The sequence below is a fragment of the Eretmochelys imbricata genome, chromosome 3 (genome assembly GCF_965152235.1).
Source record: "Eretmochelys imbricata isolate rEreImb1 chromosome 3, rEreImb1.hap1, whole genome shotgun sequence".
NCBI lineage: Eukaryota > Metazoa > Chordata > Testudines > Cheloniidae > Eretmochelys > Eretmochelys imbricata.
In genome coordinates this window covers 39,353,530-39,425,618 of record NC_135574.1, presented here as the reverse complement: position 1 = coordinate 39,425,618, position 72,089 = coordinate 39,353,530, and the positions used below count along the sequence as shown (strand labels likewise).

Here is a 72,089-nt window from a genome sequence, read left to right as displayed (position 1 = left end):
TTAATTTTAACAGGGTTCTCCCATCATAGTGAACATTTACACCATGTGTAGTCTTTAAGTATGATGTTTGTATATCATGCCAGAGACCTGTATGGCAGTTTATAGACGAAATAAGGGACCTGGTCCCCAGACTCAAGGCATTCGCTTGCAGTCTATCTTGAATATGATCCCAAATGACACAGGCTGAGATGTGCCATTTACAAAGCGGCAGGGAAGGAGACCTGCACAAGCCATTTATGAAGTTGCTTGTTTTCAAAATGTGCAGCGCGTGCTAGCACCACTCTTTTTTTGATGAATTTAGATTTTATTTCACTGACATGGGCATGTAGAGCAGCATAAAGAGAGTGTCCAGATAAGTGTGTTCTGAGGAAGGTCCTGAAAGAGAAGGAAGGTTTGTGGCATTCAGGATCAGAGAGAACAAAATGAAAGTTATTGTTTAAGCTCTGTGTCTGAATTCTGAATGAGCGACATAGCAAACAGGAATGTCCCTGCTGTAATCCAACCACTGATTGATAGCTCCCAAATTATTCATAGTTTATTCTGATCACATCAAATCCTGGTCCCACTGAAATCAATGAGTGTTTTGCCATTAACTTCAGTGGGGCCAAGATTTGACCCTACATCCATCTGAAGGAGTGTGACATTTCAGTTCCATCCTTCTGATGAGATATTGGAGCCACAGTATATTTAGGGTTGCCAACTTTCTAATTGCACAAAACCAAACACCCCTGCCCTGCCCCTTTTCTGAGGCCCTGCCTTGCTCACTCCAGCCCCCCATCCCTCCGTCGCTCACTGTCCCCCACCCTCACATTCACTGGGCTGGGGCAGGGGTTTGGGGTGTGGGAGAGGGTGCAGGCTCTAGCTGGGGGTATGGTCTCTGGGGTGGGGTTGGGGCATAGGTGCTGACTTCGTGGGTGCTCCAGGGCTGGAGCACCCATGGGGAAGAATTAGTGGGTGCTCTGCACCCACTGGCAGCCAAGCTCCCCTTCTTACACTTCTTCCAAAGCAGAATTTTTCTGCCTCCCCGCCCTTCCCACAAAACAATTTGTATTTTTGACTTTGTCCCAATTCAGGATGGAAAAACTTTCTAAAACGCAAACAGCTTCATAAGAATAGCTTTTCATTTTCTGGCTGGCTCTAAAGAGAGACAGTATGGCCTAGTGAACAGAGCACTAGAATGGAACTCAGGGAATCTGCACTGGTCTGCTGCATGAACTTGGACAAGTCACATCACTGCTCTGTGCCTCATTTTCCCCATCGTAAAATGGGAATGATGATACCAAGCTCTTTTGTAAAATGCTTTGAGATCCACTGATAAGTGCTATATAAGAACTAGGTGGTATTATTAATGCTAGGAATGTCTCCATTTTGACAAACTGAGCATCCAATGAAGACAATCAAATATAATCCATTATTATAAACAAAGTCCAGAAAAGAGTTGCTACATTAAAGAACACTTCTGCTGAATGTCAGAGATTTTCAGTAAAACAGCGGGAATGTGTCAGTTATTTATACCTACAAACACCAGCAATTTGTGGGAATAGTGCTTTTTTATTAATTTCTGGCTAATTATTTTAAAGCTAAATTTATTATTTTCAGCTCCTTTTTCACAGCTGAGTATAACAGGGATGGGAAGAGAGCACAAAGGAAAAAGGGAAAACAATTAAAAATTTGGCACAGCAATAGAAATTTGGCACATACAGTGCTGTCAGCTACCAGAAGGGAGTTAAAAACTTTGTCCCCTTCTGCCCCCTCCCACTCCCTTCTGGAAAAAATGAATCAGATGAAGCCATGAAGAAGATGTGTGTGTATATGTAAAACTCCCACAAAGACCTATGTGTGGAACTTGCAGGAAAGCATCCCTGTTCCTGACAACACTTAAGTACTTGCTTAAGTCCCACTGAAACCTGAATAGGGATGGAATTAAGCATGAGCATAAATGCTTTGCTAAACTGTGGCTGCCGTATGGTGAATTAATCACATACATAAGCCTTTGTAGGACTGGGACCTTACTGACATCTGGGTGTTATTGTAAGTCTTGTTCTTCCTCTTTTTTGTGCTGTGTGTAGGGTGACCAGATGTCCTGATTTTATAGGGACAGTCCCGATTTTGGGGACTTTTTCTTATATAGGCACCTATTACCCCCTACCCCGTCCCGATTTTTGACACTTGCTATCTGGTCACCCTAATTGTGTGAGACCCTCACTTGTTGCTCCATGGCTGAATTTAGGCGGTCAGTTATTTGGAAGCTACCTTCCTCTGCACCAGCCTGATATCTGATTGTCAGGGGAATTTTACCCCAGGGGAAGTGGCACTACCATTGCATCCCCCTGTTCTCGCCTGTGAAATCTGTATAGTATAGGGTAAAAGCACAAAAAGACCAAATTTCACAGAAGGAGACCAGATTTCACAGTCCGTGATGTGTTTTTCATGGCTGTGAATTTGGTAGGGCCCTACTCATAGGATTCTTATTGATGTCAGCAGGGGTGCTGTGAATGAGCTGAGAGTAGGATATGCCCGATAAGTTGTATGGCACTTTAGGGAACTTGCAGGTGAAAGGTACTCACAGTTTCAATCTGGCAAAGCACTTAAGTGCATGCTTATTTTCAGTGCACGCTTAATTTTAAGCAAGTGAATAGCCCCAGTGACTTTGGTGGGAAAACTCATGTGCTGAAAGTTAAGTTTGAGGGTAAGTGCTTTGCTGGATCAGGGCTTGAATGTAAGATAATAATTAATAGTTTTTATCTATTATAAAGCCAGTAGGCATTAAGAAAAGGGAAGCCCATTCAGCCTTCCACCCCTAACATGACTGCTACTTAACTTGGTTGGGGGCAACAGGTAATTACTGTTGAAGATAGAAAATTATGCTCTGTTTTCAGTAAAAGCACGTTTCCCCGTTTTGTTTTCCTCACTCACTTTGGGACATTTCATGCTACTGTTTTGTATGTGTCTTACCTACCTTCAGGGCTTTCCCATTTGTTTTTTCTCTCTTGTCTCGCCGTTCTGGGAGTTGGAGTTGAAAGGAAAGCAGAAGCTCTTTGAGGTCACAGCACATTGCATTAGTGAGACATGCAGCTCCTCCCCGCTTCCACCCGCCCTTTCTGAGATGAGTGATAACATCAACGGGGCCCTTGCTCCTTGCTGTGTTCCATGTGTTCTCTCATCTTCTCTCTGCCTGTCACTAGTTTAATTCCACATGCACCAGTGAACAGCAGCCACTGACGCTTGAGCTAACCACTACACAAAAATAAAGGCTGTAACTTGAGCTTCCTGCAAACATGCATTTTTAACTTTCCAGCTAGTCCAGCACACCTCCTCACATTTCACATTATCAGTGAGCTGTACCGAACCAAGCAGGCTGTTTGCTCTAATCTCTGTGCAGCCTGCTGCCCTGTGTTATCAATGGCAAGGGTTTATATTGGAAGTTACTGCCCAGTAACTAAACATGAGGTACTGGCACCTTGTGTAAGAAATATCATGTCTGCACTAGCTATTCAGTGTTAATATGGGCTTGTATGATCTCTCCTGTGCACAAATGTGCAGACAAGACCCAGCTAATGGAAGAACTCCAACCTCTGTCGGATCCTGCAGTCCACAGCTCTCCCCTCTGCTCAGGGCAAATCTACATTACAGTACTACACGGGTGCAGCCGCACTGATGCAGCTGCATGGTTGTAGAGCATCTGGTGAAGATGCGCTATGCCGACAGGAGAGCACTCTCCCATCGGCATAATTGCTCCAGCTTGGTGAGAAGCTAAAGCTATGTCAGCGGGAGAGCATCTCCCGCTGACATCACGCTGGTGTGGACAGCGCAAAACTTGTGTCACTCGGGGTGGGAGGGTGGCTTTTTCACACCTCTCAGCGACGTAAATTATATTGACTTAGGCTGCAGTGTAGATCTGCCCTATTCGAGTGACACTGCTGGATGGGGGCTAGCAGGGACAGAGCCAGAGAAAGGAGAGAGAGCCAGGATGCTCAGCTGTCCAGAGGGACTTCCTCACGTAGCCACACTGTGTTGCAGCCTCCAGCCTACACCGTAGTAGCAAGGTATGGCTGGTAGCCAGGATGCCCTGAAGTTGTAACTTCCTCATTGCCCAGTGCTGAGCTGTTCTGTGGAAAGGAGTCAGATTACTCATTAACTCCCACCACCCCCAGACCATCCTGGGAGGGGAAGGAAAGAAGAAACACTGTGAAAAGGGAGGTAGGAGGAGAAGGAAAGAAAACACACACACACACATGTACACACACACGGAAGGAAGAAAAACACACACGCTGCACTGGGGAGGCTGTGAGAACTCTGTTCTTTTGGATACATGCTCAATATTATCCTTAATTGCCTAACACAGAGACCCCATGGTGCCAAGTACCTTAAAGCTAAGATAGATAGACTGCATATTGGAGGCGGCATATGCCCATTACAGTGGCTGTTTCCATACTCTTTGCCCTGTCTGTTCCTTCCATGTAGTCCCTGGACTGCCTGGATATTTAGTGAAGGGACAGAAGTGGCTTTGTGAATGGGCAACGTCACATATTTCCCCTCGTCAGGGCCTTACCATGGTTTTCTCATCCAGTTTCCCCCCCTCTGCACTGCACAGCTAAGGGGAGAAATATGGATCTGTGTGTAAAAGTCATCATATTATACAAAGCACCTGAATATGGTGCAGTCTGACAAAATGCACTGGCTTCTGTGCAAGCTGAAATGGAACTGTGGATATTCCAACTGGAAGATGCAGCTGCCTTATCAATTTCTTGGTTCCAAGAGCCTCAGTCAGATGCCTCAGGTAAGGCAATGGCCTATTTAAAATACCACATTAAAAATTAATGAATTTCATATCCCTCTGACTTTTGGAAGAAAAAAATATTTCACAAGCAAAATGCAAATTTCATAAATGGTTGATCCAGCTTTTGCAGAAGGGGCTTTGGCAAAGGACTGAGAGATCCATCCTTATTTTAAACAAATAAGGGCACCCAGAGCAATCAGTCATCCTGTGCAGTGATGAAATTGTTGGTAGCATTGTTTATAAGGGATGGGTCAGAGGGACTAATGATTGACTTTAAGTGGATGTCCACTGTTGTCATTGCACTGAGAACTAAGGGATCCAAAGCCCAATGAAGTCAGAATACCCTAAACACAAAATTCACCTTTGTGACTTTCCCTCTTAAGCTTTTTCTTTCATATGTACACACACAAAATAGCCCCCTAAACAAACAACAAACTCCCATGAATAAATCAAGCTATTCTTCCTATTGGCTGAAAGGGAAGGAAGAAAGAGAGAACAGTATTATTTCTGTTTTTTAGCTACTTGTGAGGCAATTAGGCCCAGCTCCTTATAGGGTAATTAGGTTTCTAGCTCTCATTGATTTCAATGGGAGTTGTCTGCCTAAATAACATTAAGGAACTGGGCTAGGTGATAGTGGCCATATAAGAACCTAGCTAGATCGTGAGATAAATAATTTCTTTGTAACTATGCATTGTGCCCACATGTACTGGAATAGATCAAGCATCTGCTAGCTATATCCAATACTGCGAGCACTCAGCTAGCATGTTTATCTTGAAAGCAATTGAATTCATTCAAACTCTACCAGGATGCAGGGATCTGTCCATTAAGAACTGTTTGTAGGATCATAAAAACATAAGAACGGCAATACTGGGTCAGACCAAAGGTTCATCTAACCCAGTATCCTGTCTGCTGATGCCAGGTGCCCCAGAGGAAATGAACAGAACAGGTAATCATCAAGTGATCCATCCCCTGTTGCCCATTCCCAGCTTCTGGCAAACAGAGGCTAGGGACACTTGAGAGCATGGTTCTGTATCCCTGCCCATCCTGGCTAATAGCCATTGATGGACCTGTCCTCCAGGAACTTATCTAGTTCCTTTTTGAACACTGTTATAATCTTGGCCTTCACAGCATCCTCTGACAAACAGTTCCACAGGTTGACTGTGCGTTATGTGAAGAAATACAATTGGGCAGCAAGGTATATATTTGTATTGTGATGATGGCCCATAGATCCCTTATTCCCAAGACCCCAGCAGTTTCCAGAGGAAGAGAAGTGATTGTTCATCAACATTACTACCACGATAGGGAAAAATACTGAGAGCAATGAAGGAAAAACACTGATGATTTTCAACCAAGTAATAAAAATCTTCCAAGAACTGGCAATGTCTACCCTTTGAAAATGCACCAAAGAGATGAACCACCAAGACAAGAGGATAAAGTTTAGAGGAGAAATAGTGATCCAGAAACAGAAGAACATGATTAGAGTGTGGTTGGGGCATTATATTTTTTAGGGTTATAATAATAAAAGATTATAGTTAAATAGAAACAGTGAGTGGAAATTGAACAACAGGATTTTAAATATAAATTTAGTGCACTGAATTTTTTTTAACTAAAAGATTTAGATCAGGGGTTCTCAAACTGGGGGTTGGGACCCCTCAGGGGGTCACAAGGTTATTACATGGAGGATTACGAGCTGTCAGCCTCCACCCCAAACCCTGCTTTCCTTCCAGCATTTATAGTGGTGTTAAATATATTTAAAAACTGTTTTTAATTTATAAGGCGGGTTGCATTCAGAGGCTTGCTCTGTGAAAGGGGTCACCGGTACAAAAGTCTGAGAACCACTGATTTAGATCAACATAAAAATATCAGAATAACACTTCAGATATGGAATTTGATACAGAAAATGAGTCTAGGAACATTATTTATGGGAAAGGCCTGATCTCCTCATGGTATACCAATGGTTACTGATGAATCTAGAAGATAAGACTACTTTTATGCAAAAAGAGAAAAGGCTCTAAAAGGAAAAGTCACTTTGGAACAACAGGAAAATATCTGGAGGAAGATCAAAACCCTATCTATTTGTGTAATCAGTAAGGAAAATTATTGCAAAACCCTGTATCAATGTACCTTGCTCCGACTAAAGAAAGAAAAATATATAAAGAGGAAGTTATATATTCTGAAATGGATGGTGGGGCTGCCCTAAGATAATTGTATTTTGGAGGAAAACAGCAAACAGAATTTTCAAGATACTAAAGACAGGCTACTCAGAGAAAATATTGGTTCTATTAGATTACAGTTCAAAGGAGGTTGCTGACTCAGGGAAAAACCCACTGATAACACAGTTACTACCAGCAGCCAGATGCATGATAGCTCATTTTTAGAAAAGGACGCATTTGGAATGGATACTGTTATAAATAGCAAAAATATTTACAATTACTTTAAAGAGCAACTTCTTTCCCCTTCTGTAACTCACCATTTTTGTTTGTCACTTCCCTTTAAGCTACAATTTTGCTCCATATTTTCTAGTTTTTCTTCAAAGGGCACAGCATAGAACTTCTAGCCCAGGGGGAGGAGATGCTAAGGTGGTTTTAAGACATTTTTGCACCCTCCATAGTTGGGGCTGCAATAGCACACCCAGGGTAACTTAGCCTTGGGAACTTGGTTAAATTTTGGTAGCCTCCCAGAACTGAGATAACTGACTCTGTGGATGAGGGGAAAGCAGTGGACGTGTTATTCATTGACTTTAGCAAAGCTTTTGATACTGTCTCCCACAGTATTGTTGCCAGCAAATTAAAGAAGTATGGATTGGATGAATGGACTATAAGGTGGAGAGAAAGCTGTCTAGATCATCAGGCTCAATGGGTAGTGATCAATGGCTCCATGTCTAGTTGGAAGCCAGTATCAAGCAGAGTGCCCCAAGGGTCATCCTGGGGCTGGTTTTGTTCAGTATATTCATTAATGTTCTGGAGGATGGTGTGGATTGCACCCTCAGCAGGTTTGCAGATGACACTAAATTGGGAGGAGTGGTAGATATGCTGGAGGGTAGGGACAGGATACTGAGGGACCTAGACAAATTAGAGGATTGGGCCAAAAGAAATCTGATGAGGTTCAACAAGGACAAGTGCAGAGTCCTGCACTTAGGACGAAAAAATCCCATGCACTGCTTCAGACTAGGGACCGAGTGGCTAGGCAGCAGTTCTGCAGAAAAGGACCTAGGGGTTATGGTGGATGAGAAGCTAGATATGAGTCAACAATGTGTCCTTGTTGCCAAGAAGGCTAACTGCATTTTGGGCTGTATAAGTAGGTGCATTGCCAGTAGATCGAAGGTGTGACCATTCCCCTCTATTCGGAATTGGTGTGGCCTCATCTGGAGTACTGTGTCCAGTTTTGCGCCCCACACTACAGGAAGGATTTGGAAAAATTGGAAAGAGTCCAGCGGAGGGCAATGAAAATGATTAGGAGGCTGGGGCACATGACTTATGAGGAGAGGCTGAGGGAATAGGGATTATTTAGTCTGCAGAAGAGAAGAGTGAGGGGGGATTTGATTGCAGGCTTCAACTACCTGAAGGGGGGTTCCAAAGAGGATGGAGCTAGGCTGTTCTTAGTGGTGGCAGATGACAGAACAAGGTGCAATGGTCTCAAGTTGCAGTGGGGGAGGTCTAGGTTGGATATTAGGAAACACTATTTCATGAGGGAGGTGGTGAAGCACTTGAATGGGTTACCTAGGGAGGTGGTGGAATCTCCATCCTTAGAGGTTTTTAAGGCCCAGCTTGAGAAAGCTTTGGCCGGGATGATTTAGTTGGGGATTGGTCCTGCTTTGAGCAGGGGGTTGGACTGGATGACATCCAGAGGTCCCTTGCAACCTTGATATTCTATGATTCTGTGAACTGCCCCATGAGCTGCAGCACTGCCAAGAATCTCTGTAGCAGTGAGTACTGTAGCCTTGCCCCTGACATACCCCTTCCCCAACCCCGCTGTTGGTATATTGCCAATGCAAAGACTTCTGAGAGGATCCTTAGGAGGCAGCCTAATGGCAGTGTGCACAGTGTCCCCGGCCCCACCCCAGATCCTGCACCCCCAGCTGGAGCTGGAGCCTCCCTGCACCCCAACCTCCTGCCCCAGCCCAGAGGCCCCTCCTGTACCCCAAACCCCTCATCCCCAGCCCCACCCCAGAGCCCACATACCCAGCCAGAGCCCTCACCCCGTCCTGCACCTCAGCCCACTGCCCCAGCCTGGAGCCCCCTCCCATACACCAAACCCCTCAGCCCCATCCCCCAGCCCAGAGCCCCCTTCTGCACCCCAAAGCCCTCATCCCCGGCCCCACCCCAGAGCCCACATCCCCAGCCGGAGTCCACCTGCTCGTCCACACCACAACTCCCTGCACCAGCCCGGCACCCCTCCCACACCCTGAACCCCTCATTTCTGGCCCTATCCCAGAGCCCGCACACCCAGTCAGAGCCCTCACCCCCTCCCGTACCCCAACCCCCTGCCCCAGCCAGGTGAAAATGAGTAAATGAAGGCAGGGGAGAGCGAGCGACGGAGGGAGGGGGGATGGAGTGATTTGGGGCAGGGCCTCGGAGAAGGGGTGGGCATGGACGGGGCCTCAGGGAAGGGGTGGAGCAAGGGTGTTCAGTTTTCTGTGATTAGAAAGTTGGCAACCCTAAGTGGGGGGTGAGGATCTCACCCTCTGTATTTTGGTGTTTTAATGTTGGTTTATTCTTCATTTGTACCTTAACTATAGTGCTGAAATGGCATTTTGAAGACAGGTTTTGGATTGGTTTTCAGCAGCTATAGCTTTGTGTCAGGAATCCCTAGTAGATATATGGTATCATTTTTATACCTTTATGTCTATTTTACATCAGAAATAAGAGCTGCTTGGCTGTGCATTTCCCGGGTATTATTGCACTTCACAGGTGGCTTGAGGCATTCAGTCTTTGGTCCCTTACTGTGCAATGCACCCAAGACATTCAGTAATTCCCTTGTAATGCCTTGCCAATGGGGTTTGATTGCTTAATTATTTTACATGCCACCCATTAATTAGATGAATCTAGTCTGTACATGCTATAGAACTGTTTGCAAAGGAATCGGCAAATGCCTGAGTATTATAGCTCATGATTAAGGGTAAGTTCTTCTTAAATGCTATTTGTGCATGTAGAAAGTTTGAAGTAGAGGTAGACAGGTGACCCAAATTGCCTTGTGAGTGGTGGCTGCTGGGAATAATTAACTAAACATTAGCATTTCTAAATCACCTTTTCTCTTGGGTAGAAGTGAGTTAAAGCTGAGTCTTGCCAATTCATACAGAATCTAACTTTGCTTTGGGGTATGGCGAGTCTGTGCATTTTCAGTTTCCCACAGGAGAGTAATAAATGACCCTGCCTTCATCTGAGCTGAGTTTGAAATAATAAATGGATTGGGCAACTTCCTCACACTCAGACAGGTGAGAACACTCATTAGTTGAGTCTGAGTTTGGACTCTGCCATGGGAAGTTTTCTCAACCTAGCTGCATATTAAAGACTTCATAGTAGCTGCATACTACTTGGTATATCCAGGCAGAATGTTGTACTGCTCATTGTGTTTGGTATGTTCTCTGCGTGGGATTTTCAAAAGTGCCTAAGAGAGTTAGGTGCCTAAGTCCCACTGAATGTCAATAGGATTTAGGCTCTCCGGAGTCCTCAGCATATTTGAAAATTTTCTGGCCAGCTTTCCAGCAAAATCCTACTGAATCAGAATGGCAGCAATTTACACCCACTCAGCCCTTGCTTGACCCCGATTTACATGACTGCATAGTGTGCAAAGCAGTGGAGAAAGAGGCCCAATATATTATTTATTAATATTCATATTATATTAATTTGTGAAATTTTAAGAATTATCAGTATAAAGTTGCTGTCTACCTGTGGCAGGATGTCTCCATGCTATTCACCATCACAGACTAGGGTGGCTCACCAACAAGTTAGAGTGACAGAAAATCTGAGTAGTTGAGAAACCTTCCTGTTAATTTTTGCATGATATTCATGAACAGTGAAAATAAGCTAAGAATGGACAATGCACATGCGGACAGTCATAGTTGGATGGCCCTGTGGTGTCTGCTTCCTATGTCCACCAGCAAGACAGACAAGGTGGGTGAGGTAATATTTTTTACTGGACCAACTTCTGAGATGGTGAGTCCTCGGGGGTGATGTATGTTTTGTTTCTTGTATTTCCTCAGGAAGTAGAAGCTGCTGTTAAGTTTTGCTTCCTTTTCTTTCATGTTGTGGAGTTTCCATTTCAGATGGCAACATTCAATATCTTCCACAGTTGTTTGCAGTGTTGTAGCCGTGTAGACCAGAGGATATTAGAAAGGCAAGGCCAGTCATACTTCTCTGAAAAACACAAGTTTTCATCAGATGGTGATTTGTGCAGCGGGGACAAACATGGCTACCAAAACACTGCATTCACCAGCGAGAGTAACATTGGAACAGGAAAAGAGGCCACGCAGAATGGAGCCAAGATGAATGGCTTATTTATTGGCCCTGTGATCATTTTTAATTAAGATGAATACATCCACCATTAAAGAGTGTATCAAGCCACACTTTCTCTTGGCTTGCTGCCTAATTAGGAACATGTATTTCTGAATGTCATCCACATCAGTAAGTTTTGGTATTGCTGTTATGTAAACACCTACATCGAAGTGACTACACAGATCCCAGTGATTAATGAACTCATTAGATACCTGAGAGCTCCAAAACTGGCTGTATTTGCAATATTCATTTTAATTGCTAGTTAGAAAATGTTAATGCGGGGAAAACCCATGATAATGTAACAGGCCTGTGCAACTATGGCAGCTTACCTTGCTAGTGAAATCCATTCATGAATGTTACCAAGGAGCTCTGAGGGGAAATTGCTCACATCTGGGCTAAACAAATAACTGAATGGCTGAGGAAATTGGCATGTGTCTCTTTGGTGCTGCTAAGCACTGGAATAAATTGCTCAGGCAGGTTGTGGAATCGCCATTACTGGAGATTTTTAAGAGCAAGTTAGACAGTGTCAGGGATGGGCTAGAAAATACTTAGTCCTGCCACGAGTGCAGGGACTGGACTAGATGACCTCTCGAGGTCCCTTCCAGTCCTATGATTCTATGATTCTATTAATACTTTACTTTTGGAACTACAGCAGACAGGATCTGCTTGTACCTTGAGGACTGGGAATCAACAATACAGATTCCGTCTGCAAACAGTTGTGATCTCTGCCCCTTTGTGGGAGGACACGAGTACAGTGTATGATTTCCAGGAGTCCCCAGCATATTTCACATAGTGCTACATAATGTTGGTAATGTTGCACTGCACAGTGAGTGTCTAGAATTGTTGAGTCTGTGTGTGTGCGTCAGAGAGAGAGAATTAACTCTGCAAATTAAGAGCAAAGAATGAATGGATTATTAATCCTTTTTGTAATTGTAATATGGGGAGGAATTTCGGAAATGTCAGCAAAAGACATCTTTTACCATCAAGGCTTATCCTATGACCTGATATATGGCATCATTTAAATTCACCAAAGCTACCTAGGGGTCATACTCTGGTCTCCCTTCCCTTTTTAAACTGTTTTTATGCACTTGGTTCCATTATTTATAGTGGCATTTGTTCTTCAATCCAGCCTTTCTTTATTTAACAAAATTCTGAATGCATATCTATCTATCTATCTATCTATCTATCTATCTATCTATCTATCTATCCCAATCGCTGAGGTATCTCAGCTAATAGTTTGTTTTCCCCTTATGTATTAATATGTGATATCTTCTTTTTAAACTGGCTATATGAAAAGTAATTAAAACAAATCTCTCTTTGCCTGAATTTCCCCTTCTGGAAAATAAGGATAGTAATGTTTACTTACCTCAGAAGGCTGTAGTGAGGTTTAATCCATTAATATTTCCAAGGTGTTTTGAGATCCTTGCATGGCAAATTACTATATAAGTACAGCAATTGCTATACATTAAATCTGTTGGGAACAGAAATAACTACAGCTAATTCACCTTCCCTCTACCTCACTGTTTGCTGATAACTGTGTATTTAACATGAGTTACCACTGCACGTACAAACATCAAGACCTTGCTTTGCTGTTGCCAACCGCAGGAGAGACGGATCAGCCTCAAACAAACCCAGATTCATGTTCCAAAGTGTTTTCCGTTTAGTTATATATTAACAGCCACAGTAGTTGTACATTCACAAATGCAGTCACCATCTGACTTTTAAGTTAATATGAAAACTAAGGGGGTTTTCTGCTGCGAATTTTGATACAAACAAATTTATTTTTGTTAAAACTTTTTTAACAAAAATTTTATTTTTTCACCAAAATATTAAACCAAAAAATGTTCAGTGGAAACTGTCAGGTGAAAATAAACAAAACAAAACAAAACAAACAAACGAAAGATTTGGAAGTGTTTCATGGGAGCTGTAATTCAATTGCCTCATGTCCTCATTGTCATCTATGGGCAGGGTTTTCTGGCCAGATTGTGTCCTCTGTGATGCACCATAATCTTCTCTCTTGCTGTCAAAGAGATATAATAAGTGTCAGTATGTCTCAGTTAATACTGCACTGAACAATGGGTCCAGAGTTTAACATAACCTCAAAAAAGTCAATGCACATATCAGATAATGAAGAGCTTTTCTGGGCAGCTGGAATCTCCAGATTTAGATTAATATTCCATAGGTCTGTTTATTTTTACCAACATGTGTATTCTTAAAAGTCAATGCACATTTTATAACTGTCACTGCACATTTGTGTATCACTGTCACTGCACATTTTTTAAGCCCCATCTGCCCCACATGTCTGAGGGTTCCAATCCCACCTAGGGTGACCAGATGTTCCGATTTTATAGGGACAGTCCCAATTTTTGGGTCTTTTTCTTATATAGGATCCTATTACCCGCTACCCCATGTCCCGATTTTTCACACTTGCTGTCTGGTCACCCTAATCCCACCTGTCCTCAAACCCTCGACAATGCTGATATTACAGTGCTCTTTCAGGTGTATGTGCACTTTCGAGTTGTCATACTTCATACAGAGCTGCCATATTTCACACCCAACTGAAGCTTCTTCTACTCATCTCAGCTAGCTCTTTAGCTGAGACCTTTCAGAAACAGTAGATATCCTGGCCAAAATACTTCACCTCAATAAGGGTCTGAGCAAAGGCACATTGAAAGTCATTGGGAGTTAAGTGCCTAACTCATGTAGGTGCTTTTGAAAATCCCACTAGGTACCTATCTGCATCTTTAGGTGTCTAAATACCTTTGTAAACCTGGCCCTAACTTGTTTTTGAAAATGGAGTTTAGGCTCCTAAGTCACATAGGCACTTTTGAAAATTTTACCCCAAAGCTATGTATGAGACATTGGGAAATGTCTTAGTACTGCTCCTTTTGTCTTCACAATCACACAGCTCCCTTAATATAAGAACATAACAAAGGCCATACTAGGTCAGACCAATAGTCTGTCTACCCCAGTATCCTGTCTTCTGACAGTGGCCAATGCCAGGTGCCCCAGAGGAAATGAACAGAACAAGTGATCATCAAGTGATCCATTCCCTGTTGCCCATTTCCAGCTTCTGGCAAAGAGGCTAGGGACACTTCAGAGCATGGTTTTGCATCCCTGCCCATCCCGGCTAATAGCCATTGATGGACCTATCCTCCATGAACTTATCTAGCTCTTTTTTGAACCCTGTTATAGTCTTTGCTTTCACAACATCCTCTGGCAAAGAGTTCCACAGGTTTACTATGCCTTGTGCAAAGAAATACTTCCTTTTGTTTGTTTTAAACCTGCTGACTGTTAATTTCATTTGGTGACCTGTAGTTCTTGTGTTAAGAGAAGGATAAATAACACTTCCTTATTTATTTTCTCCACACCAGTCAGGATTTTATATACACCTATCATATATCCCCTTAGTCATCTCTTTTTCAAGCTGAAAAGTCCCAGTCTTATACTCCAAAAGTATTTCCTTTATCATTACTCGGTAGAGCACTTTGAGAGAGCTTGCACATGAAAAGCATTACATAATATAAACTCAATTTCCAGTCTCTGTGATTACATTCATAATTTCCCCAAAAACTCTGTTTTATTTCAAAAACTTGTCAAATTTGTAAAGCATAGTAAATCCATGCTGACTGTCTCTAATGAGGCCGTAGCAGTCCAGGTGACCTCTCAGTTTATCCCTGATGAATTTTTCTTATATCTTCCACACAGTTGAAAATCTTATCATCATGTTTACACACACAGTTTTTTTCACAGTCTGCGAGCTCTCTATTTCATCTCTGTCCCCTGTTTTGGGTTCTAATGCATCCTTCTTGAACTTTTGATTACATTTGTGACTTCCTTGTTAATCTACATTGGCTTTGTTTTCTCTCCTTTTGGCACACCTTACCCATGGGATACACTCATTTATCTTTGAACACTTTCTATTTCCACTCTGTCATCTTTCTTTCCATTGCATTGTCTCATTTGATTTCATTCAAAACTGTCTGGTTTACATCCTCTTGAAATTCAGTGTCTTTATTTGTCCCCTAGATGCTGTCACTGTTAGTCATAGCTCAAGGATAACTAATTTAAACATGGTCATTATTGTTCAGAAATTCTGTCTTCAACTGTGTCCTCTGTGTTATTCAGAACAAACCCTGGAATTTTGGAATGGCTGTTGAACTTGCTTCCAAAAGTAAACAATTTGGGAACCTATCTCAGTCTTTATAACTAAATAAATAAAATATTAAATTTGTAGTTTGGTAGCACCTAGGAACCCCAGTAATAGACCAGGACCCCGTTGTGGTAGCTGCTGCACAAACATAGAACAAAAAGGCAGTCCCTGCCCCCAAAGAACTCACTATCTACACAAGACTCATTTTCTGACAACAAAACCCTCAAAAACTGGACATGGCCTATCCCAAAGCTCTGTATGGGAAGACCCTGAACTTGCGTGAAGTCTTGACTTGAATCAAAATCCAACCTTTATGACAGGCTCTTCCTCTGTGGTGCCAAAATCTGAGATCTGCACTTTCCTGAGTTTGGATGGTTTAGATCTGGATCAGAAATTTGCAGCTAGAGCTCCTCCATACATTAGCCAATATCCAGAAAAACTCTTGGAAAGATCAAAGGTGAGATTTTGTCAACAGATGCATAGGTGGGGCTCTCAGTCAAAGCAGTGAGGGACACACACACACACAGGGATCCAAGTGTGACTTTAAGTGAGGGGGAGGGTTAAATGAGCAAATTTAAGTTGCCCACCTAGTTAGATATATTTTTTTTCAGTCTGTACACAAGGGTAAACACAGGGCTATTTGAAACAACAGAGTGTTCACTTGCACAAAAAGGAATCCCAGTTGTAGCTCCACCATTGTTTTCTCCTTTTAACTTACTCAGTGGCACATGTGTTTTTTATTAAAGAATAGGGCAAGGCACAAACTGACCCTAAAGCTGCTGTAGGAGAATAATGCCAGCGTAAGGGGATGAGCAAGTGGTTCTGTCACAGCAGCTCCTACAAACCACCCTTTCTTTCTGTTAGGGTAGGGGGCATGGTGAAAGGAAAGATGCGTAGCTCTAAGTCCTTATCTACAAACAAGCTTGTGCCATTTGAGTTAAACAGGTGCAAACCCTTGAGTAGACACTCTTATTTCAGTTTAAAAGTGCTTTATTTTTCTTCAGCTTAACCCTGCCAACTGACTGAGCAAAACCAAAATAACCCACTCTTCAGCTGCAGTCAGAGCATCCACATGGGGGTTTGCACTGGTTTAACTAAACTGGTTTAAATTCAGACCCTTAGTTAAACCGGTATAACTGTGTGCATACAAACCCTAAGTGGGGCTTTCTTTATGCTGTGGGAGGTGACCATACTTTTGCAACTTGCTCCCCCAGATCCTGCCAGATCCAGATTCTGGGTAGGCTACTACGCCTTTCTTTTTATAGCCTATTAAGGAGGAAGTAGGCTCAGGGTTGGGAAGATTATATTCACAGGCAGAGCCATCCCTAGGGAGGTGCGAGGTCCGGGGTGGAAGTAATGGATTCGTCTCTTCCAGGACCGACCACGCCGGCCAATTGCACTGGCCTGCGGGGCCCCCCACAGTGCGGGTCCTGGAGCAGTCACCCTGATTCGTCCTACCCAAGGGATAGCTCTGTTCACAGGCAGCTGGGTTGCACTATTTGTTCTATTTAAACCTATGGAATAGGTGTTTAGAGCATAGGATTTATGTTTTATATTTTATATGAAGAAAGAAAGAAAGAAAGAAAGAAAGAAAGATTGGCTAGATTGTTGGGCTCAATGGGTAATAATCAAGGGCTCGATGTCTAGTTGGCAGCCGATATCAAGTGGAGTATCCCAGGGGTCAGTCCTGGGGCCGGTTTTGTTCAACATCTTTATTAATGGTATGGATGACGGGATGGATTGCACTCTCAGCAACTTCGCAGATGACACTAAGCTGGGGGGAGAGGTAGATACACTGGAGGGTAGGGATAGGGTCCAGAGTGACCTAGACAAATTGGAGGATTGGGCCAAAAGAAATCTGATGAGGTTCAACAAGGACAAGTGCAGAGTCCTGCACTTAGGACGAAAGAATCCCATGCACTGCTACAGCCTGGGGACCAACTGGCTAAGCAGCAGTTCTGTAGAAAAGGACGTGGGGATTATAGGGGATGAGAAGCTGGATATGAATCAGGAGTGTGCCCTTGTTGCCAAGAAGGCTAATGGCATACTGGGCTGCATTAGTAGGAGCATTGCCAGCAGATCGAGGGAAGTGATTATTCCCCTCTATTCGGCACTGGTGAGGCCACATCTGGAATATTGCATCCAGTTTAGGGCCCCCCACTACAGAAAGGATGTGGACAAATTGGAGAGAGTCCAGCAGAGGGAAAAAAATGATTAGGAAGCTGGGGGACATGACTTGGGGCACATGAGGAGAGGCTGAGGGAACTGGTCTTGTTTAATCTACAGAAGAGAAGAGTGAGGGGGGATTTGATAGCAGCCTTCAACTACCTAAAGGCGGGTTCCAAAGAGGATGGAGTGAGGCAGTTCTCAGTGGTGGCAGATGACAGAACAAGGAGCAATGGTCTCAAGTTGCAGTGGGGGAGGTCTAGGATGGATATTAGGAAACACTATTTCACTAGGGAGGTGGTGGAATCTCCATTCTTATAGGTTTTTAAGGCCCGCCTTGACAAAGCCCTGGCTGGGATGATTTAGTTGGTGTTGGTCCTGCTTTGAGAAGGGTGTTGGACTGGCTGACCTCCTGAGGTCTCTTACAACCCTAATCTTCTATGATTCTAAGAAAGAAAGAAAGAAAGAAAGAAAGAAAGAAAGAAAGAAAGAAAGAAAGAAAGAAAGAAAGAAAGAAAGAAAGAAAGAAAGAAAGGAAAGGTTAAAATTCTATGGAAATTAATTAGAGTTCTATGGCAATTAGTGTAAAAACCTATAGAATTCAATAGAGATGATCCTGTTCCTTTATGTTTCTGTGAATTCCATAGGAGAAATACAATTCCCTATTAAACTCTATTGGACTTTTCTATAAGGCAATCTGCCAGCTTCGTAGCCAGGTTTTCCTATACATCATGCACTCGTGCACTATCCCAATTAATTTTGGGGCTATAATAATGGCAATTCTTTGAATTGGCTTAGGCATGAGCAACTCTGGCCACTCCCAAGTAAGCCAAGAGTCTCGCCACATGATGATACACTTTGATTTGTATTGTAAACATTTGGGATTAAAGTGGGTTACAAATGCAGATTGAGGACCCGATATTGTCTTTTGTGTAGCAAATAGAAGCATGATTGTAAAGCTTTAAACAAAGTAATTATGAAAAAAAACCCGCCTGTTGCATATGACGTGCTTGTGGAACTTGGCATCAAGTCGAAAACAAGGAACATTCTGACCAGCCCATCCATCTGCTGGCTTCCACAATATTCTGAAAGCAGCACAAGATAACAGATGAGTGTGTCATGCTACAGGACAGCCTGAATTTTGACAAGCTGATTTTAGCGACTTATTATGGAAAAGACAAGAATTTTAATCCCCCAAATCACTTTTCTTCTTTGGAAATTATATTTAAAATCTCAGAAATCACAAGTATCTTTCTGGTGTGAGAAAGCCAAATCCAGCGCTGGCATCAGTGGGTGAAATTCCTATTGACTTCAGTGAAAATTGCACCACTTCAGTGAAAATTGCAACTCTTTGTAATTATGAGACCCCAGCAGCGTTTGGCAGGGGTCAGGTGGAAACCCTCTCCCAAAGCAGGGAAGAGAGAATCGGAGCCTGCTCCCACTGCAGAGACTACAGTGGAACCTTGCCATGAGGGAATGGGAAGGGGTGTGACAGGGATGATTTCCCCACTCTGATCCTAACTGGATTATAAGCAGAGTGTTCGGGACATATGCTTGTTCTGAGAGCTTGAAAGGAGAGAGAACAAATGTTCCCTGGAGACAAATGGAGAAGAATAGGAAGACTTAAAAAGTCAGGTGGAGTTGACCCCTTGTTGGCTAAGAAGCATTACTGCTTCATGGGAGAGCTGTTGACTGACAACCCCACCTTTCTGAGAACTATTGGCTGGAGAAAATTACCTTATTTTGCATTTGCAGTGGGACACACTGGGCTGCATTATTGTTTCCTTTATGTTTATACTCTGGCAGTGAGAAGTGCTGACTTTGAATATGACTCTGAGCACAAGAGGCCTTACTTTGCTGAAGAAGCTGGTTGCTGAGCAGGGGTCAGTCACCAAGGAATAAGAGGGGCAGGCTATTCACTTCCAACAAATTTATGAAAAACTATGATACATTGGACCTGATCCGCAATACCCCAGGACCGTTTCCCCCCTCCATGCTAACACTTGTGCAAGGCTTGTATTTTAGTACCCAGGTGACACGTTATTATTTTCACTGGCCAGCCATTCACTCTTACACTTCTGTGCTGCAACCTTCTTAAATGCTTTGGAATATATTTCATCTTTAAAAGATTTTTATGATTTAGTATTTATTTAGCTCCCAAGGTGCCCATGGCCTTTCCAGATATGTAAAGTGACAACCCCAGCCACAGGGAACTTACTATCTAGGCTAGCTATAACCTAACAAGGGATGACATTAAACAAAGGGAGGGGATGTGGCAGGAAAAGGGCTAAAATAGTAAACGTTCATGCAATACCATTCTGATTAACTATGCAACTTGCAGATCCTGGGCTCTTTGCTTGTTTTGTTTTCATATAGTTGTGGCAGTGTCTACAGCAGTGGTGGACAACCTGCAGCCCATGGGCCGCATGCAGCCTGTCAGGGTAATCTGCTGGCAGGCCGCCAGACAGTTTGTTCACATTTTCACAGCTGCCCACAGCTCCCAGTGTGTTTGCAGTTCCTGGTCAATGGAAGCTGCGGTAAGCGGCGGCCAGCATGTCCCTGCATCCCACGCTGCTTCCCGCAGCTCTCATTGGCCGTTAACGGTGAACTGCAGCCACTGGGAGCTGAGGGCAGCCGTGCAAATGTCAACAAACTGTCTGGCGGCCCGCCCTGACATGCTGCATGCGGCCTGTGGGCCGCAGGTTGCCCACCACTGGTCTAGAGTTAAGGCAGGGAAGGAGGATTTTTTGTCTCTTTGGAAAACATCATTCATAAGAAAATAACATGCAACATTTACCTTATGATAGTACCTCAGGTTGTGTATTCATTGTCTGGATGAATTAGCTTGAAATGTAAACACAAAATGGGACTGTCAAGGCCAGCATAAGCTGAGCAATTAAAGCTCACAGATAACTCTGGAACAGTGAAGGGGAACTGGTTAGACTTTCAATGACCTAGATTTTCAGTGAAAAAGTAATCAAAGAGGATACGTTAACAGGAAGAAATTAGCAATACCAGGTAAGCCCTATCAATATCCTTGCATTTGTTTCTACAGTTTAGCTCGTTAATGGAGGAAGATCTGTTCAGCACTGATTTACAGTCATCACAGTTATGTGACAAACAATCAGATGTTTTAGTGGTTTAGTGTCAGTAATTACTATTCCCATCTTTTCGCTACAGGTGATGCTCCTGAAAGGTGGTTGATTTTTGAAGCATTTTCCTTAATCCACACAGGACTCTTAGCTCTCTTAATCACACTCCTCGCTAAAACAACCTAATACTTCTCAAATTATCCAAGCTAGTTTTACAAGTTTTCATGTCCTTTCTTGCTGAACTACTGGATGGGGATAGGGATGTCTGAAATCACTGAAACTCATTTTGGTGTTGGTGATGCTGTTGCCTTTGTCTTTTTTCTTGTTTATTTTTAAGCTATATGTGGCAAAATTTTGGCAGGTGTAAATGGGCAAAACCCCACTGAAGTCAATTAACTTGGCCCACAATATGTTAGGTAGTAAATAGCAAATGAAAGCACGTGCAGCAGAGTCCAATATCAGAGCTAATCAATGGTGTGATTATATGCTTAACTTAAACATCACCCAAATGTATAAAAGACAGTATCTATGAGTGGCACACACAAAAGTCCCAATGCATGCACATAAGTCATTGTTATGTGTGAACAAAGTTATTTACACATAACAATCCCCAGTTTCACATATGTACTGAGTATCTGATCCTCAGTTGGTGTATGACAGAGAAGTTCCATTAACTTCAGTAGAGTTCTGTTAATTTATACCAGTTGAGGCTCTGGCCAATAGTGTTTTGCATGTAAAATCTTGCACATGCAAATGTGTGGCCTTAACTTTGGGTGCAGACTTGTAACCCAACTTGTAACCATTTGGGCCCATGCATGTAATGCATACACAGTGTTCATGACCCAGTTTGTTGTATGTGATTGAAAAGAAGTCTTGTTTCCTAACTGAGAATTTTAATAAAAAAAATTGGTAACAATTGAATAATATTTCCTCTGCATGCAACAGTGGAGAAAAGCACAATAGAGTGACCAAAGAGAAACACAAGTTGTGACTTTGCTCATCTGCCAGAGCTGCCTGAAAAGCACCACTGCCTAATTGTGTGTAGTGTGTAGGAGATGGTATGAACTAAGGCAGGGGTCTCAAACACGAGGCCATTTATGTGCGTTATCTGCTGCGGCCCGCCATAGGCGCCGACTCCACCGGCAGCCAAGCTCCCCTGACCCCCCTCTGTCCCGCAAGCATGCTGCATCCCCACTCCTCCGCTTATCTCCCAGCACTTAGGACTTTCCAGGAGGGAGGGGGGAGGAGCAGGGATGTGGTGCGCTCAGGGGAGGAGGCGGAGAAGTGGTGGGGCGGGGCTGGGATTTGTGGAAGGGGTTGGAATAGGGGGCAGGGAGGGGGCGGAGTTGAGGCGGGGACTTTGGGGAAGGGATTGGAATGAGGGCAGGGAAGGGGTGGGAAGAGCTGGGGCGGGGGCAGGGCCTCGTGGAAGGGGTGGAGTGGGGGTGGGGCTGGGGGGGGGGGTTGTATCTTTGTATGAAATGGTGTCAGTGATGGGGCCCTCAGGCCAATGTACTAGTCCTCATGTGGCCCTCGTGGTGATTTGAGTTTGAGATCCCTGAACCAAGGGTAGGTGAACCTCCAGGAGGGTGAGCTTTTTCAAATCTACTTTTTGGGGGTTGGAAAATTAGTTTGAAGTAGTCAGGCTTTTTAACCCTGTAATTTAAAAATGTCTTCATTTTCTTTCAAGGATAAGCTTTAATGAAACTAAGAAGAAGGATGGTCCAGTGGTTGCAGCACTCGTCTAGGACTTGGGGGCCCTGCATCCAAATCCATGCTGTGCCACAGACTTCCTGTATGACCTTGAGCAAGCCACTTAATCTCTGTGCCTCAGTTCCCATCTGTAAAATGGGAACAATAGCAATTCCCTACCTTATGGGCAGGGAACGGTGGTTGTGAGGTTAACTGTATTAAAGAATGTGCTCAGATACTAAAGTAAGGAGAGGGACATAATGTATCTTATTGCACCATTTTTTAAAAAAGTGAGAAACTGTGTTAGGAGGCTTGTCTTTGCAGGGTTGTGTAAGTCACGTATGTGCTAGGGCGTCTGTCAGTGGCAACTGCACAGAGCTTCAGAGAATGCTTTGTGAAAAGCCCTTCAAGATCTTATACACTCTAATGTTCAGTAGACACCAGTCTGTGTAAAGCTGCAGCAAAGGGTCTTGTTCTCAGCTGTAAAATCACCACAGGCTCTCTTTTCAACAGCTGTGCTTTGTAAGCTGTTCACAGATGAGCAGAAAGAAGAGCATCTTGATGAGTAATTTGTGAAATTTAAAAGGACTGTTTATCCACACTGGGCAATCTGTGAACCTGAGCCTGCAAATCCTTATTTGTGAGAGTGGTCCAGCTGAGTTCACAGGCTTGCATGAGGAAGGCCTACTTAGGAGGAAAAGGACTGCAGGGCTGAGTTCTAATATAATAAAGATGTACTTAACTGCTTTGCTGGACTGGGACCTCAGGAAGTACAGCGACTGCTGTTTCAGCCCTGAGACTAGAATACCAGCTGCAGACTGCTAAGGCGGCTTGTCCCACCCGTAAGTTAAAAGCATGAATTCCTTCCCCTGCCCAGCCTTTGCTTAGTACCTTGCACAAACACAAATTAATTAGGATTTGTGAGAGGGGTTGCATTTCAATGATCTCAAAATTGCTTTCCGTTTTGTGCTAAAGACCTTAATCCTACTGGCTGCATAGCAGTGAACTCTGAGTTGTGTTCAAGCTCTTGTCAGTGAGACTACTTTTACATAAGTAGGTCTACACTTGTGGTGGTGTGTAGACTGAGCTAGCAGGGGTATAAGTAGCAGTGCAGACTGAGGCACTGCTTTGGTGAGTTGAACAGAGTGCCCTAAATGTCTGAACCCTAGAGTATATCTCTTACACGGCTCTGTATATGCCCAAACAGTGCCTCCCATGTCTACACTGCTGTTACTAGTGTAGAAACTACTGCTGCTTCCCTGCTGCTGGAGTCTTTCCCTGCCTCGGTGAAAGACTCCAGCTGCAGAGAAAGGCTCAGGTAGCAGGGAGGGCAGGGAAAGGCCCAGGCAACTTCCTGCTCCTCCCCTTGCAGGAGCCTTCCACTGTTGCATGTAGCCACACATACACTACACCCTGTCACAAGGGTAGGCCCGGTCTAAGAAGATTAGATTATAGAATCATAGACTTGTAGGACTGGAAGGGACCTTGAGAGGTCACCCCGACAGGTGTTTGTCTAGCAGTTTGAAGGGCAAATGATGTTGAGACCCTAGGATGAGTATGTATTAGTTTCAGCAAAAACTCACTTTAAAAACCATTATTTCACTTCTTCCCACAAAACACACATTTATTAAATCTAGTTTGTCTCTTTCAATCCATTAAACAAAATTATCTCAGTAAGGTTCCTCAGATAGAGCTTTTCCTGATGGACCCAAACACCCAGCTGTTCTGGCCAGTTGGGTGTGAGGGTAATGGCTGTACAATATTGCCTGAGGCACATCCTAGTTTTTGAGATTGAACAAAACCAAATGTAGGTAACACCGAAAATTAGGGTTGCCAGATGTCCAGTTTTCAACTGAACACCCGGTCGAAAAAGGACCCTCCCCAGCTCTATGAAAATGACTGAGTGAGTGAGGGTGGGGGAGAGCACACAACAGAGGGAGGGGGTAAGATGGAGTGAGTGGAGCGGGGCCTCAGAGAAGGGGTGGGGCAAGGGTGTTTGGTTTTGTTCGGTCAGAAAGTTGGCAACCCTAATTAGTTTGAAAAAGTTTTGTTTGCTTTTAAAAATAAATGTTACGCCACTTGAACCATGACCTAAAATGGGAATACAAATTATTATGAGAAAGATTAGCTTTGTAGATATCAAATTTACTGATACCAGAGAGAGATCTTCTTATCTATCCATTTTATGAGAGAGATCTTCTTAAGAGATTGCCTGCCTGGTTCTTTACGCAGAGATTGGGATATGTTTCAGAGAATCATCTGCACCTTTGAATGTTTCTTCAAACCAAAGCTTTGCTCACCACCACAAGAAGCTGCTGACCCAGAGCAATTAAACATGTGACAAGGAGTCTGAGTTTTAAAAAAACTATAGTAACAGTAATGTAAACAACAAACAAAATAAAACTACAAGCTACCAAGAACAAATTACAAACTTTCAGTTGTGTTTTTTTTTTAATTTGTATGCAATGAAATAAAATACAGATTTGTTTTTTTATAAGAATATAAACGTAGGAACCTAGGAAATTCCATACTAGGTCAGACCAGGACCAGATGAAGGTGCAAGAAACCCCATAACAGACAATGATGGAATAACATGCTTATAGGAGGCAGTTTCTTCTTAGTCCCCATCAATTAGTGGTTGATTTATGCCCTGAAGCATGAAGATTTATATCCATTTTAAAAATGTGTATATATATACAACAATCTGCACTCTTGTTACACAAGTTTCAGAGTAGCAGCCGTGTTAGTCTGTATTCGCAAAAAGAAAAGGAGTACTTGTGGCACCTTAGGGACTAACAAGAAGTGAGCTGTAGCTCACGAAAGCTTATGCTTAAATAAATTTGTTAGTCTTTAAGGTGCCACAAGTACTCCTTTTCTTCTTGTTACACAGATTCCTGTACATGGCTATGTACAATATACTGAAGGGATCATAGTTTACACCTGATGTCTTAATTGTAAACACCAGGCTCTCGCCATAAAAGCAGACTTTGTACCTTTTTTCCTGTTAAATTAAAACTATGGACACTGTCCCTTTTCACAGTGATAATATTAGCTTTAAAAAACTGGTTATGAAGAGCACTGGACCGTTAAAATTAAACTGTGCAATAGGGTTGCATCCAATGTGGCTTTCTTTGTTTGCATGGTTCCAGTCAAACAAAAACAAGTGGGTTAATTTGTGATCTTCTCCCAGCAATCCTAGTTTTATGTTTGCATGAAAATAAAGGGTAAGTCCTGGCCCCACTGATGACAATGGCAAAACTCCAATTGACTTCAGTGGGGCTGGGATTTTACCCAAAAGCGCTAAACAAAACTTGAGCAACCCCTTACAAATCACACCAGTTTCGTAATGAAATAGATGAGTTTCCCAGTGCATCCCTTCCTTATTTTAAGGGTTTTTGTTGAAGGATAAGGAGAGTCAAAGGATAAGGAGAGTCAATGGCCAAGAGTAGCCATTGGGTTCCCTATCATCATGGGGCAGGTCAGCATCAGAATGAGGTAAAAGGCTTTATAAGTAACAGCAGCAATGGAACCTGAGCAGAATGTGCTAATTCCCACTGTTCAGGATGAGCGTGGTAAGATGTCCTCTCCCAAGAGATGTAGGGATAAAGGGACTGTCAGCTGTCCTCTTTCCTGGTAAGGTGGAAAAGGGTAGATCTACTCAGAAGACACTTATAGGTAAGGGGAATTCATAGCTTATTAGGTGTAAGGAAAGGTCTTGGGTAAATCTTCTCTGAGGTTCAACACATCCAAAGTTGAACAAAGCCAGGTGCATTTGCTCTAGTGTTGGTGTGAAAGGTCAGCACAGCTCCATTAAGCAGCTCATAAAGGCCAAAGGTGGGATTTTCAAAAATGCACAATCCTGGCATAACTGATCCCACTGACATCTATGGTAAAACTCCCACTGACTTCAATCGGGACAGAATCAACTGATTCTCTATGCTTTTGAGAATCCCATCTAAGTCCTTTACATATCTCTTCCTGTTATTTAAAGTCCATGGCCAATTTATCTCACTACCATCTCTGATACAGACCCAATGGAAACTTGAAAGGGAAACCAGAAACCTTTCTAAAAACCCGGCCCCCCTTCCATTGTGTTGGTGCACTGGTTTGTAGCTGTGGGATTTCTCATGAGCTCTGAGCTGTCTACAGTGGTTCATTCGTATTTCCAAGAAAAAGCATTCAATAGCTTTTGATAAAACATATACATAATTCCATGTACAGTAATTTGCAAAGTGAGCATAAGAATACAGTGGGTCACATTGCTGACTTATCAATCTTTACAATCTCCCTTTAAACAACTGCACATCAGTGGATAACTCTAACCATATTAGCATTGACGGTGTAGTCTATCGTGAATCAAAACCGAAACTTAGATTATTTGTTTTGAAGGTGCTACTCTCTAAGTATACAGTAGCTCACTGGTGCTACTTGGTCCTTCCTATTCTCTGCCTGTGGCACATAATAGTCTATTCTCCTGTGAGCTGTAATATTTTGGTCAAATTTTGGTTGTTGGGTTTGGTGTGTGGGTGCTGGGTGGTGTTGGTGGCTTGTGATAAAAAAGTGGTCAGAGCTGATGATCTGGTGGTCTCTTCTGACCTTAAACTCTGTGTCTCACTAATACAATCATTTCAGTTTCCCCTGTGTAGAGCAGATTCAATAAATACTTTATTTGGAAATGTTATTTTTATATATATAGACAATTTAAGATATGTGTATGTGAATTAACACTAAACCAATATAGACAAATGCCCTGCATTCTCATACTGGGGGTGAGAAATAGTGACAAATACGTTTTTCTTAATTAAATAAGGTTAGCCTGACTCATAAGTCTATTGTTAACTTAAAGTCAACTAAAAACTATTAAATAGCACTTAAAGTGCAGTATTTTGGCTCACAATGGTTGAATAAATTAAAATCGGAAATATTTGATTCTTATGGTTAGAGTGAATGCTCTATAAAAATGCCATCACTCAGTCCTTCTCCTCCCTCTCTCATAGTTATGTTACAAGACTAAGTCTTTTATAAGATGTTAAAAGTGCTGATTAGGTGTTCATTCCATCTTCTCCTCTATGCCTGTGTCTGGTTCACTTTGTTCGGTGGGGGCATGGCAGCTAATCGTTGAAAGGGGCTGATTGACTGCTTACCGCGTATAACCCTAATGGAATGTTGAGAATGGAATCTCATTTTCCTGTACTTGTTACAGTACAGGTCTGACAGTCCAGTGCTGTAAACAGAATACTATAGCCATGGTAACCTGTGGTTCAACTTTTAACCTTTCAGCACACTGAAATATAGGGCCAGATTCTGATCTCTTTTTTATCAGTTCAATTATTCCAGATTGACACTGCTATAACTAAAATCAGAATCTGGTCCCTACTTCATTTCCCTCCCACCCTGCTTTGTGATTTATGGTATCAGGAATAAATAACTCAGGGAAGGGCATTTTCTGATAACTAATGACTGACTGAGCTATCTGAGGCATAGCCAAGGGCCATAAACTCACATCTACATCTACAATCAAACTGAGTGACACAAATTATTTTTAAACAGTGTTTAAACACAGTTCAAAGAAAGTTTGCTTGGTCAGTGCAAAGTAGGTGTAGTCGTTATAACAATTATGTTGACATGGTGCTGTCTATACTACAAGTCGAATAATCTCAGCACGTTTGTCTGGTATGTTGCGGTTGTGTCCTAACATGCCTTCTTGTTTACAATGCAGGTAGGACTTGTGTCCTAACATGCCTTCTTGTTTACAATGCAGATAGGACAATGCTATTATAGATTCATGCTAATCAGCCGTAACATTACATATGCTGTGACACTATTCCCTAACATGAGTCAATAAACATGTTGCCCATCCTCAGTACAAAAATAAATGTGTTAGACTATAGACAACCATGTGCTGGCAGGGTCTGAGATGTAGTATAAGAAGAGCCTAAGGGCCTACCTAGACTGCACATGTTATCATGCTGGAGCACTGTTATAACAAAGAAGAGTCCTGTCTAATATGGAACGTGCATTGAGTTTCCCTGTGTCATAGCTAGGCTTTGGGAGTATGCCCAAGACCATATGTGAAACATGATTTTAGCCATCCATTCCCACTCGCTGATCAGCCTGGTCTAGTTGGAGAACATGTTCTCTAGTTTGCCTTAAATTTCAATCTAGACAAGGCCTCGGAAGGAAGCTAGTGTACAGCTGGCTTTAAATACTGTTTATAAAACTGTCATGTTTGGTCCACTGTCACCAGCCAGGCAGAGTGTGCTGAATTCATGTCAGCGTGAGCCAGGTTTAAAGTCCTGTTAACACACTTTCTTTGAAAGTGTAGGTGGAGCCTCCCTGCAAAGAAATACCTGACCCAGAGGTCATTGCCACTTTGCTCCCGCTTTCTCCTCCCCGGGTCTTGCTGATGGATTTGCCATCAGTCAGAGCCAGACATGCCACACCAACCTTCCTTCACATTTAGGATGACATCCTGGTGCACTGACCTCTTTCTGGATATTACCAGATATTTTAGCACGTAAACCTGCCCCTGCTCTTCCAGAAGCTTTAATTTCCCTCCGTCTCAGTTTGTAACTTCCCTCTTGCTGTTGTACTTCTGTACACACATATGCCTGTGACAAAGAGTGAGCCTGCAGACGGGTGGGAGGGCAACAGGAAGTTGATAAACTTGCACAGATTTATCATAAGCCAGATGATAGAAGAGTTTGCTGTGGGTCTATCTGTCTGTGTCCTGTTTAGTCAGCCGCCATCTCAGGGAATGTTTTCAGTCTAAGGAAAGAAAAAAGTGCTATTTAAAACACTTAATGCATCATACTGGTACAAGGTAAGCTTTAACACTTCATTCCAACTGCTTACAACTACTACCAACATAATCAATTCCTTTCCTGAGAAACCCACCCTAAAAAGGAGCATTCTTTTTTTAAAAAAATGCTTTTGAAGCTGAGGACTGATATGAACTGTGTAATCTTGATTACAGTCAGAGAGGAGGATGTTCAGTTCACCCTTTTTTTAAAGCCATAACCATCATTAAAGCAATGAGGAGCAAAACTCCCTGAAAGCCCATAGAGTTGTGCTCCTCCTAATGTCATTGGTGAATTTGGCCTTTAAGACTTTGTAACTTTATAATGCTGCTTATCTAGGCAAAATCTAGTCAACTACCTTTGGGTTATTTTGAGGCTAACTATAGATAACATGGCTTCTTAATTATCATCCTGCTCAAACAAATGTGTTAGTTCACTTCATGTCTCCAGCAGCAGTTTTATTTATGCAGTGTTTTACCAATCATAACAGAATTCATGAAAAATTAAGCTAGGAACATAAAATATTAATAGGAGCGTCTGACTCAGTAAAAACCTGCAGTTTAAAAAAGCTGTTCTACTCAGAATGAACATTAGAGTCTAGGAAACATGCACAGAGGGTTTTGTTGGTTTTTCTCTTTTTTAAAATATGGTGCAACAATTTCAATACACCAGGCCATGCCAGGGGCTTTAAGGAATATGTCTGTTGAAAGGCAAAGAAAGCACCTAGTTTTCCTGGGGCAGGTTTCCTGGGTCTAGTCCATTAGCCTCCCTGTTCCCACAGCTGATAAATGCTGAGCACTTTGTCTACACAAAGGCCAAAGGGAGCTGAAGGGCTAGCTTCTATTTTCAGCTTATCTGTCTGATCTCTGTGTGGTGTGATGCTCCCCACTCAGGTTCCCAGAATCTGGGGTGCACTTGAAGCCCGAATGTCTCCTCCCACAATTTTACAGCCCCGCAGCCTGACACCATGAGTCCAAGTCAGCTGCGGGTGTTTAACTGCAGTGTAAAAATACCCTGTGAGCACTGCATTTTTTGCAACAAACATGATGGCCTGTGGTCAGGATAAACTCTAGCATTGACAAGAAGCTAGCTTGTGGGTTTGTAGGAAACACAAGTCTCAGACCCAGAGTCAACACCACCAATTGTCTGGTGATAACTACTTTAATTCAGCCTTATTTATTATTAAATATTTATATGAAGGTAGCTCCAAAAGGCCCAAATCCTCTTTGTGCTGGGCACTGTACATTGATATTTGTAGGTGAGTTTTATAACGGTTACTGGGTCTGTTAAAAGTAATGGCCTAAAATCAGCATTGTTGGATTTTCCTTGATTTTTCATTAATTATGGACCAGCTCCTCCGCTGGTGGAAATCAGCATAGCTCCATTACTGATTTACACCAGCTGAGAATCTGTCCCTGTATATTTAAAGTCAGGTTTACGGTACAAACTGCAAAAACAGAGTGTACCAAAATATTTGCCTGGGATGGACAACATAATGTAGTGTGCCCCTCTGAATATCATTCCAAATTAAACTCAAGATGGCATCCTTTCTGCGAAAGCAGCTGAGGGAAAAGCTACTTTCAGCCACACAGTCCCTAGGTTGTTAGAGTTAGAACAGCCATATCTAGCCTATGAATTTAGTTTTTAACCAATAGATACCCAAGTTCATGCAGGTCCTTCTCCTACTCTGTTAAACCAGGGGCTGTAAATAGCATCAGTTTTGAACTGTTTATTTGACACATTCATTGGGTAATTAAATACAATTAAGTGACATGTGACTGAGCAGATCTCAGGCTCAGCAGTTAAAATCTCTTTCTACCCCCTGTCTAAAAATAAGCAAATTATATGACCTGAGTTGTATATTCACTCACACACTCTTCTACTCAAGTAATTTGTTACCAATTCTAGGTTTGTACTATACTTCTCTGCATATTATTGCCAAGAGAGTTAGAGTACTCGTGTCCCAGTCATACTCATTCCCATGCGGATTAGTTTTGCCTTTGTAAAATTCAAGGGATCAGTAATGCTAGTAATGAATGTCTCTGTATGCTTTGTGGATCACATCCAATATTTGCAGAAAGCCAGGATGCATTGCTTCACTTCAGGAAGTTCCCTGCATTGCTTCAAAGGGCCTAGGCTGAAGGCTTAGCATGTGAGTGGTTAATTTGTCTCCCTGCTGGCTCATCTTCTGATTAACCAATTATGTAAACACGTGATGAGTTATAAGTGGAGATTTTGTGGTTTAGATTAATACAGAAGATCATTCTGCTAAGCGTTTCTTTTGTACAGAAACATTAGTACCAAAAAAAGAGTAAGTTCTTAAATATTAATGAAAGTGTTAAGGGTTTATATGTATTCTTGAGGACCAGTCAACCAATCTTATTTCAGGTCAATCATGGAAAGGCTTGACACTGTAGATGACATTTGTTACCATGAATTTTCATGTGGTACCCACATATTTCAGCATCCTCTGAACTGCTAGTTGGAACAGAAAGCAATACCAATAAACATTTCAAGTGTGTCTTCCATCCACTCTAAAAACATGATTAAAATCTCACAATGCTCTGGGGAGGTAGGGAAGTATTATTTCTCCGGGGCATAAGCCAGGCTCAAAGAGGTTAAACCACTTGCCCAAGATCAGACAATAGGTCAGTGACAGAGCCAATAACAAAAGCCCTATCTCCTAAATTCCTGTCCTGTCCCAATACATGTATCTGTTTTGAAAACACACAAAAAGACATGTACAACTATGTTTAAGCAACATTAAAACTGTGACACAAACTCATAGAAAAAGCAGTTAAGGAATTTTAAATGTGTTTGCCACCATGTCCTCAAAAAACAAAACAAAACACAACCCTGTGCCTATATGGATAAGAAGAAATAGGTTATAAAACTACCTGTAATTCAAAGGCACAATGGGGTGTCAGTCAATACTCTGAATTTCTTTGTCCTTACTATTAATGATATTACTTAAAAATTTCTGGTGTATGCTTCCTATGTATTCCCTCTTCCCCAAACCACTATCAAACGATATTAAGGAAACAAAGTTTAAAAGTAAATTTCCCATCATAACATAAGAAAAATTGTGGCTACAATTTTTAAAGACAGAAGCATGAAAACATTTGCACATATGTATGGGTCTATATTTATGTGACGTTACCCTACCTGTATGTGCAAATTGGGCCATTGCATGTGCAAATGGCTATTTAGGTAGCTACTTGCCCAATTCTCCTTTTATACAAATCAGGTCTATGCATGTTTAATGCTATTAACTTAATAAAATTAGCACTGATTTACACTGGTGTAAATGAGAAAAGAATCAGGCCGTAAAAGTCCACTTGGGCATGCAAAAACCCCATCTGCACAAGCAATTGAGATAATTATATTAACAAACGTAGGCACAGAAATGCGCTCACGTTTGGGCAAGGTTCTTTAAAGAGCTGACCCTGGATAGCTTGAAAATAAATTAGTATGCCATTGTAAAATCAGAATATTATTTTTTTAAATCCATTTAAAATCTGCTATGCTACATTTTAGAACCCAGTACTTTCATTTACATAAAAAATTCTATGTCTTTGAAAAACCTGTCACAGCTTTGGCCCTGCTTCTGTCTTTCCTTTGCATACCCCTCTAAAATGCAACAGAAGTATAATTTATCTAAAGTCCTGCTCTGTGGATTATTAACATGACAAATATTAAGGGTCCAATCAAGAAGAAAGTCTCTTTGGCTGCAAAAGTACCTACGGCCTCAGATGCTGCCTGTGTGATGGGTTGGTCAAAGGGCAGAAAGAGAGAAAGGCAACACTTGATTCTGCACCAGGGAGTTGCAGAGCTTCTGTGAAGGTGGGGAGCACATGTGAATGTACTTCCGGCTTTCCATACATTACAGCACCCTTTGCCAGACATCTTTTTATGATGTGTGCCTAGCTGGTTTGTAGGCTCTTTAGGGTAGGGATCATCTGTCTCCTGTGTCATCTGCAACGCTGAACACACTGATAGCATTTCACAAATAAATAATAAGAGGCTCAACAGCCTTCTTCCATTTGACAAGGCCCACATGGCCCACACTGTAACTGTAGAATTACCACAGTTCTAGTAGGAGAATAACCTCACAGCTGGCCCCAAGAGCAGTGGCAAAGAGATCCTACAGCCAGACGTCTCTTGTTTCCCTTTATACAAAGCCAGTTGCTTTATACAAAGCCAGTTCCAGGCTCCTGCACCCAGTAGCACGAGGTGGTCAAAGGCCCCACCTTCATAATAGTGAAAAGTTCACAGCTGCAGAAACTTTTGCAAACCCCCACATCCACCATCTGTTTTATGTGGCTCCCTCTCCCATCAGCTCTAGAGAGTGAGGGAGGGGAACTCTTCAGCTCAGAGAAACCTTCTCTTCTCTGCAACTGAATTCAGGCATGGAGCTTTCACCCAGTGACATATCTGTGGGTTGACAGCATCACACATGACAACTGTCCCTATTCTGGAGGCACACTCTAGAGCTGGTGAAAAATATTTTGTGGAAATGATTTTGACAAAAATAAAAATTTTTGAGTTTTCAACATTTCAATGACAAAAGTAATTCTATGAAAAATGGGTTTCAGAGTAGCAGCCGTGTTAGTCTGTATTCGCAGAAAGAAAAGGAGTACTTGTGGCACCTTAGAGACTAACCAATTTATTTGAGCATAAGCTTTCATGAGCATCTGATGAAGTGAGCTGTAGCTCACGAAAGCTTATGCTCAAATAAATTGGTTAGTCTCTAAGGTGCCACAAGTACTCCTTTTCTTTCTATGAAAAATGTAAATGAAAATGCATTTTTTGTTTTTCTCAAACAAATGCAGAACCAGAATACTTTTTTTATCCACCTCTAAAAAATGTCCTGTTTTTTAAACAGAATCTGTATCAAGTTTCCATCTTGTGCCTTCTAGAAAGCTCTCTTAGCCTAATATATTTCAATGGTGTTAAAAGGTATATTCCTCATTAGGAATGCTCAGAAGTTAGTAGGTACTGTATGCTGCATCTTTCAGACTCTTTACTGCCCTACGTTGTCAGACAACCAAGCTAGAATCCACCACCATGTTAGCATGTCAGGAGATACAGTGAGTATGCTTAATGCATATCCCAACATTTTCATAACCCTGAGCCCCCAGGCAACTGCGTGGGATGGAGTCACAGGCCCTTACTCACTTCCTACCTACAATAATGTAATGTGGGATTAATTTCTTTGAAGACAGTGGATTCATATCACTATAAAATCGGTGTACCAGGAGAAATCTGGGTAACAGTTCTTGATCCACTAGGAAATTGGCTCAGGCATTATAATATCCATGTTCTTTTGGATAAGCCATGGACTCATTTCAAACAACTGTGCCAAGGGCTAATTAGTATCCTCTTAATATACAGATTATGAACATGATAAATTCACAAAGGGCACATGTAGCTCATTGTGTCAAGGATCAGTTAGCACAATTTAAAATAATACTGTGTAAGAGGTCCAAGGCCTAAGGGATGTATGTGCTTGGGTCAGTAAGATTTTCATATAATGGATACTTTGGGCAATTTGCATTAATGAATAGCTACTAAAGTTCCTAGGAAAATGGTTCTTGCCAATAGACAAGACTCACCCCAGGCATAGGTACAGCTCTTATTAAAAGTCAATAGGAAGTATGCCCACTTACACCTGGAGTGCATTTGGCCCATTTCTCTACGTGAAGTAATAGCTTTCCAAGACTCTCACATTTTTATTCATTGTTGTAGTTTTTAAATATCGGCCCGGCCCACCAAACAAACCACATCACTGACTCCCAAAATCTGCTGCTTGAATTGCAGTAGCACAACCATGTGGGCAAAGCCACGAACGTTCTCCAACGTCAAAAGAGCCAAACTGATTACAATCGACGTGAGCAGAAAGAGCAGTCCCACTTCCCCGCAGAGCTTGTGAAATGCTAGGCATCAGCTGGCAATTCCTACTGCCAAAGCAGAAAGCTCTGTGAGAATGGGATCTCTAGAAAAAGCATGGATATAATAAGTGCAGGCAAAGTGGGAGGGATAGAAAGAGAGCGAGACAGAAGGGGAGGGAGGGGGAAATTGTACTACTACACGGTAAATATAGACTACCCCTAAACGTCGAGTGGTTCAGTTCAGTTTGTTTGATCTTACCTGCTACAATTAAGGGCTGAATAATTTTTCTGGGGTTTGTCTTGAGTTTAACATAGCAGAAACTGGTGAAAACAAGTCATTTACAAAGCAGGAGACTGCAAAGGGCAGACATTCCTTGTAAACCCTGACTGTTTACTTTCATTTGGGGATCTGATCCAAGCTTGCAAATTACAGTTGGTTTCTCTTTTTTTTTGTTGTTGTTGTAATACCCCGGACTCCTGTTTTACAAGAACTCCATTCCCCCAAACTAGGCTCCTAGGTGCTACTGTAATTCTATAAATAATAATAATAGCAACGTTATGTGCAGAAAGCAGCTTGTTCCTGCCATTCATAGAACAGACAAACTCAGATAAATCAACAGTGTTTTAATAAAAAGATAAATATAAATGGGCATGGCTGGGCTTTGCACACACCTTGAGTTTACCAGGCTGTAACGCATGCTGAAAGGAGAAGCCTTCACGCAAGCTCTTGTAGCATGTTGTTAGTCTCCTTGGCTTTCTTACAAGTATACAGCCATTTGATTATCCGAGCGTTGCGCTCAATCACTGACGTGGTGCTAGGGACCTGCTCAGTCAGTTCTTCCTCCAACAGCCCATCATCCCCACTGTGCCTTGTGAAGTCGCTCTCGGATGTTGCCAGGCTGATGCTGCGGATCCTGAAGGAGATGTCAGAAATCACAGAGAAGTTCTCTCTGCCCAGATCCTCGACTACCTCGGGTTCGAGGCCGCAGTACTTAAAAAACGTGTCAAACTCAGAGAAAGACTTGGAATAGCGAGAGCTGATATCAGACTGGGAACGATGCAGCCCTTTCCTCCTCATGTCCTTGACCTCATCAGGTGCAACAGTCAGTTGTGAGGAGTCCTCACACTCACGCTCAGGAACAGCTTGTGCGTCTGTGTTTGCAGGAGCAGCGTGCTCAGCTACACGGCTGTTTGGCTCATTGGCGGCGTGTTTGGTGGATACTGTCTCCTCACTTTCTGGTGTGAGGCCCTCCCCAGTTATGTTGGGCATCTCAGGGGAAGTCAGCAGCTTCTCCTTCATGGACCCCTGGAACAGCCACCTCACCAGGCCCCCTCGTGACCTCTCATTGCTTTGACCTTTCACAAGCTCACATTTCTGGCGATAGATCACTAGGGAGTCTGGCCGTACCTGCTTCTTGGAGCTGCTGCGCCTTGCTATGGGTGGATCAGGTTCCAGGGGAGCACTGCAGGAATACATTGCTTTAGTTGGCTCCGAGTTTTTTGTGCCTTTCCCTCCACCAACGTCCCTGCTGATTTTTTTGTTTTCCACTGAACAGCTCTCACTGCTGCTCTCTGAGGCTGAGCTCAGCCCGATGACGGGTTCCTGCTTAGTGCTGATTACATGCTGACTTTTTACATACTTGGCCTTATCAGCTGCCAGTCTTTCCACAGCACTTTTCCTGCCTGGGGTGCCTGCCTCCATCTGTCTGCGAAGGTATTCTGGCCCCTTGCTGAGGAGTCGCACTGTCAAAGGGAAGTCCGAGATGGCGTGCATTCTTACGGCGTGAGAGATTTCAGTTGGCATATCAGTTTCAGGTACACTTATTCCACTTATGGTTCTGGGGAAAAAAAAAGAAAAAAAGCCACTCTGGAATCTGCAGCTTGCACTCTTCCTGTATAAGTGCCCAGTGAGTCTTTCCAAATTCCAAAGTCTGCTGCTGGTTTGTTTATTTACCTATGCGAAATACAAAAGGCTCTTCAGCCTCAGTAAAGCCCCACTGTCTGACTGTGTCTGCTGCTAACACTCTCTGACTACACACCTCCACACAGCTGCTTCCTTGCATATTCACCTTATAGCTAAGCCGGCCCCTGCAATCCAAACATAGCCAATCAGGTCTGTGTGCAGAAGGCCCAGCTGACATCACCAGAGAGCTGGTTCATTGACGTTAGAGGAGTGGCTCAGATCATCAACACTCCATTGCCTCCAGCAAGGACAAGCACTAATTAAAATATTGTTTATGAGCATATGCTTTCAGTAGTCTCCTCCTCCAGCAATCTGACTGAGTCAAAACAGTAGAGGAGTCTTCCTAAGATTAATGGGGCCACTACAGACATTTGGATTTTATGGGAACAAAACTTCAGAGATGTGTTTCTTCCAGGAAGGCATCTCTAGGACTATGTGGATCCTGTACTGTACATGCACCTAGAACTATAAGCTCCAAAGCATTGTTAATCAAAACATTTCCCCTAGCTACCTAAGGCATTTTCTTCAATGCCTGCCCCTTGAGATAAGCAAGACGATATAGGGCCTGATCCTGCAAAGTGTAGCATGCCCCTGAGAAGAACTGAGGACCCTCAGTGCCACACCCAGCACCTCAGATGGGATACTTGGTGCCTTGCACAATCAAGCCTTTAAACCTGGACTTTCTGGGTCCCATATTAAAGATTGGGGGGGATTTTCTTTTTTTTTTTTTAAGTAAAGAGCACATTCAGGCTTCAAAAATGCAGAGATTTAATTCAGCACCTTGCTGTTTGAGATTTCAACCAAAAGGCTTGTGAAAGTCACGTGCTAAACTCTGCAGGCACATGCAGGTAAATGCACCTGCTGCATTGCTGAATGTACCAGGAACAACCTAACATTCCAATGATATCAATAAGATGCTTGTTTGTGGATGGCACCAGCAGAGCGGAGGGTGGGTGGTGGAATGGTCTAAGATACTATGGAATTACACCAGCTCTAATTTCATCTTCCATCATTTTTCTGCTATTAAATGTGGGCCAGATTTTAAAAGGAGCTGAACCCTAAAGTGGGGCCAGAAGTACTAGTCCAGGCATTTTAGAGAAGTAGCTCCCTAATTTGGGAGCACAAGCCATTTGCACCGACAGATCTGCCTGTTGTCTAAAATCGAATAGTGCCTACAAAAAGTGCATATACCTGTTTCTAACAAGGTTCTTTCTGTGTATCATTTCATTGGGGAATAGAGTGCAGAAATGTTTTTCTAAAGACTGACTCAGATTATCATTTTTGCCATCACTAGAAGTGTGGTGGATATACCATCAGTTACAAAAAAGGGAGAAGGTAGATGGATGCTCTCTGTCCCAACCTTTAGATATTGCAACTTTACTTTTAGGGGAAATCCTGTCCTAGCCTGTGTGGTATAGAGCAGTGGTTCTCAAAGCAAGTCCGCTGCTCTTTCAGGGAAAGCCCCTGGCGGGCTGGACCAGTTTGTTTACCTGCCATGTCCGCAGATTCGGCCGATTGCGGCTCCCACTGGCTGCGGTTCGCCGCTCCAGGCCAATGGGGGCTGCGGGAAGGGTGGCCAGTAAGTCCTTTGGCCCGCGCTGCTTTCCATAGCCCCCATTGGCCTGGAGCGGCGAACCGCGGCCAGTGGGATCTGCGATCGGCCGAACCTGCAGATGCGGCAGGTAAACAAACCGGTCCGGCCCACCAGGGGCTTTCCCTGAACAAGCGGCAGACCAGCTTTGAGAACCAATGGTGTAAAGGATCCCCAGGCACTGGTGCCAGTGCAGTTTGCTACACAAGGAATATTTGTTGGGGGTCAGGATATGGTGCGTTCTGTGCAGCATGAAGATGAGTTCTGTGGAATCTCCTTGCATGAATTGGGCAGGCTGGGGTCACAGGCTCTGTCCACTGCTACAGGAATCCTCTGTCCTCCCCCAGAAAGGATGTGTTAGAACTGCATGAGCAGCCCTGCAAGCTGCTCCATGGATTGAAGGCGAGGATTCTTTCTCTCCCTTCCCCTCAGCACTCACCCAAGCTACTCAGTGTGAACAATGGCCTGAGGATTTTCCTCTTAGGGTACGTCTTCTCCACAGAGTTAGCCCAGCTGATCAGTGCCTGGATTAGCCTATCCCAGGTGTGAGCAGCCACACTGCAAAGCCAGATCTGAGTTACTCTGTCCACACTGATGCTGTGTTCCCCTGTGTGTGTCACTAGGACTCCTAGGGTACGTCTACAGTGCAATAAAACACCTGTGGCTGGCCATGTCAGCTGACTCAGGCTCGTAGGGCTTGGGCTGCAGGGCTATGTAATTGAGGTGTAGTTGTTTGGGCTTGGGCTGGAGCCTGGGCTCTGAGACCCTGTAAAGGGAGAGGCTCCCAAAGCCCAGGCTCCAGCCTGAGCCCAAACTTCTGCACTGCAATTTTATAACTCAGCAGCCTGAGCCCTAAGGGCCCGAGTCAGCTGCCACTGCTACCCACAGGTGTTTTATTGCAGTGCAGACATGCCTCTAGGGTCATATCCCATGGTTCTTAGTGCTGCAGTAAGCTGAGCTGATGAGCCACTCTGTGTTTTTCCCAGTGAATTGTGGGAGAACTTGTCTGTCCTTCCAAGCACAGGGGGAAATTGTGGGAAAGCACTGGAGGATTATTGGCACCGAAGTGGTTTAGCCTTCATCTTCACTGCAAAGTGGGTGGGTTACCAGCCCGAGTGAAAGCCTGACTTGGTTTTTAGCTTATGACCTCAGACAAGCCAGCTAGCCCAGGTTGGGGAGGGCACTGAGCGTAACAGTTTCAGGCTATCTCTGCAGTGAAGACATATTCTTAACAGCAAAAGACCCAAATGTAGTAACATCAAGCAGACATGCTCTCCTGACACAGTTATGTAATTGCAGTGTAGTCGTTTGGGCTCAGGCTAGAGGTGGCTACACATATAGGTCCTGACTCAAAAGCACTTAAACACATGCTTAAATCCATCTCTATTCAGCAAAGCATTTAAGCAGCTTAACTATAAGCACATGCTGAAGTTCTTTTCTGAATAGGATGCTTTTCTGAACAGGGGCCATGGATTATAAAGTGCTTTGAGATTCTTTGCACCAAAGTCTTTGCCAATATGTAAGTCATATTTTTTTACAAAGACATTCTTTTCTAGAAACATATAGATATAGCTGACTCCTGTAACTGCTAGGCTAAAAAAAGAATGCCCTTGCAAATAAAAAAACATGGCCATAAAAATATAAACACCATTAATGACCATGTAGCATCTGATTATTAAAGCTCTTTACCTACAGATATATCACTGTCCAGTTACAACGATTATTCAACTGTGCCATGGAAGGTTAGGTTTATAGAGAAGGTTAATTTCTTCTCACAATTAAGCTTGACAATAAACCACTTAGATCTGCTGAATTAATACTGATGAGATCCAGGTTTCATTCTGGCCCCTACATTGACTTAGATTTTTATTTCCTTGATAGTTTCAGGCTCTAGGACACTGTGAAACAGAAACATTTTAACAACAAAGACAAAAGCTGTATATCCTGATGTTAAGATGAGCGAGGTGATTAAGAAATTCCTGATAGAGCAATTATAAAGTCCATTCTCCCCTTGCTTTATGCAAGAACTACTAGTAGGAATAACCATTATGTCACAGATCCTCAGGTGCCTTGCTCCCGGGGATTTCAAATACCTTTGTATCATTAGAGAATATACCTAAATCTATAGAGTTAATAAAAAAGATTGTTAAAACATTTTTTAGGGAAAAAGATGGCTGATATTTTCTGAGTTTTGATAAAAAACCTGAAAACAAGCCTCAGATATTTTTACTGAAAATGGAACATTTTTTCAGTTAAACTTTTAACCAAAAACATTTTTTTCAAAATCCAAAAACTTCTCATGTTTCAATTTTTCACTGAGAAACTGAAAATTTGTCCTGGAAAATGTCCCTTGAAAATCAATTGTAATTTTTCAACCAGCTCTGCTGATGTGTCAGATTCTGCTCCTAATTACACTGCTGTAAACACTGGTGACGAAAATGGATGGCATCACATGAGCCAATTGTCGCGCTGTCTGAAAAGGGACACAGCTAAGAGTGCCAATCTCAGGTCAGACTACCAGAATACAGCGCATATACCCCAGACCGGTGGTATATTCTGTCACGGGGATTGGCAACCTTTGGCACGCGGCGCATCAGGGAGATCCGCTGGCAGACCAGGACAGTTTGTTTACCTGCAGGTTCGGCCGATCGCAGCTCCCACTGGCTGCAGTTCACCGTTCCAGGCCAATGGGGGCTGTGGGAAGCGACATAGGCTGAGGGATGTGCTGGCTGCCACTTTCCGCAGTCCCCATTGGCCTGGAGCAGCGAACCGCGGCCAGTGGGAGCCGTGATTGGCCGAACCTGAGGACTCTTCAGGTAAACAAACCAGCCCAGCCCGCCAGCAGATTTCCCTGATGGGCCGCATGCCAAAGGTTGCCAATCCCTGCTCTATCATGACTCAGAGGTGGATTAGGAGTTTGTGGGGCCCTGAGCCAGAGCAAGTGGGGACCCCTCCCAATCCCTTCTGCCTGCAGTACTCCCCGCCCTGCCTGCGTTCCTGCAGGGGAAATGGGGTCAGGGCGTGGGGACTTGCCCCACCCCGCCCAAAGCTTCTTCCAGGGAACTGGGTCGAGGCACGGGGGTTTTCCGTACCCACCTGGTGCTCCTGCTGGGAAGCGGTGTCGAGGCGTGGGGGCTTCCCCCTCTCCCTGACAGGAGTGCCGTGTGTGTGCGGGCGGGGGCTGGAGTGGGTTGGAGTCCCGGGGCACCCATTTTTCCAGGGGCCTCCCAATTGGCCAAAGCCCTGGGCATGGGCCCCGTTGGCCCAGTGGCTAATCCACCACTGATAAGATCTCACCAAACCAGTAACAAATGTGTGCTCCCAAAATACCGTACTAATTATTATGGGGCACAGACAGCCCCTGTCAGGCCCTCTAGCCCCTAATGCACCACCCAGACGAACCAGTCTTCTGTGATAAATTATTATTAAAACCAGAAATCACATATATTAGGTTCTTCCAGTTTCAAAGAACCAGACACGCCTCACAGATCAATATGTACTTCTGGATCTCACCCCAAAACCAAACAGGTAACCAATCCTTTTGTAACTAAAACTAAAGATTTTATATATATATAAAGAAAAGAATTATTAAATGTAAAGTGAATCATATACATTACAGCTGATTTCAGAGTTTGTTAGAAATCTTCATTAGAAGTTCTCCCACTGACGTAGCTCTGTGCGCATGAACGCTTATGTCCGTGTAATTTATGTTGCGCAGGGAGGTGAAATAGTCACACCTCTGAGCGACATAAGTTTTGCCGACATAGGCTGCAGTGTGGCATTTGTGTGCGTGTCCTACCAGGTGTAATTTGCAGCAGTTGTGTGCGTGTCCTCTCAGGTGTAATTCGTAACAAGTGTAGACAGAGCCTTTGAGATCTTACAGGATCACCACACAAAGTGATATTGGCATAGTCAGGAAATCAAGATGTGGGGAATGATCACATATTCAGACAATTAGTCCTATCTTTTTTCTTGTTTAAATAATGCCTGCAGCCAATGAATGGGAATGGGAGTCCTCATTTCTTTGCAGAGTCAGTGAGGCTAATGGTCATTTGTGTGTATGATTTATGGCCAGAGCTTTGATCTTTATTTCACTCCCATTTTGCAATGATGACCAGAACTTTATATTTTAAACAAAACATTTAACCACATCTGTACCCTTGGAGTGAGACCATGGGGACTGAGGGACCCAGGCACCCTCCCCGCCAACTGATCATGTGTGACTGAGTCCTCTGCTTTCCTGGGAGTGGCCTAGAAAAGGCCCCACAGATCCGTAGGAGAGTAGAAAGAAGCTGGACAGTAGAAAGGAACTATACAGCAGCAGGGGGTGACCCTTTCAGTGTCTCCTAAGTCCCAGTGATGTCACCTACATTAACTATATCCATTTAGATTTTTTGTTTTGTTAGGGGGACCTGGCTGGCTGTGTGGGAGATGGCACAACACACAACAAGTAACATCTGGTCATAGTGCTCGATTCATAGGTAACCCAGAAGCTCTCCTTTGTTCCATCATAGTATTTGACCGACAGTTACAAAGGGAGGTGGTCAAAAAAGGGGACAATTTTTCTGGAAGAAGTTTTGAAAATAAATCCCCTCCCCCACCAAAAAAAAAAAAAAGCATTCAAAATTTCGAAACTGTTTGGCCAGGTACAAATCAAAAACAAATCTTGGGGAAATTGTGATTGGCTTATGAATAACTCATGCATGTAAAAGAAGGGCTAAATAAAATAAATTGAATACATAATGATTAGTGAATAAGCTCACCCAGCTCCGCCCAGCATGGACCTCAGGCTAAACCAGAGGGGAATGTGGAGCTACATTCCATCAGCTCCATATCCAGCAGCTATTTTGTAACAACAATGTTTACAAATATCAAATATAGAGCACAATGCTTAATAAAGTTAAAATGTGTGAAGCCCTTTCACTCATGACTAAGATTTCCAGAGCTTCCTGTAACAATAACCATTTAGATGAAATCACAAAACACTAATTAATTAGTCTTTGTAAAGATCTGTAGGGATTGACTAATGCTTAATTCAGATTTATTTTGAAGCCATTCCTAGTATATGTTAGAAATGTGTAACACCTCTCACTATCTTTACAGTGTTTTCATTTCATGGCTAGCATATAGTTATTTCTTTGTCTAATCGATAAAAATTGAACTGACACTAACCTTCTTATGTGTTTCTTGTAAATTAAGCTGGCTTTGCAAAATAGCTTACAGCACTGTATTATCACTTTAAATACCTTCTTGCTGAACATTTTTACCTACTGTTGTCACAAGTAACACCTAACATTACCAGAAGTGAGAGAGTTTACAGAAAAGGGAGTATATATTTTTCCAGTGTTTATTTTGTTCCTCTAACTGCATTTTGTACAGTTGTCTCTGTACAGTCAGTCCCTTTGTCAGTTTCCCTTGCTGTGTGTTGGGGTCATTCACACAGCAACAGCTGAGAGAAAATATTTTTTTAAATAAGAAAATGTGATGTTTAACCCAGAAATTGAAAGGGGGACTCAGCGACAGACATAAATGGTCTGAAATTAATATAGGACAAAGTAGGCATGGTAATATCTTTAATCAGACCAATTTCTGTTCTGTTGGTGAAAGAGAGAAGCATTCACAGAGCTCTTCCTCACATCCTGAACTCTCCTCAAGATACCTAGTGGGGCAGGCAATGATCTTATGCTAATAATAACTCTGGGTCTGACTCAAAGCCCAGTGAAGTCCAGGCTTTAGCTCAGTTTGGGAATACACTTAGGAACCCGTTTATACTACAAAGTGGAGCATGCTTTAACCACATCAGGGCACAACTGTGTTATACCTGGATGCCTTGACATGGTTTGCTATGTAGTATAAACAGACCCCGTTTCACAAAACTAGTTAAAGCCCTTCCCTCCCAATTTCTGAGTGCTTTGAAAATGGACCCCAACATCTGCTCAATTTTGCAGAGCTGGAGAAGAAATGACTTGAAAAGACCTGTTTTCTATTGCCTCCAGAAGGACAGTCTATTTTTCTTCCTCCATTATAAGAATTCATCCGGCAAATGATAACAGACTTCCCCTAATCAGATTGACTCGGAAGATTAAATAATGTTTTGGATAACAAGTGTAAAATGGTTCAGCTCTTCTATTATATAATGATATCAATTCCAAAGCAATACAAACCAAATAAGCTTAAGCCTAAGTATTCAAGCCTCGTTAGGTTTATGTTGCAACTGTTACACTAAACAAAAGCACAGATGTAGGCAGATCTTATCCTACTGGTGTTGTAGCAGCAACTGCTCTGGACAGGACCAAAAAGTTGTTCCATATTAGGGATTGTCAAGTTTCTCAGAGGCACTGTGGTCCAAATTTGTTTTAAAGAAATAAACCCCCATCCTGCAATCATGTATGCAGGAGGTATCCGTTAAGATGTTCTGCCTTGTTCAACTTTACATCACTTGAGATAGGTGCAATTCAAGCATCTGACAAAATAATAGGACAGTAACCTTCCAAGTTAGTAAAGTAAACATCTGGCTAGTACAACCTAGGATCCCACTGTTGTGCTGCTCTGATAGAAAGAATGACAAAAGATTAAAGTTCACAGAAAGTACAACTCCAAGGAGCTCCGAGCTGCCCAGCTTATTCCTGAATGTTACAGTGTAAGAATTCACATGCCAATTCCATTTGCTTGATTGCGAAAGAGGAGGCCATCGGTGGGAGAGGCCTGGGAGCTCTTGAGATGTTAATAGTTCATGTCTGTTGCAGTATTCAATATCAAATCAGGGCTTTCCCTTTCAGCAAACAATCACCGCACCTACTTATTTCTCAGCATCGTGCATGTTGTGGCTAGATGGTGATCCTGAGTCACTTGTTACCTTACACAAGAGAAACCTACATTTTAAAGAATTATTTCAAGTGGGACAATAAAACAGGCGTAACAAACTTTCTGCTTTTCTGAGGTAATAGCCCCAAAGTTCTCTATTATTTAACAGAGAGACTGAGCTGAATGCTGGAACTGGAGGCAATATGATGTTGAAGGGCTTCTGGGGAGAAAGAGGAAGAAGTGGCTCTTGGAGCCTCTGGGCCTGATCTAAAACCCATTGAAATCAGTGGGATTTTTTCCACTGACTTCAAGGTGGATCAGGCCTCTGATAACAAGAGTAACTTTTGTAAACTTCTCATTTCTGGGGCTGGAGCAATGTACTGAAATAAGGACATGATTGCTGGGGATGGAAGAGATACAGAGACATCATAGGATGACAGGTTTCAGAGTAGCAGCCTGTATTCGCAAAAGGAAAAGGAGTACTTGTGGCACCTTAGAGACTAACCAATTTATTTGAGCATAAGCTTTCGTGAGCTACAGCTCACTTCATTGGATGCATTCATCATAGGATGAGACGCTTACAGAAGCCCTGGGTTGGGGGTCTGGGCTAAGGGTGCTTGGTGGTGAAGTCAGATAGGGGATATGTATAAACGAGCACTTAAGCTAAGAAGTGGGAGCTTAGTAGGTTTTAACACATGAAATAGTTTTAAACAACAGGCAACTGTGTGTGGATTGTTTGTAAAGAGTCTATCTGTTTAGTAATGAAACAGAAAATCATTTCAAGTTTAGAAAATGTGGGAACATTTTAGATACAAACAGGAAAGGGAATATAAAAAACTGTATAGATTTTGCAGAACACGACATGAACCTAACAAGTAACTGTGTTGCCTGATTTTTGTATCCTCCTCTTCCCATTTCCTTATTTCGCCCTCATTGTTTGTTACTATCACTTGGTGTCATTTTTCATTTAGATCGCAGGCTCTTTGGGCTAGTGAGTCTATTTTATTTGTCTGCAGAGCTCCTACAACATTTTTGGACACAGAATACATAATAAGTAATAATATTAATAATAATTGCCAAGTGATATACAAACTTAAATGTGATAGATAATATATAATGATCACTTCATCAACTACTGAACTGCAGTCTTCTCTGGGGTGAAACGTAACATCCATGTATTCTAGCAGTGTGCACAGATTTTGGACAAAAAGTCCTTCGCTAGCTTTTTTAGTTTCCAATTGAATCTACAGGGGGAGTTTTACATGGGCATAATAAAACTCATTTATCATAAACAATAATTAAACGATATCCAACAAACAATAACTACAGAAAACCCTTAAAAAGTAACCTAGTTAATGTATGGACACATATATCTTGCTGACTATCCGTGCAATCTTATTATTGTAACCCTCCTTGTGATCTTATTATTGTAAACTTTGTCTCTGCTCTCCATGACCCCCTTTTTCATCTGTTTATGACCATGGCTGGTTATGTTATGTCAAGTTTAGATTGTCTCATATTTTTCCTTCTCCAATAACATGCTTTATAGTTAGCAAAGGGATCTCACACACACATGCAATGACAGGGCCGGCCCACAACATTTTGGCACCTGAGGCGGGGAGCTCAAATGATGCCCCCATACCCCCTCACTTGGTCCAAAACCTTGAAAGGTCTCAATTCTGCCATCTTCCCTGTTCTACTCCTCTCATGGTAATGCTCTGCTACCTACCCCAATAAAGGAGAACTAACAACTTAAAATGCCTTGTTCAAAATTTTAAGTAACACTTAACTTTCAAACGCCTGAACAGCAAATGTAACTTTTCTTGTCTGCATAGTAAACACTGGCATTTTTATCTGTTTGAATAATCAAAGTGATGCTTTCTGTACTTTCTTGGTTGCAAAGATTTGAACTGCTTCCTGAAGGTCCATAGTCTGGGCCAACTCATGCTCTATTGAGATGGTTGCAAGGCCAACCAGTCTCTCATGTGTCATTGTGGAGCATAGATGTGTTTTTATTAACTTCAGCTTGGAGAAGCTGCATTCTCCACTGGCAACTGTTACAGGAAGCGTTAGAAATATGCACAGAGCAACAAAAGCATTTGTAAAGAGGGTGGTCATCTTATTTGTGCACATATATTCCAGAACAGCCTTAGGAATTGATCCTGCTGAAATGTATCTTGAAAGGACTTTCAGTTCATGACCTAAATCACTCGCATCAATATTGCTCATGTCATCATGTGTCAACACTGTCTCTAGTACCCTGCATTGCTGGTGTAGGTCTTCTTCAGGTATAGTGAGAAGTTTTGGAATATCATACAATATCCTGAATATATTGCTGTGTTCCTTGAGCTGCATGAAACGTTCTTCAACTGACTCTATTGCACAATCTAGCACCTGGTTAAAGAATTCAACTTTAAATTGATGTTTGGGGTCTCTTATGGGATTATCCCATGCCTCGTAATCAAAATGTCTTCTTCGGTGACTCTTGTATTCTTGAATGGATGGGAAAATAGCTTCAATGTGAAGTTCCTCTGCCAACTTCTGTGCACTCTTCAGAACATTTTGAAATCCCTCATCTGACCGGTAAGACTGTAGGTATGACTTTGCTTTGTCCAGTTGTTCCATTGCTCCAGATATATCAAGGTCAACACCTTGGAGTCTCTTGTTTACAACATTTATTTCAAAAAGTATGTCATGCCACAACATTAAGCCACACAGAAATTTGAAGTTATGTATGTTTCTGGTGATTCCATTTCCCTTTGTCACTGTTCTCCCATGAACAGTTCCTGTCATAGCATTATCCTCCATAATGGCAACTATGGCATCATCTATCTTCCCAATTTGGTGTTTGATAGGCTTTATCGCCTCCACTCGACTTTCCCATCGTGTGGCACTTAGTGGTTTCAGTGTCAGAGAGGATGTTCCCAGATGTTGCTTCAAAATTTGCTATTGATGAGTTGATGCAGAGAAAAATACATGGGTGCTTTGAAATATATTAAAAAATTCAGCAGCCTCACTAGAAGCTGATGCTGCATCACTGACCACCAAGTTCAACGAATGAGAACTGCATGGGACAAAAAAAGCTTGAGGGTTTAACTCTTGGATCTGTGTCTGCACTCCTCTGTTCTTTCCTCTCATGTTGGCACCATTATCGTAGCCCTGACCTCTCATGTCAGCTATCGCAATTCCGTACCTTTCAGCTTTTTAAGAAGCACATTTGTCATACCAGCTCCTGTAGTATCATCAATGTCAATAAATTCTAGAAAATGCTCTCTGACAGTCACCATTGCAGGGACATTTTCACTAGGTTCTGTTGTTGTTACAAAATACACCATTAAAGTCATTTTTTCCATATGGCTGATGTCAGGTGTGCAGTCCAGAATAACAGAGTAATATCTTGCTGACTTCAGATCTGCTACAATCTTCTGTTTCGCAAGAAGAAAAGGAGTACTTGTGGCACCTTAGAGACTAACCAGTTTATTTGAGCATGAGCTTTCGTGAGCTACAGCTCACTTAGTCTCTAAGGTGCCACAAGTACTCCTTTTCTTCTTGCGAATACAGACTAACACGGCTGTTACTCTGAAATCTTCTGTTTGACTTTTGTTGCCAGTAACTGTATGATTTCATTTTGAATTGTTTTTTCCAAGGTAGTAGTGTGTGTACATTTCTTGGGTGGTGACTCTTCTTAGATGCTCCTGGAGTACAGCATCAAACTCAGCCATCAGCTCCACAATTTTAAAGAAGTTTCCATTGTTTGGCACATACAGCTGATCTGAAGTGCCATGCAGTGCTATGTTTTGGGTAGCAAGCATTCTCACAATGGCAATGAGCCTTTTCAGAACATTTTGCCAGTAAAGAGACTCTGATGCGATTTTCTCTTGATGCTGATCAAGTGTGGTGGCCTTTAACATTAGTCTCATCTCAAGCTCTTTCCACCTATAGAATGCTCTCTGGTATTTGCTGCCTTCTCATGGCATGCCAGATTTCTAGCCAGATTTTTCCAGTCCCCTTGTTCCTGTAGAATCTAATGTGGCTGGAACATTAGACTGGAGGAGTTTGCAGCAAAAACAGTATGCAGCATTCTGTTTTTGAGTACATAAGCCATGGCCTCTCCACTTTGTCACTATTGGGGATTTCACGTCAATAATGTGTTGGATGGAAACATCTATTTTCATTGTCTTTGGGGAACATGAATTTTTTCACTTACTGTGGCCCATGTAGTACAAGGAAGTCCCTCAGGCTACTGCTCAAGTGGGTCCACAGTCCTGGATCATCTAGACTTAAGGAACTAAACTCAGCAGCAGCTGTTTCTTTCGCCTCCACCACACTTTTCTCTGATCTACACGTTTCTTCAGGAATGTGCATGGTTACATCCATTTGAGATGGAGATATGGATGCTGAAGTAGCTGCCAGGTCACCTGCACTCTGACTAATTGGAAGATCAGGCATCTCCTCACCACTCACATCCTCACAGGGGCCAGAAGGCTCACTGTGCACAGCAATGGTTCCCTCAACCCACCTAGCAATATTGTTAACCTGTCCAACTATACTCTCAGCCCAGCAGAAGCAGCTCTTCTATCTCGGGGCCTCTCCTTCTGCCCCTCCACCCCCACGAACATGATACAGTTCTGTGGTGACCTAGAATCCTATTTTCGACGTCTCCGACTCAAGGAATATTTCCAAAATACCTCTGAACAACATACTAATCCACAGAGGTCTCCCTACCAACACTACAGAAAGAAGGATTCTAGGTGGACTCCTCCTGAAGGTCGAAACAGCAGACTGGACTTCTACATAGAGTGCTTCCGCCGACGTGCACGGGCTGAAATTGTGGAAAAGCAGCATCACTTGCCCCATAACCTCAGCCATGCGGAACGCAATGCCATCCACAGCCTCAGAAACAACTCTGACATCATAATCAAAAAGGCTGACAAAGGAGGTGCTGTTGTCATCATGAATAGGTCGGAATATGAACAAGAGGCTGCTCGGCAGCTCTCCAACACGAGTTTCTACAAGCCATTACCCTATGATCCCACTGAGAGTTACCAAAAGCAACTACAGCATTTGCTCAAGAAACTTCCTGAAAAAGCACAAGATCAAATCCGCACAGACACACCCCTGGAACTCCGACTTGGGATATTCTATCTACTACCCAAGATCCATAAACCTGGAACTCCTGGGTGCCCCATCATTTCAGGCATTGGCACCCTGACAGCAGGATTGTCTGGCTATGTAGACTCCCTCCTCAGGCCCTACGCTACCAGCACTCCCAGCTACCTTCGAGACACCACTGACTTCCTGAGGAAACTTCAATCCATCGGTGATCTTCCTGATAACACCATCCTGGCCACTATGGATGTAGAAGCCCTCTACACCAACATTCCACACAAAGATGGACTACAAGCCGTCAGGAACACTATCCCCGATAATGTCACGGCTAACCTGGTGGCTGAACTTTGTGACTTTGTCCTTACCCATAACTATTTCACATTTGGGGACAATGTATACCTTCAGATCAGCGGCATTGCTATGGGTACCCGCATGGCCCCACAGTATGCCAACATTTTTATGGCTGATTTAGAACAACGCTTCCTCAGCTCTCGTCCCCTAAAGCCCCTACTCTACTTGCGCTATATTGATGACATCTTCATCATCTGGACCCATGGAAAAGAAGCCCTTGAGGAATTCCACCATGATTTCAACAATTTCCATCCCACCACCAACCTCAGCCTGGTCCAGTCCACACAAGAGATCCACTTCCTGGACACTACAGTGCTAATAAACAATGGTCACATAAACACCACCCTATACCGGAAACCTACTGACCGCTATTCCTACCTGCATGCCTCCAGCTTTCACCCTGACCACACCACACGATCCATCGTCTACAGCCAAGCTCTGCGATACAACCGCATTTGCTCCAACCCCTCAGACAGAGACAAACACCTACAAGATCTCTATCAAGCTTTCTTACAACTACAATACCCACCTGCAAAAGTAAAGAAACAGATTGATAGAGCCAGAAGAGTTCCCAGAAGTTACCTACTACAGGACAGGCCTAACAAAGAAAATAACATAACGCCACTAGCCGTCACCTTCAGCCCCCAACTAAAACCCCTCCAACGCATTATTAAGGATCTACAACCTATCCTAAAGGATGACCCAACACTCTCACAAATCTTGGGAGACAGGCCAGTCCTTGCCTACAGACAGCCCCGCAACCTGAAGCAAATACTCACCAACAACCACATACCACACAACAGAACCACTAACCCAGGAACTTATCCTTGCAACAAAGCCCGTTGCCAATTGTGCCCACATATCTATTCAGGGGACACCATCACAGGGCCTAATAACATCAGCCACACTATCAGAGGCTCGTTCACCTGCACATCCACCAATGTGATATATGCCATCATGTGCCAGCAATGCCCCTCTGCCATGTACATTGGTCAAACTGGACAGTCTCTACGTAAAAGAATAAATGGACACACCAAGGGAAGGTCATGCCTGACTAATCTAATCGACTTTTATGATGAGATTACTGGTTCTGTGGATGAAGGGAAAGCAGTGGATGTATTGTTTCTTGACTTTAGCAAAGCTTTTGACACGGTCTCCCACAGTATTCTTGTCAGCAAGTTAAGGAAGTATGGGCTGGATGAATGCACTATAAGGTGGGTAGAAAGCTGGCTAGATTGTCGGGCTCAACGGGTAGTGATCAATGGCTCCATGTCTAGTTGGCAGCCGGTATCAAGTGGAGTGCCCCAAGGGTCGGTCCTGGGGCCGGTTTTGTTCAATATCTTCATAAATGATCTGGAGGATGGTGTGGATTGCACTCTCAGCAAATTTGCGGATGATACTAAACTGGGAGGAGTGGTAGATACGCTGGAGGGGAGGGATAGGATACAGAAGGCCCTAGACAAATTGGAGGATTGGGCCAAAAGAAATCTGATGAGGTTCAATAAGGATAAGTGCAGGGTCCTGCACTTAGGATGGAAGAATCCAATGCACCGCTACAGACTAGGGACCGAATGGCTAGGCAGCAGTTCTGCGGAAAAGGACCTAGGGGTGACAGTGGACGAGAAGCTGGATATGAGTCAGCAGTGTGCCCTTGTTGCCAAGAAGGCCAATGGCATTTTGGGTTGTATAAGTAGGGGCATAGCAAGCAGGTCGAGGAACGTGATCGTTCCCCTCTATTCGACATTGGTGAGGCCTCATCTGGAGTACTGTGTCCAGTTTTGGGCCCCACACTACAAGAAGGATGTGGATAAATTGGAGAGAGTCCAGTGAAGGGCAACAAAAATGATTAGGGGTCTAGAACACATGACTTATGAGGAGAGGCTGAGGGAGCTGGGATTGTTTAGCCTGCAGAAGAGAAGAATGAGGGGGGATTTGATCGCTGCTTTCAACTACCTGAAAGGGGGTTCCAAAGAGGATGGCTCTAGACTGTTCTCAATGGTAGCAGATGACAGAACGAGGAGTAATGGTCTCAAGTTGCAGTGGGGGAGGTTTAGATTGGATATTAGGAAAAACTTTTTCACTAAGAGGGTGGTGAAACACTGGAATGCGTTACCTAGGGAGGTGGTAGAATCTCCTTCCTTAGAGGTTTTTAAGGTCAGGCTTGACAAAGCCCTGGCTGGGATGATTTAACAGGGAATTGGTCCTGCTTCGAGCAGGGGGTTGGACTAGATGACCTTCAGGGGTCCCTTCCAACCCCGATATTCTATGATTCTGTGATTCTATGACACAAATCAGATGTCAAGAATTATAACATTCATAAACCAGTCGGAGAACACTTCAATCTCTCTGGTCACGCAATCACAGTCATGAAGGTCGCTATCTTAAAACAAAAAAACTTCAAATCCAGACTCCAGCGAGAAACTGCTGAATTGGAATTCATTTGCAAATTGGATACTATTAATTTAGGCTTAAATAGAGACTGGGAGTGGCTAAGTCATTATGCAAGGTAGCCTATTTCCTCTTGTTTTTTCCTATCCCCCCCCCCCCAGATGTTCTGGTTTAACTTTGATTTAAACTTGGAGAGTGGTCAGTTTGGATGAGCTATTACCAGCAGGAGAGTGAGTTTGTGTGTGTATGGGGGTGGGTTTTTGGAGGGGGGTGAGGGAGAGAACCTGGATTTGTGCAGGAAATGGCCCAATTTGATTATCATGCACATTGTGTAAAGAATTGTCACTTTGGATGGGCTATCACCAGCAGGAGAGTGAATTTGTGTTGGGGGGTGGAGGGTGAGAAAACCTGGATTTGTGCTGGAAATGGCCTAACCTGATGATCACTTTAGATAAGCTATTACCAGCAGGACAGTGGGGTGGGAGGAGGTATTGTTTCATATTCTCTGTTTATATATAAAGTCTGCTGCAGTTTCCACGGTATGCATCCGATGAAGTGAGCTGTAGCTCACGAAAGCTCATGCTCAAATAAATTGGTTAGTCTCTAAGGTGCCACAAGTACTCCTTTTCTATTTGTGTCTATGTATCTCAGGAGAGCTCCTTCCTGCTTAGATAGAAAAGCTTCCTTTGCTTTCTTTCTTTTTTTGAATGCTACCCCAGAGGGGCATTTTATTCTTTCACTCATGACTGCTGTTGTGTGCCAGCTATAGTGGCTCTCAACACTCAGCTGAAAGGGACAAATAAGCTGGCTAGTAGCAGGGCCTGAGTGAGGGGAGATATCAGCATCTTAATGGCCTAACTGGCTCCTACTACTTCATTTGACTGCCTGTTCTCCTCAAGTGGGTTCAGGGAAGCAGCAGGAAACAGGAAGCTCTCTGAGAAGCTGGTGTTAATCAGTCCAATTAATCAGGCTCCTGGGGTGCTAGAGAGGTACATAAGAGGCTCCTCCTCCTCTCTCTCCCTGCAGCTCCTGCTGCTTTCTGTTATTCCCTCTCACCTTTTCTTCTGCCTGCCTGTTATGTCTCTTGTGCCCTCCTTCCTCCAGCACAGCACTCCACCATCTCTGTGCATCTAGAGCGGAGAGAATATATATGCACCAGCAGCAGACACAATTGTCTACACTCTGGGTCTACACTCAGGTCGCCTCATGGTAAGGCCAACCCTGTGCAACTACTAACACCAACAAAGCAACCTCACCACATTTGCATGGTTATATTGCATTTTTCCCTATAATTTCATAAACAAATCTTTAATTTATTTAATTCTCTTCTTTAGGAACAGTGTCTGTGACTTTTTGTACAATCAGAGAATTTCAAACTTCCATCATTAACACACAAACACACATGAGAGAATATGTAATTTTACACTGGATGATCAGCTGTAATCTTTGAGTTGGTTGAAGGGTAGTATGAAGAAAAGTGATTGATGAGGATGTTTTAATTATTTGCATTTCACAATATGAGAAGCGACGTGTCGGGGGGGCACATGGGATGAAGTTACCCCCCAGCAGCCAGATCAGGTGGGGAGTGGAAGGGCCTGGACCAGAGCTGGAGTGGATGGGTTGGGACCAAAGCCTCTTCCAGCCTAGGATGCTGCCCGCTGCAGAGAGCTCCTGGCTGATGCGTCAGGCTGCCCACCCCGCCCAGGCTTGGCTTCCAGGGACATCGGGCCAAGTGAGCTGGAGCTCTTCCTTTCCCCCCACTCCCGACACGTTTGGCCCCTGTCTCCGGAAGTGAAGCTGAGCCCAGGCAGGGAGCGGGTTGCCTCCCTGCCCCAGCTGGGCTCTCTCCCAGGAAGCTGGCTATGCTGCACAGAGCGGCTCCATCCTGCTCCCCGCCAGGGCCTGGCTGTCAGGGAGAGCAGCCGAATGTGCCAAGGGAAGGGGAGAGCCAGTTCAGTGGGAGGACGGAGCCCCTCCCTGCAGGTAATGTGGGGCAGGGAGGGGGTGGGAATAGTGAGGGAGCCCCAAGCTGGAGGTGGGGTGGGGAGGAGACACAAGGGTGATCACGTGCCCTCCCCTTTAGCTGGTGCCCCTCCAGTATGAGAAGGCACCAGTCAACATTGCCATGAAACACCACAAGATTCTGGACTGGTCATTCTAGTGCCTATGCTTTGTGCACCTTTAGCAAGTGTTTTTTCCTGATGACCCAGACTTTAAGGAGCAATTTTGATAGCTTCACTATCAGCAGGCTGGTGCCATGGTTTCCAGATGGAAATATGACACTCTACTGAAGGAAGCTGGAAAGGCAGTGGATAAATGAACACAATGAGCCTGATATGTCAATATGCTGAGAATCCTCCATCTTTCTTGCTGTCAGTGGGAGTTAAAGGCAGTCAGCCCCTTGCACGGTCAGGTCCTTTGTTGTTAGTGGTGGAGAGATGCAGGTAGCTATTGTTTTTAAAACCAGTCCCTCTCTAATTCTTCACCATGCTAATCCTGAAGGCTAAGGCCCTGGAAGGCTCAAGGAGCGCACTGTAAATCATCACAAATGTTTCCCTTCAAGTGCTTGAGGCTGCTCTCTCATCTGGTTCGGCAATGCCGGCATTTGCTGAGCCATTCCTGACTCATCTGACACTTGCACAGACTTGTTAAACGCCAGAGTAACCTGAAAGACCAAAATGATCTACAGCTTTTTTTCCCATCCTAGCCCTTCTGGGTCACTGCGTTAATCTATATGAGCATGCCAGGGGTGAGAAGAGAGGGGCTAGTGGGTGAAATTGCAGTGTGTTCTCTTCCTAGCTTTTCATCTGAGAATTGAACTCTGCTGTGTGATCTATGGCTCAATGCTGGAAGGTGGTAAGTACCTTCCATAGCACTGGCTTCAATGGGAGATGAGGGCACTCAGCACCACGCAAGTCTGGTCACTTAATAGATATATCCAGTCCAAAACAAAAAACAAAGAAAACCCATGAGTGATCTAGCTATGCTGTGGGTGGGAATATGCAAGCAGTCAAGCAATCAAATACATGGGTGCATTATGGTGCCTTTTATAGGGACACGCAGCAGGTATTTAATAATTTAAATATATTTCTAATTAACTTTTCTTTTAAATAACCCCTTACATACTTAAAACTGTCTGTCCCCACAGTGTGTACAAACCGGTCTGTCATGGGATTGCCTGGGAGTCCTTTTTGTCTGGAAAATACTGTATTATTTAAACATTTCTATTTTTGACTTTGCAAACAGCTACATTAAACCAAAGAGGCGTGTTCCATTTCTGACTAACTAATGTCAGCCGTGTTACTTCTATAGTGTTCCTTTGACAGGTTGAGATTGCATGAGCTGTAATATGTTGCTCTAATATCTTTTTAATGTATTGTGTGATTGAATTAGGGCTATCAATGCTATTGAACGATTGTTAAAATCAACTTTTAATTTTTCACACAGTAGCATATGGCAAACAAGAATTTTATCTCCTCTTCCCAAGATGAAACACAGCAGGGAGCAGATAACATTTTTTTTATTAACATTTATATCATCTTATATTTAATTTCCCCTGAAATGGGTAAAATGGTCTCCCCTTCTCCCGTGGCCCATATGGTATAGTGGCAGCTGCTAAGCTTTGTGATCAGTTTTTGTCCTCCTTTTTCTGGTAGCAACGGATTTCACTGTGTAGGTGAAATTCACCCCTATGGCAAGGACAAGGTCTATGAATCACATAAATCTGATTTATCTTTCCAAATGGGGATTAAGTGGTACCTAAGCCTGTGAAAGCCTTTGCACAGGGGTGAATCTGCTTCTCATTTTCTCTTAAACCAGGCTCCGTTTTTATCTTTATAATCAAACCAAATTTCTCTCCTGATGGCTGGCGTTGATTATCTAATTGAAACATGTGCTAGAAGCTGATTCCTAATCTGGCATGTACAGTATGTTTTCGGAACCTGCCCCATGACCACTATTTATCATAGTTCTTTCTTTGGGATTCAGCATGGAAAAAGGAGACAAATTAAACCAAGTGAGAAGGGAGAATGGGCCCGCTAGCGTTGTGGCTGACACCACTTTCTTCCCACACTGCAAGACATGTATATTAATCCTATTTTCATACTTGCATGTGTTGAAGTAATAATCTCCAGGACACCTGTAGTTTTGATTCAGATGTGGAAATTGGCTTATTGCCAATGAAACTACGCTGATGGAAACCATTCGACAGCACCCAGGGGGAGACAATGAGGGCTTGTCTACATGGGGAAATTGACCAGTATAGTTACAGAGGAATATACAGGGGGGAAATCAATTCTGCAGTAGCTATATCAGAATAACTCCCTATGTGGAAACTCTATTCTGGAATGAAGGTGAGTTTAATTCTGGAGATTAGTTTATTCCGCTATAACTATGCTGGCCAGTTTTCTCATGTAGACAAGCCCTGAGATTGTAGGATGCTGTGATGATTTCGTCAGCACCCAGTGATTTTTTCCCAGTCAGATCACATTCCTCCATTGTCCTTCTTTTCCATTCCCTTCCTTTTTCTGCCTCCTCCCTCTCACACACAACTATTCTTTCCCCTCTTACGCAGCTGTCTCTTCCTTGTTTCTTTTGCCAGGACCTTAATGGAATGAAAAGACGCACCCTCCCCTATCCCACCTGTGCTAATTGTGGCCTGATGAGAGCCATTTGTCAACCCCTTTCCACTCTCCTGCCACCCAGGGCCTCCCAGCTGAGATTCAGCCGGTGCTTTTTGTGCCTCCCAGTTGTTTTCAGCAGGGCAACAGATGTTACTTCTGCTCACCCACTGAGAACAGCTGGCAGCTGCCACTGCAATATAGAGCAGTCACTTGTGTTCTGTGCCACCTCTGAGTCTCAACTCCAGGGCTGTGGGCAGTTCCCTTTCTCCTGGGAGAATCTTGTGCTCTATTAAAAAATATGATTTTCTGCTGAAGCTAGAATGTCCAGGTTTACCTCCAGTGAGATTTCAGTCGTTAATGACAGTTAAAAGAAGGCACTCTAAATATAATTTCTAATAATTGTGCTGCTGAAGATCAACCTGCCACATTATAGAGAGCCAATATTTGGGCTAAAACTGACTTTTTTTCATTTTGTAATAAGCACAACCAATAGTATGGATTCTGAAGAAAAATGTGTATATACCATACGGCCGAGATTGTGACTGGGGAAGACAGGCATGGAAAACATCCCCTTCCCTTCGTACTCCCTAAAGAGAGGCCTCTTACAATGGCAATCTTCGCACTGCAAGGACCAAGAGAACTACTTCTGATCAGCACTGCTGTTGGCTCAAACTTCCTAGAGATGGCAGAGAGGAACTGGAGGGACAGGACCAGGGCTCCAATCTCAAATTCCATGCTGCCCAGCAGAGCTGGCTCCACACACACACTGTGTGTGTGTGTGTGTGTGTAAAACAATGGAGGCCCTGGAACAGACTTCCAGTGTGTGGGGGTGTGTGGGGAAGGGGATGGAGTGGGAAGGGGGGACAACCTAACTGGATTTAAGATGAATCTTGATGAGTTTATGAATGGGATTATATGACAGGGTTGTCTGCAATGGCAGGGGACTGGACTTCATGACCCAGGAGTTCAACCAGTCTGATGTGTGCAGCTGCATGTATCTCAAGGGTAGTGTAGCAGGTGTGCTATATCTCTGTTCCTAGAAGGACCATGCCTCCAGGAGCTTCTGCTGGGGCTATACAGCTGCAAAATCCTTTATCCGTATATCCATTTGTTTGTATATTTTTAGCACTATTTTGTAACGTCCTTCGATTATCCACTCTTGAGGACAGATCTAGTTTAAATACTTATGATTTTGGAAAACTAATTTTAACTGTAGGAAGGCTCAGATATTTCCTTGCAATTGTGTGAGATTTAAAATCCAGCATCTTCAGCCTTTCTCCTGCTTATCAAGCAGACTGTGGCCATAGGATCTGTGATCAATAAACACAAGTATGTCAGGCTCTATAACAACCCATGGGGTTAATAGTGTCCTCATCACAACTTCCCACCAAATCTAAAGAAGTGACACACTTCTGTCAAGAAAAATTAGGCATTCCATGGATGCAGTTTGGAAGGAGATCAGGGTGAAAGGGAGAAAACCCTGATGTAGTTCAGTTTTAAATGTCAAATATATCACCCAGGTTTAATTGGTTAATTGCTTAACTATATTAAAGCAACACATTTTAGCAGAACATTCTGACCACAACTTTTGAACAATGCTTGCTTTGAGTTAATCCTGCAGCACTCACTGGAACACAACCAGTAGACATAATATCTCATGGCCTTGTACAATGACCACTTAAGGATATTATGATGTCAAGCACGAACCCTAAACTAGATCTTTCTTAATAAGGGCTGTGCACTTAATCTTAAGTCTCCCAAACCTGGCATTTAAACAGAAAGGGGAAAATGTTAGCTTTGTGCCTCAGTCACAAGTCTGTAATGAGAAAAGGAGTATTTGTGGCACCTTAGAGATTAACCAATTTATTTGAGCATAAGCTTTCGTGAGCTACAGCTCACTTCATCGGATACATACTGTGGAAAGTGTAGAAGATCTTTTATACACACAAAGCATGAAAAAATACCTCCTCGCACCCCACTCTCCTGCTGCTAATAGCTTATCTAAAGTGATCACTCTCATTACAATGTGTATGATAATCAAGTTGGGCCATTTCCAGCACAAATCCAGGTTTTCTCACCCCCCTCCCCCACATACAAACCCACTCTCCTGATGGTAATAGCTTATCTAAAGTGATCACTCTCCTTACAATGTGTATGATGATCAAGGTGGGCCATTTCCAGCACAAATCCAGGGTTTAACAAGAACGTCTGAGGAGGTGGGAGGGGTAGGAAAAAACAAGGGGAAATAGGTTACCTTGCATAATGACTTAGCCACTCCCAGTCTCTATTCAAGCCTAAGTTAATTGTATCAAATTAATTGTATCAAAGTCTGTAATGTGCACTGAAGAGCTTTAAAGTAGCATGGTTTGAACCCCTTTGATAAATGTATTTTAAGTGATCAGTTGTTATTTATTTATTTATACACACTGACTTGATGTACCTTATCTTTATCATAAAGCTTATGAAATCTAAAGAGATATATCCAGCTGTAATTAGTGCCAGATTGTGTCTTGCCTATGCACCCGCTCAGGGAATACTCCATTACCGCTCTGCACACCCGTTACTGCAGTTAGCTGTGCAAACGGCAGTACATGGCCCCTGCGGAGGCTGTTCATGTGGACGGGGACTGTGCAGAAAGGGATAAGGAGTAGGTGCAGCCTTGGTGGGACATTGCTGGCACAGGGTACATTCCCCTTTCAGAAGGGAAAACCAGGAAGGAGATTTTGTCTCTCTCTATCATTTTCTGCTTCCCAGTCTCTGCGTGGGGCAGTATAACTACCCACTGGCCCATGGCCAGGGTTTGTGGCAAGCTCACACTCTATCCCATAATGACCTTACTTTCAGCTAGTAAAAAGTGTGATGGAGAAATTGCTGGAATGTCTATAGAACATCAAGCAGCTATGAATGTCTACAGAACGTCCCGAAACACCACAAGATTCAACTCAACCCGCTGCCTAGGTTCTTCCAAGGTAGCCCAATTCGAAAGCCTGCTCCCTTGTATTTCACTCCATCTAAGTGGAAGTTCTCAAGGCTTGGTATTGCTGGAAGGTGTTGCAGAATGGAGCCTGATTCAGTGCGTGTCCAGGATAGACTATTAACCTCTTCCTAACCTGCTACAGTTGTCCATCCCATCACACCTACCAAGCAGTAGATAATCTGATAATTTTTATTGGAATATTTAGGAAAAAAGGGAGGTGGAGAAGCTTTTAAGGATCTCACACTTTTCACAAGACTATTGGAAAACTACGGCCATTGGAAGAGAGCCCAGTAGCTTGGAGAAAAGAGCATGATTCTTGAAAGTTCAGCTCCCATTTTATTATCTTTGTGATGACGACGTGTTATATTGTCCCATGAATAAAGAACAAACAGACGCTCTCAGTCTGAATGCCCTGTACTGTACTGTATTTTAGATTAAGAGAACAACAACAAAAGATAACAATCATATCTCTATGAGAAAACACAGCATGTGTGGGTGTATCTTATGACAGTCTTCACTGAACTCCGAGAACCCACCGTACATGTGTTGTTTCAGATAACAGAGTCCTTAGAGGTTCCCAATGGAATTATTCAGAGAAGACCACATCTTCATTCTTTGACAGTTTCAAGCAAAAATGTGTGCGCACGTGCATACACACAAACACACACACACACACGAGGGGCCTGATCACTGAAATCAATGGGGCTATTCATAAGAGTAAGGGCTTGACCAGTTGGTCCATTGATTCGTGTGCCAGATACCACACCAATAGCAGACACCACACCTGAGCAGTTTGTTTTTGTAGTTACTTGGTTTGTAGCTTCATGGGTAGCATAATCACTGTTTTATTCCTAGTTATATTTTTTTATCCTTACATTCTCACTATTGACATTAAATATAACAGTCTCTTCCCTCTGACAATTCTGTCTCCATCAGTCATCGCTTTCTCTGCACCTCTTTCCCCCTGCTTGCAGAAAGGCCTTTTCTTTATTAGCCACCTCATGAGATAAGTTCAAGAGGGGGAACACCTGTAATCCAGCTGGCCTTGGGGCCTTAGTTCACTCCCAGAAATTAAGGCTTGGAATGTCACAGTATCCGGCCTTCCCCTTCCCTGCTGCAGCCAGAGAGTGAACCATAGTTTTCTTGGATGTCAGTTTGCATGTGGTGCTTATATCAGTATAGTTTATTTCTGTCCAAATATTTACAGGAGTATAAACTATAAACACCTTTATACCGGTATAGCTGTGTTCCCACTCAGGCACTGGAGTGCTTTAATTATATCTGTTTTTAAACCCATATACTTAAAGTCATACAAAACCTGTGAGAAAAGAAGCCCTTAGAGTCAAGGGACTGTGGTTCTTGACAGTGCCATGAACTAGCTGTGTGAGCATGAGACATTCTACATTTTGGCGTGCACAGTTTCACAAGCTGGGCTCCCAAAGTTGAGGCATTCAAAATGAGTGGATACGTTTGAAAATTTTGGCCTCAATAGCTCTGAGCCTCAGTTTCTGCATCCGTCTAATAAAGATAACAACTCTTACCATGATTGTAATGTACTTTGAGATCTGTGATAGAAAACACTATGGGACAGATTCCAATAGCCTTACTCCACCTGTAGCCCCACTGGAGTCAATAGAAGTATTCATGGAATAAAGTGCTGCTGAATCAGAATAAGAGTACATTAGAATCAATGAAAAGTGTTACTGGTGTAGCTATTTAGCTAATGTAGAAATGTGTTAAATAATCTTGTTACGTCAGTATTTTTCTTTTTGACTTACTATTTTAAACTTAAGAGGATTCTGCTCTTTAATGCACTGCATGTTAGTCTGATCCAGTGAATATAAATTAATGTAGCTTTCCATGCAGTCTATTTTCTATGGCATTTTACCCTTAGTTCAGTGACAGCCTTTTCCTTTAACAAATTTAGAGTCTGATCCTGGATTACTTGCATATCGAAAACTACCATTTAGGTGATCATATAGACTATATAATTTATTATATATTATATAACAGAGATATATTCTATGGTATATATTGTTCTAGCTGGTATTTAAAATGGCTTCACTATACTTCTGTATATAGTCTGGGTTCTCTTAGAAAATGTACTCTTTAAAAACACTACTAATCCTTTTAGTATAGCTATTGGTTTAGCTGGCCTTTGCGGTGAAGTGTTAATGGTATTAGCTGGCCTTTGTGGTGACGTGTTAATGAGAGCGGTGCTGTTCTTTTTTCACATACCAATCAATTTCATCTTTATAATTCTTTGAACTTAGATTGACTAAATGAGAAAATCTGATCACAAACAAAAGATCCTTGGGTGGTGCAGCTACAGAAATTATTATCTTTAAGGATATTTGGCGTAAGTAAGTACTGCGACAAAGACAAATGGGCAAAAAGTGGTAAGAATTGTTAAACGTTTCCTAATCCTGGCTTTGTTTGGTCAGTTTCTTAAAGCCTTTGTAGTAGATGGTTTCATTGACATTCGCTTGGTAATTACTTGTCTCCAGTTGAGATTTAAAGTGAAGATAAAGACAGGGCTTTGCACAGCCCTGGGCAATGCACAGTTCAAAATCAGGTACAATATTATATAAATAGTTACATAATGCCATAACTTGCCATCAGATATTTAAGTAGAACTCCTCACTGAAACAAAATCAATGAGGAATTCCGCCTTAAATTGATGGCATAATACATCCCATAGATAAGTAAGATGAGAAAGAGCTTTTCCCAGCCAAATTCAGAGGTGACATAAATGATGGTTTAAGTCAGGGATTCTCAACCTTTTTCTTTTGGAGCCCCCTCCCTCCCCCACCTTATAAAACCTCCACGGCCCGCCTGTGCCACAAGAAATGTTTTTCTGCATATCCAGTAGATTAAAAGCCAGAGTGGAGTTATGGGGTAGCCCCAGGGGGCCCCATGAAGCTAAGTTGTTTGGGCTTTGGCTTCATCCCCATGCGGCAGAGTTTGAGCTTCAGTTTCGGCCCCACACAATGGGGCTTGGGATCTAGCTTTCTTTCCTGGGTGCCAGCAACTCTTAATGCTGGCCCTGCAGTCTGATTTATTTTGGTGGTCCCCTGAAACTTGCTTGCAGCCCCCCAGGGGGCCTCAGACCTTGGTTGAGAAACTCTGGTGTCAATTATGCATCCAGGATCAGGTATGGAAACCACTGAAATTTACATACTGCAAGGGCAGGATTGTAACAGCAAATGTAGCAAACTAATGGGCGTAACAAGATGTAACAGCTTCCTGTTCAGTGCTTTTCCTGCTACAACCTCATCCACACACGCCTTTGGTATGTCAATTATACTTGCTGTCACACCCACTTACACTAATTTACTGATGTGTAGCTTGCACAATGACACCCCTGAATTTAGTCATCCCTTGCTGACCACTCAGCCATCTCTAGCATACATAATGAACTTTTTTTTTTTAAATTAAACTTTTAAAAACTCTTTGGAACGTTATCACTTTGTGCAGAGAAGGGAAGAAATACTCCCATGTGCAAAATCAAACGTACAACCGTGGGAAAAAGATCATGATCAACAAAATATTAAAGAGAGTTTTTAGGGAAAGGCTTTATCTACTGCCATCTAGATAACATGGAGGACTGGTATTCAGTAGATGAATGTTGACTGTAGAATAGCAGTGTTTTGACATTCTTAACAAATTCAGTTGTAATTTGGCACTTATGACACAAACTGGTACCCCTGAATTTTAATGAACCAGCTACTGATTCAGTATCAAATTCATATAGCAAGAGTAAAGGCAGAATAGCTCACCTTGCCTGCAGTTTTGTTTACTGACAGATGTCTGCTACTAATGCCTTCTGTATTATAGCAATGCTTACACAGCTCAGGGCTAACTATTTTCTGGAATGGGGTTATGAGTTCAACTGCGTTTTTACTAAGTTGAAAATCCTATCATATGAAAGGATAAACACAAGAAAACTGACAGAAAAAGGACCATCTAACTGCTGTTTATTTCATACAACTAGAAATGACACACAATAGAAAATATCGGTCTCTTGCTTTAACACTGACAGCGGGGTCATAATACTTATGTGATAGATATAAAACTGGAAATGATTTTGTAGATGGTAAATGGAGCATTAACATTACCTGGTAGATAGGCTGTCAGTGTTTTAGAATCAGTTTGAAAAATGCCTACAATATTATATTTCTGCAGCCTTTAGCTGAAGAACCAAAACAGATTCCCCAACAAACTCTATTTACATGCCTATAAAGGGTATAGGCAAATGTGTGTTAGTGAAAATGCCCTGTGTTGCCTACTCCAACATATTTCTCATGCATACTCATAGGCCCAGATCTGTAAAGGTATTTAGGTATTGCTGTGCTCAGCATTACAACACCTAACTGATTTAGGAACCTAAATCTCATTTTCAAAGGGATTTAGACAGTTGGAAGCCAAAATCCTATTGACATTTAGGCTATTAAATGCCAAAACCAGTTTTTATAATGAGATGTCGGCTCCTAAATCGGTTAGGCATTGCAATACTGAGGTTGTAAATACGTTTACAAATCTGGGCTGCCGTGCCAGCTTGTACTCTTGCCTGGTGTGTGAACGAAAGGAGGGGGCCACAACAATAATATTTATGCACTTATATAGCATTTTTTATCAGTAGATCTCAAAGCACTTTACCAAGGAAGGTAAGTATAAGGATTCCCATTTACCACATGGGAAAATGGAGGAATTAAGAAGAAAAATGACTTGCTAGGTCAGTGGCAGAACTGGAAATGGAACTCAGGCATCCTGCTGCTCCATCCACTGTCCACTGAACTACAAGAAGACTTTTCTCTCCTACTTGTCTAGCACATGTGATGGGTACAATTGCAGTCTATGCACTTGTCTGAGCATAGAGAATACTCCCTGCTTGCACCTTGTGGGGAGGCTATGGGGAAAGGGCTGTGACCAGCTTCCTGGGCCTTTCTTTGGAGTGGGATGTCTCTGCACTACTGCAGGTGTGGACCTTTGCCTTAATAGTGCAATCAGAGCCACAGAGGTGTTGAAAATATACTCTACAAAAGGCATCATGTACCTATCTTGGCTCACCAAGCACATTGCTACAAAGTACAAAAGGATTTTTCTCTCTCACCATGCTCTGAATGAGAATGAGCATTCAAACTGAGACCCTGATCCTGCAAAGATATATGTGTTTAAAGTTACTGTATGTACATTTAAAATTAAGCACTCAATTTAATAAAATCACCATAAATAACACATCGTGGGGAGTGTAAAGAGACTTACTCTGCAATATGATAACACCTATTAAATGGAGAGCTGGTGGTTATATCACTGTATGTTTTTCTAAACAAAAGTTCTCTGTTGTAATGATCAGCATTTTGTCTTTGATATTTACATGGCAATTATTTGTAAACCTGTTAAAACTTCCTAAATACATACATAGATTTTAAAAAAAAAAAATTAAGACATGTGGAAGTGATTGCAGAATTGGGTCCTTAGTCTCCAGTAGTCCTATGTATCCAGTATCTTCACAATTGAACTCACTCCACTCCTTTATACAAAAATAAAATCTTTAGAATTCAAATGATTTAATTGAAGAAAATAATGTTGCTTTAAATTAAGAGTGATATGAAAGGAAACAAAACTGCGGAGACTTCACGCAATTTATTAAAGTCATCAGAAACACTTTGTACTATAACACCCTGTTAGAGAGCCATCTGATGTTTATATTACTGTATGTTTCTCTAAACAAAATGTCACTCCTGTAATGATTGTTTTGTCTCTGCTATTTACATGGCAGGGATTTGTAAACCTGTTAAAACTTCCTAAATAAATAAATTGTTTAAAAAGAAAACATTTGTCCCCACAGATGCTGGAAAATATACAGGCGCTCATGTGAAATCCAGTTATGTCGATTTCCTTTGTCATCATGCTTTATTTGTGAATCAAAAGTATTGCAGACCTGTATTTGTACCCCCTGTTCATTGGTATGATACACACCACACTGCTGCGAGCTGCTACAAGGCTACTGATATTTCTCGTGTATCCTTTTTTGCTAAAGATTTTTAAGATTGACTCTGCTCTCTCATCTTTGGAAGAAGGACAAATACAATACCTTCCTCTACCTTTTGGATTGCATATTCCTTGGGTGCATAGCAGTGGCAAAGTGAACTCAAAAAACTACAGGTTTCAGAGTAACAGCTGTGTTAGTCTGTATTCGCAAAAAGAAAAGGAGTACTTGTGGCACCTTAGCGACTAACCAATTTATTTGAGCATGAGCTTTCGTCCCTAATTCTTCTCTCACTTTCATCAGTGTGAATCAGTAGCACAAGAGAAGAGAATCAGCAGTAAATCTGTTTAAGTCTAGGTCCCAGATTCTGGGCTGTGTGTTAGCTACATTTGATGCATCTCAGAATGGGAGTGGTCACAAGCCACCTTTATGCCCCACCCCCGATGCAGGCACAGAGCTCGTCTCTGACCTAAAATAGAGGAGCCTCAGGGCAATTCTGCTTTTCCCCAGGCTGGCAATCGCCCCCATAAGTTGTGTCAATAGCTGAGGATTGCTGAGGCACAGGAGGTCTTAACACCGTCTCCCAGACTCATCCTGTGTGTCACGGGTCTGGAGGAGGGCTGGCACAAGATCTGCTGTAATGGTTCTATACCACTTGGGTTCTACACCACTCCCCAGGCATGGGGAGTACTCAGGGATCAGTGCCACCAGCTTTTTGGCAGCTTTGCACCAACAACAGGATCTGGTGCAGTGGAATTACACTGGTGTAAAAGAGAAGAGACTTAGGAGAAAAGATTTAGCTGAAATTACACATACATCTGTTGCCAGGCAGCACACCTTTAGCTCTTGCACAGTTTTTAGTAGATGTCTATGAGGATCAGTAAAATGAAAAAAACCTCTTCAGATCAGAACTGGAAATGCAGGGCTATGAGAGGTACTTTGGTTCATATACGGTGGGAAGTATGTGTCTCAAATTATGCATGTTCTAGGAGGGGTCAAGGACATAATTCATTCTGTTCTGTGATCAGAAGTTTTATCACACGAACATTAGGCTTCATTTGCTAACTCACAGACACCTCAAAGATAATCGTCACCAGTAATGCAATGTGCAGCCATCCCCAAGCCAACTAAGTAGAACAACTGCTAAGCTATTACATGTGTGGGGCCAGTTTGGCCATTTGTTCTAATTATAATGGTAAACTCAAGGCCTATGTAAACCTCTGCAAATGACGTAAAGGAAAGAAGCCAAGTTATTATTGTGAAAGTTGTTTCCACAAAACCCTTTGTTCTTAGGAGTGTAAAGGAAAAAGAATAAAGTGGACCTGCAGTAGCTGTAAAATATGTCAAGCACATTCACTACCTCTAGTTCTGTGTTACTCTGTGCTGATGTTTGCAACTCTCTGTGCATCTAAAATAATACCCTGAAACTGTTACTATCAGATAATGTGTTAAAATGGGGAACTATGTTATCCGAAGGAAAATAATAATTTGGAGTTAGCATTTTGAACAGTGTACAGAATAAAATGTGACAATGATTATGAACAAGGCTAGGGAATGAAACTTCTCAATACTTCCCTTTGAAAGTTTTTCCCTTGGAATCTCCAGCAGTGGAAAAACTTCTGCAGAGAAGTGTTGGAAGAGGCAGGAGGGAGAGAAGAATTGTTTTTCACTCTATCCACTTCCTTGGATGTTGCCTTAGGTGAAAAACACAGCTGGCTTATAATCGTGACCAGAGAACTCAAGTCAAAATAGTAAATTCTGTTTACTGAAACACATTTTGGATCTTAATGTTACCCGTTTGATTCTGTGTTAACTCATAGAGTTTGTAGAAGGGAAGAGGAAAACTCATGGTAAAACAAATTTGTGATTGGCAATATGTGCCTTCTTTTAAAGGGAGAAAATGAGGGGGGAGGGGGAGGAAGAAACCAGCTAACAGCAGAGGTGTTAAGTACTGAAGAAGGGGAATTGCACTCTCTAGTAACAAATTTCAGAGTAACAGCTGTGTTAGTCTGTATTCGCAAAAAGAAAAGGAGTACTTGTGGCACCTTAGAGACTAACCAATTTATTTGAGCATGAGCTTTCGTGAGCTACAGCTCACTTCATCGGATGCATACCGTGGAAACTGCAGCAGACTTTATATACACACAGAGAATATGAAACAATACCTCCTCCCACCCCACTGTCCTGCTGGTAATAGCTTATCTAAAGTGATCATCAAGTTGGGCCATTTCCAGCACAAATCCAGGTTTTCTCACCCTCCACCCCCCCCACACAAATTCACTCTCCTGCTGGTGATAGCCCATCCAAAGTGACAACTCTCTACACAATGTGCATGATAATCAAGTTGGGCCATTTCCTGCACAAATCCAGGTTCTCTCACCCCCTCACCCCCCTCCCAAAAACCACACACACAAACTCACTATCCTGCTGGTAATAGCTCATCCAAAGTGACCACTCTCTACAATATTACCAGCAGGACAGTGGGGTGGGAGGAGGTGTTGTTTCATATTCTCTGTGTGTATATAAAGTCTGCTGCAGTTTCCACGGTATGCATCCGATGAAGTGAGCTGTAGCTCACGAAAGCTCATGCTCAAATAAATTGGTTAGTCTCTAAGGTGCCACAAGTACTCCTGTTCTTTTTTCTAGTAACAAACATATCCTGACTTATACAATAACCTCCATTTATCTCTGCTGTAGATAAGGATTTGGAGATATCCTCTTCCTTTCATGAAACATAACTTAGAAAAAATGCACCTTAAAATACTGATTGTGTCAAACAGTGAAAAAAGTAATTATATATAAAGCCTATTATAAAGGTTCCCTTTAGATAACTAAATTTCTCAACCAGGCGTCGACACCACCATGTTGTGCAACAGACACTTGACAAAATTATCATACCTAGTTACGGACATGGGGTGGGGGGGGGGAGGAGTTATGTCATTCAGTCATTCAATTTTTTGAAAAATTACCACAGACCTCAAAATTGTTCACTTGTGTCCATGTACGGACATGTTGCTGACCCCTGTTCTCAACATGTATTGTCCACAGTGCGTCAAAGAAAATCCTTTTTGCCATTAGTAAATGATAATTCAGTACCAAGTATTATATGTAGCTCAAGAGTGTCCCTTGAACAGAAGAAAAAGAAAGGTAAAAGTTAAAATACAACACACTTAGAAATAACACTGTGAGTGCATGCACTCATCTGCTTCGGTGCTACTTTGCTTAAGGATGACAGTGTTGGGTTTAGTCAGGTAAGAGAGTCTTCAGAAATATTTTCTTATTCTGTGGCTATTTAATATGTATTCATATATTTACCATTATTATTTTTAAATTTGTGAATGTGGTGATGCTGAAAGAGTACCAGGTTGGCAGACCAGGTAGTCACCTCTATTTATACAGAAAAGGGGTACTACGTGAGAAACAGCAATGTAAACCTTCTCCTCTCACTGTTCTATCAACATACCTCAATCCTGACCCAGAGAGAGCACATTTTAGGATAAGGAGTCTTTACTCTTGTAGCCCATTCACTGCTGAGCCTGCTGCCCTCAGAGTTTGTGACTCTGGGAGCTGGACGCAGCCAGGCCTTACCAACTTTCAGTCACTATTGACCTTGCCTAAATTGGAAATGACAACCTGGAAATAGAAGGTTCCATATTTTGTTCTGGGCTCCTGACTGCTGTTAATTGATAACAACAGAAGAAGTAAATCATACCTTTAGCCTAACTGTACAGGATGCAGAGCCTGAAGAAAGGACTGCCATATTTAGCATAAGGGCTAATGAGTGTTAAGACGGCTAAACCACTGCCTTGTAATTGGCCCTGTGCTGAAGAACTGTGATTATTGCTAATAAAAGCTCTGGAGATAAGAAACAGCCCTTGCTTTTTGGATGTGAAGGGGGAAATGAAGAAAGCAACAGATGTCTACCACTGTTAACATGTGAACTCTCAAAGTGCTGTGGTACAGGAGGACTATGTTAATAGATATCTTATGAAAGATACCCTTTAATATGGGGAACTGGTCACACAATTATGTGTACAGTACAACCAGATTTATGTGAACAGGTAACGTGCATGTTTTCTTATTTTTACGATTCCCTCAGGGAAGACTATAGGAAAGACTTTCTTTTAAAATTACCATTATTTGTGTTAAGGTATTGCCTAGAGGCACCAGCTGACACTGTGGTCCCATTTTGTTAGGCACTGTAGAAACACATGGTAATAGACAATCTGAAGAGTTTACAGCCTAAATTGATAAGGCGGAGAAGGGGCTGATTTACTCCAGGTGGCACGGGTCAGTAGCAGAGCCAGGAATAGAATCCAGGTCTCTTGTGTTCCTGTCCAGTGTCCAACCTATTAGAGCATGCTGCGTCTTGAAGAGCTGGACTCACTAATTAATGCATGGATGGGCTATTAAGGGAACAAGGTACTAGTAAAATGTACAGTTCCAGCCAAAACAACAATATTTTGGGTAATGCTGCAGCTTTCAGGTTCACATAATTTTGACTGATTCCAACTTGATAATAATTTACATCAACCAGCACCTTCACCTTTAATGTGGGAAATGAAAGACTGTCTTTAAGTTATGCATATAAAACTCTCCTCCCGCCCTTTATATGTCGTCTTAACTTGAAATTTTTCAGGGTAAGAATCATGTTATATGTGTCTGTATAGCATTTAGCACAATCAGGCCTTGATTCTGCGTGAGGTTTTGAATGCTTAATATTAAATAAAAATAATAAGGTAGAACTAAATACAAATTCTTGCTCATTTGCCTATTCCAAAATAAGGGATTTGTTGGGGGAAAAAACAGTTAATATCTTCTTTAACCTACTTCAAGTTATGTTTATAAATAACACAAGGTCTAATTTTGCTTAGACCTTTTATCTATGCTGTTTTGGATAAAAGTATTATCATTTAAATTAATAATTACTCTATAAATGTAGATGAATAGAACTAAGCTTAAATTAATGGATCATCCTCAGAACTATTTGACTCTAGATAGAAAGAAAAAAGTGGAATCGAAGTATTGAATTCATGTTAGAACCCTAAGAAGGGAGGGAAGTCTTTCATTTTTTTCTTATTTTTTTTAGTATTGCCTTTACAATAAAAAAGTTCTGAGAAGGATTAAATGAGTAAATGTTGTTTTAAACAGTGATATCCCTAGAGACCGAAAGACCTTTGAACTACATAACCCTTAATCTTGTCAGAGGTCTGCATACTTCGTA

General features: G+C 42.6%; 1 protein-coding gene across 4 annotated transcripts; it reads right to left on the bottom strand.

Annotated features, from left to right (window-relative positions):
- Nucleotides 1-13,133: 13,133 nt before the first annotated feature.
- Nucleotides 13,134-37,114, bottom strand: FAM110C (family with sequence similarity 110 member C). Of its 4 annotated transcripts, none has more exons than XR_013345564.1 (3): nucleotides 35,741-37,094; nucleotides 28,863-29,145; nucleotides 13,134-13,294 (listed from the first exon to the last, which is right to left on the bottom strand). XR_013345564.1 is itself a non-coding variant. In XM_077812597.1 (3 exons), exon 2 carries the CDS (start codon nucleotides 36,870-36,872, stop codon nucleotides 35,784-35,786), a length of 1,089 nt encoding a protein of 362 aa, XP_077668723.1. In that variant the 5' UTR covers nucleotides 36,873-36,906; nucleotides 37,108-37,114; the 3' UTR covers nucleotides 24,816-29,145; nucleotides 35,741-35,783. The 4 variants fall into 4 exon arrangements, 2 of the variants coding, with proteins under 2 accessions (XP_077668723.1, XP_077668721.1); XR_013345563.1 differs by lacking the exon at nucleotides 13,134-13,294 and adding an exon at nucleotides 18,625-18,678; XM_077812597.1 differs by lacking the exon at nucleotides 13,134-13,294 and adding an exon at nucleotides 37,108-37,114 and having other exon boundaries at nucleotides 24,816-29,145; nucleotides 35,741-36,906.
- Between the last annotated feature and the right edge of the window lie 34,975 nt (nucleotides 37,115-72,089).

What these genes read in the sequence shown, in the direction of transcription:
- FAM110C (XM_077812597.1), bottom strand. Translation starts at nt 36,872, where the DNA reads ATGCCAACTGAAATCTCTCACGCCGTAAGAATGCACGCCATCTCGGAC.